Below are 55613 nucleotides of genomic sequence, written 5' to 3'. Positions count from 1 at the left end.
TTCCTGGGTGGTACCGGTTAAGTTCCCGGCCCCAGTACCTAACCATGTGGTTGGAACCTCTGTTCAACAAGGACTAGGTCAATGGATTTGGGTAAGGGCACCCACAGATCCGGGCCACCCTTGCGTCTTCAGCGCTCCCCGTACCTTGCTGAGCCCGATCCCGACATGGGAAGTCTAGGTCCCCCCGCAGATAACGGGCCGGATCCGAACCTTGATCAACAACATATCTTCGGCAAGCTGCCGAACCGGGGAGGCAGCGGCGAATGCAGCATATCCGGAACTTGGCTCCTCGATACGCATTATGTTTTCCAAGAGAACATGCTAGCAGTTGTTGGCCTCAGCCGAAAAGTTTAAGGATGGTAAGCTTCTTCGTTGGGGCCGAGGCTTTTTAATTACTCTTTTTCTTCTCTCACTTCGCTTTTTTATGTGTTGCAACCTATCCGAATGACCTTTCCCCTTTTCTTTTTCAGAGCGGGACGAGACCAACGTTGGCATTAACTACGCTCTCTTGGTGTCAACCGAGAACGAGTTGTAACTGATCGGGCCCCGTCTATCACTGACCGAGGCATAGGAAGTTCATCTAGACTCCTCCCACTTCCAAATTGAGGTTGTTGCTTTGTATCAGAGCAGAAAGCCTTGGTGGAAGAAGAGAGACCCCTGGTTTCAGCTGCTGACGAAGAAGCTGAAGCTGCCCGTACAGCCGAAGAGGTGCACGGGTTCTCGAAGCTTGCGAAGGAGGAGAAGGGCCTCCAGAGCTGCTGAAGAAGAAGTGCAGCTAGGGCAGCTGAAGAAGACGAGGCTTTGCTAAAGACCTCGGTGAGCTTTCAGACTTAACTTTGTCTTTCTTCTTTTTTCTTTTTTTTTTTTTACTCACATTCTTCCTCCCCCCCGTCTGTTACAGTCTGAAGAGAGTAACAGACACAGAGAAGGGAAAGCCCCTGTTCGTCCCGAAGACCAAATACAAGAAGAGTCTTCAGACTCAGACATGGACGAGCAGCCTCTTCAGAAAAGGCGCCGAAGAATGGCCATCATCGGCCCTCATGACTTTCAGCGGAGGCCGATGACCATCGGCGTTGAAATAAGGGAACCCGAGGAAGGCAATGGATCGCCGAGGGTTCCCCGGCCACCACCCCAATCACCTCAAAAGACCCCTCCGCCACCTCCTGAGGTGGAGGTGGATCAGAGAACTCCCGAATCTAAGGGAGGGGTCCAAGAAGCAATTCAGGAGAGTGTTGCTGAGCACAAAAATAAGGATGCCGTGATGCCCAGTGCTGAGGGTTTCACGGCAGACATTGCAAGAGAGGTTGAGGCTTTCGTCCTCACCCCTGAAGAAGAGGTCATAGTAATTGACTCTTCTGAGAAGGATGATGCTGAGCCATCCAAAGCTAAAGAAGCTCCATCGTCATCCTTTCCTTCTTTCCAGACTCTGCAATCTGGAGAAATGGGTTTCTCGGCCCCCCGAATTCCAATCCCAGATCACATCTGGGACCTCATATGGGTCAGAACCGTGAAGGTGCTGCAGCCTACTTCGGCGATTTTGCTGGCATGTCCGAAGTAGATAGGGCAAGAATCTGGTCGCTGAAGGCCACTGCTGGATGGGCGAATCCAGCAGATCAGTTCCTGACCCAGCCAGGTCTAACCAACTGCTGATGATGCAGGTGATTTTCCTTGCCTTTATTTCCTCTAAAATTCAGCTCTATTTTTATTTATTTTTATTTTTTAACTTGTCTCCCTGTTTTCAGTTTGTGCACAATCAGACTCTCACTGTAGAGCTGATAGATACCCTACAAGATAGGGTAGACGCTGCCGAGCACGACAAGAAGGTAGCTGAAGAGGAATTAAAGCTTGCTAAGCTGAAGCAAGCAGCAGCTGAAGAGAAGCAGCAGAAGGGTGAGGAGTACGAGAAAAAAGCTGCTGAAGCCCTCAAAACCTTCTGCGACGCTATGGAGAAGGAAGTTTTTCCCCCACTGATGGAAGGGGAAAAATTCCTCCAGGAGCACATGGGAGTGGACGTCTCCAAATCCAAGGCTGCCATTGAGAGCCGTATTCAGGAAGGAGCTGCTGCACAAGCTGAAGTGCAGCAACGACTAGAAGCTCTTGAAGCCAGCCGAATGGCTGCTGAAGAGCTGCTCCAGGCCAGGGATGTCCAACTCTCAGAGGCTGCTGCTGATGCTGAAGCTCAGAGAGCTAAACTCCATGAGGCTGAGGATCAACTGATGGCCAAAAAAGTAGAAGTGGCCCAGGCTCAGACAAAGGCTTCCCAAGTTCAGCAGGAGCTGAATGAGCTGAAAGGTTCCTCCTCCAAGCTCGCCGATGAGCTGAAGAAATCCAAGGAAGACTTGGAGGAGACCCAGAAGAGGCTGGCTGATGCTGAGGCTCTACTCAAAGTCCGTGTCTATACCCAGGAAGAATATGAAATGGGTTTCAGAAACGGGTTCAGAGTATGCCGAAGAGTCTGCCTTCATGCTGAGCCGAAGCTGGACTGGTCCAAATGTGCTGAATGGGTCCAGAATCCCGAAGACCCTCATATGAAGTATGCAACTCCAGTCGAAGCTGAAATTCTTAAGGCTGAGGAAGCCGAAGAGGAAGCTGAGAGAATGGAGTTGGAGGCTGAACAGAGGGAAAGGGAGGCTCGGCAGAGTGCAAAGCATGCTTCTTCTGCTGCTGGGGCTGAGGCCACCATGGGGCTCAACAACGCTGATCAGTCTGATCCTCGGGCTGAAGCATAGGAACTCGGGCAGTCGTCTTCAGAATCTTGCGGTTCATCATGCGCTTAACTTTAGACTTGCCGCTTTCTGAATTTTTTGCCTTGTTTTTTGCTTCAGCTTGCCTTGTCATACAACAGTTTATTTTTTTGCTTATGTACGTATTTCGGCAGCTGTTATTTTCCGCTTGTGGGCGGCTGCCGATACAGTTTAATTGAACTTGTAGCTCAATTTCTGAGCATAAATTATTAATTTGATGCTCTTTTCTTCAGCTGCTTTGTTTTGAATGCTTTACTATTTCTTTCATTCTGCCGAACATAAACTTGCACTGATAGTGCTTCTTGCCCCCCAGAAATTGAAGTATGGCTTCAGCTGAATAAACAATTTCTTCATTTCTTTAAAATGGGTATCCGAAACACAGGGCCAACTGAAGGCAGTGCTTCTGGAATACAAGTCTTACTGAAGATTGACTTCAGCTGAAAAATGGATATCCGAAACACAGGCCAACTGAAGGCAATGCTTCGGATATTAGATTTCTGGATACAAGGCTCAGTTAAGGCAATATCCCAGAATTGTCCATGGACTCATGACTTTGGAGAACAAATCTTACTGAAGTTGGACTTCAGTTGAAAGACCTGTGTTCTTTAAAAGACGCATATCCGAAACACAGGGCCAACTGAAGGCAATGCTTCGGATAATGGCTTTCTGGGATACAAGGCTCAGTTAAGGCAATATCCAGAATTGTCCATGGACTCATGTCTTTGGAGAACAAGTCTTACTGAAGTTGGATTTCAGCTGAAAGACCAATGTTCTTTAAAAAGACGAGTTTTGTCAGCAATCTGAAACCCAGTTACCCGAAGGCGAAGGTTTCAGACGAGGCTGATTAAACAATTTTCAACTGTTGCTGTTATCCTTGATTTTCTGTCTATCTTTGAAATATGGATACCCGAAACACAGGGCCAACTTAAGGCAATGTTTCGGATAATGGCTCTCTGGGATACAAGGCTCAGTTAAGGCAATATCCCAGAATTGTCCATGGACTCATGTCTTTGGAGAACAAGTCTTACTGAAGTTTGACTTTAGCTGAAAGACCAGTGTTCTTTAAAAAGACGAGTTTTGTCAGCAATCTGAAACCCAGTTACCCGAAGGCGAAGGTTTCAGACGAGGCTGAATAAAAAACCCTTAAAGAGTAGATAGAACGAAGAAAACTTTGAAAGGATAAAAAGTTGTAAACATTTATATAAATGGCGGCTCCAAGGCCTTTCATTAATTCAAAATGTACTTACAAAGATTGTTCTGCCCGAAGGGTTTACACATGGTACTTTTTCAGTACATCAGCGTTCCAGTGATTTTTCAACTCAGTTCCATCCAACTGCCGAAGTCGGTATGTCCCTGGCTGAAGCTCATCATAGATTTCATAAGGTCCTTCCCATGCAGCTGAGAGTTTCCCATGGATTCGGCCTTTCTGAACTGCAGCAGCATTCCGAAGGACAAGGTCTCCAATTTTGAGAGGCCTTGCATGGACCCTTCGGTTATAAAATTTGCTGACTCTCTGCTTATAAGCGGCCATCCTGTCTCGGGCTGAGTCTCTTACTTCGTCGAGGAAATCGAGAGATTCCCTCATCAGTCGCTCATTCTCAGCCGAGAAGTGGTGCACTCGAAGGCTCTCAGAGCCAATTTCCACTGGAAGGACGGCTTCGGCACCATACACCAGTTCAAAAGGTGAATGGCCCGTTGCCTCTTTTTCAGTTGTCCGAAGGGACCAAAGGGTTCCAGGGAGCTCCTCCAGCCACTTGGACTTTTGATCTTCCACCCTCTTCTTGAGGGCATTTAAGATCTGTTTATTTGCAGCTTCGGCTTGTCCGTTACTTTGCGGGTGGCATACCGCTGAATATGCCAGTTTGATGCCGAACTGATCTGTATACCGCTTCAGCGGTAAGTTATCAAATTGCCTCCCATGATCGAAGACAAATACTCTCGGGATGCCAAAGCGAGTGATGATATTCTGCCAGATAAATTTTCTGACAGTTTGCTCTGTAATGTTCGAGGCTGCTTAGGCCTCGATCCATTTACTGAAGTAGTCAACTCCAACTATCAGCCATTTTTTCTGGTACACAGCCTCTGGAAATGGTCCCAGTATATCCAATCCCCATTGGGCAAACGGGAGTGGATTAAGGATCGGCTGAAGATCCCTTGCTGGCTGATGGATAACTGGAGCGTATTTTTGACATTTTTCGCATTTCCGAACCAGCTCCTTAGCATCTGCGATCATGGTGGACCAGTAATATCCAGCCCTCAATGCCTTGTGGGCTAAGGTCCTTCCCCCAATGTGGTTCCCACAGATGCCGAGATGAATCTCCCGTAGGATATAATCTGCATCTGTTGGTCCCACGCATTTCAGCAATGGGGCTGAGAAGGACTTTTTCAGAAGTTCCCCCCTGAAGACAATGAACCTAGAGCTGGTTCTCCTCATCTTGGAGGCCAAAGCTTTATCTTCGGGAGTTTCTCCCCGAAGCTTGAAAGCTAGGATGGGGTCCATCCAACTAGGCTCTGGGTCAGCGCAGCACACTTCAGATGCTTCGTCGACACTTCTCTCTCGATGCACTTCTACATATACAGATCTGTTCAGCTCGGTAAGAGATGAACTAGCAAGTTTGGAGAGTGCATCGGCTTGAGTATTCTGACCCCTTGGGATCAGCTGAACCTCAAAAGTTTCCAGCTCTGCGATGACTGATTTGATCTTGGCAAGATAAGCTATCATGCAGGGCTCTTTGGCCTCGTAGCTGCCACTGATCTGATATGCAACTAGCTGAGAGTCTGTTTTTAGGCAGACATGATCGGCTTCCAGGGAGATGCACAATTCTAGGCCGGCGATTGCTGCCTCATACTCGGCTTCATTGTTCGAGGCCTTAAAAGAAAACTTTAGTGCATACTCAAAGGATTTGCCTTCAGGAGAAGTTATCACCACTCCTGCACCCGAACCGTTTTCGGTGGAAGATCCATCCGTAAACACGGTCCAGACTTTCTTTTCACTGTCTAGCGCTTCTTGGTATGAGCATTCGACCAAGAAATCCGCTAGAGCTTGAGCCTTAATGGCAGCCCTCGGACGGTAGCTGATGCTGAATTCGGTGAGCTCAAAATCCCACTTGGCTAGCCTACCAGATTTTTCAACCTTGCCGAGAACTTTTTCCAACGGCTGATCAGTTAAGACCACTATCTGATGGCAATCAAAATAGGGCCTCAGCTTCCGAGCAGCTACTACTACCGCGAAAGCGACTTTCTCGAGTAGAGGATAGCGAGTCTCGGCATCCGTCAGTGTATGACTGACGAAGTAGATCGGTTGCTGACTTTTACTTTCTTCCTTCAGCAATACTGCGCTGATGGTGGCTGGGCTAACGACCACATATAGGTACAATGTTTCTCCTTCAGCTGGGCTAGCCAGCGTTGGGAGTTGAGCCAGATGCTCCCGAAGTTGTTTAAAGGCGTCTTTTTGCTCTTTCTCCCAAACGAGCTCTTTTGTTTTCGGGAGTTTCAGGGCTTTGAAGAAAGGTAACCCCTTATCCGAAGCTCTGGAAATGAACCTTGAGAGGGCTGCCATTCTTCCGGTGAGCCGCTGAACATCCCGCTTCGTTTTCGGCTCAGGAAGGTCGAGCGCCGCTTTGACTTTAGAGGGATTGGCATCAATCCCCCTTTTGCTGACTATGAACCCAAGGAATTTCCCTGACTTCACGCCGAAGACACACTTCTTCGGATTCAGCTTCATTTGATGCTTTCTCAAGGTGGCGAAAGTTTCAGCCAGGTCCTTTACATGGTCCTCTGGTTTTTTGCTTTTGACGATCGAATCGTCAACATAGACTTCCATGTTTCGGCCCTTTTGATCGGCGAAAACTTGATCCACCAGCCTTTGATAGGTTGCCCCCGCATTTTTCAATCCGAAGGGCATCATTTTGTAATTGTACACCCCAGCGTTCGTGACGAATGCTGTCTTTGCTCGATCGTCGGGGTGCATAAAGATCTGATGATACCCCGAGAATGCGTCCATGAAACTAAGCAAGGCATGGCCACTTGTCGAATTGACTAGCTGATCGATCCTCGGCAAGGGATAGAAATCCTTTGGACAAGCCTTATTTAGGTCCGTGAAGTCAACGCACATCCTCCAGGTACCATTGGCCTTCTGAACCATCACCACATTTGCCAGCCATTCTGGATATTGGCAAGGTTCGATGAATCCTGCCTCCAGCAATTTTTTGACCTCGGCTGCGATGTCTCGGTTCTTATTGGCGGAGTAATTCTGCTTCTTTTGCTTAACTGGTCGACACGTTGGGTCAACATTAAGCTTATGGGAGATGAGGTCTGAACTTATCCAGGGCATATCAGCTGCCGAGAAAGCAAACACATCTCTGTTGTCCCGAAGGAGCTGAATAAGTTCACAACGGGTGTTCGGATCAAGGTCCATCCCGATTGTTACACATTTCTCAACGTCTCCTTCGGCCAACTCAACTGTTTCAGTCTGTTGGTCCATGTCCATTGCTTATGGACTGGACTTTTCATAATCTGGCCTGCTGCCAATGTCAGCAGGTGTCCCAGTCTTTTTGTTCTTTGGCTGGCTCTCTGAGTCTTGCGGCTCAGCTGAAGAGCTAGCCTTTTCCCTTTCGGGCCCTTTACCTCTGGGTACAAATCCCTGGGCCGAAGCACTTAGGCCTTTCGGCTTTTTTGTGCTTGGCTCTCTTTCTTTTTCTTTCTCCTCCTCATCCTTGTCGTCTGGGCGACTATTGGATGGTTTGAGGTAGTTGCACCTTCGGGCGTCCTTTTGGTTGCCCTGTATCCTTTCGGGGAAGCCGGCGTCTGAGACGTAAATCATCAGCTGATGATAAGTTGAGACGACCCCTTGGATCTCATGAATTATGGGTCTCCCCAAAATCACGTTGTACACTGAAGGAGCGTCAATGACCAAAAATTCAATCATGACGTTCCTGACTGCCTCATCGCAGCCGATGGTGACAGGAAGTGTCACCTTCCCATCTGGATAAGTTGAAGCCCCATTGAACCCGGATACCGGGTAGGGTACCGGCGTAAGGTGCTTGATCGGAGGGAATTTCCCCTCTGGCTTTTTACTGTTCTTCCGGGGGAAGTCGAGGTCTTGCCGAGAGTCCTTTGCTGACTTCTCGGATTCTTTTTTCTCGCGGTGATCCGCGATGTATTTTTTCAAGTATCCCTTCCGGACCATGTCCTCTATCTGGTCCTTCAGTTGGATACACTCCTCAGTGTTGTGTCCCGAAGACTCGTGGAACTCGCACCACTGATTTTTATTTTTTCGCTGATACCACTCTGGGAGTGGTCTCGGCTTTCGGTAACTCTGCTCCTCCTTCGTCACGCTGTAAATTTTGGCGCGTGGAAGAGAGAGCGGAGTGTAGGACTCGTATCTGCCTGTGTATGAGGCAGATCTTTCCTTCTTTGGGTCGCTGGCCAAAGATTGCTCCGAGGCCTTTGACTTTCCCTTTGCCTTATGGCCTTGGCCTTCAGACAAGGGTATTTGTCTTTGTTTCCCTCCCCCAAATTGAGGTTGGGTTTTCGCTTTGTTCCATTCTTCGGCTCGGATGAACTTATCCGAGGCATTCAGAGCTTCCTCCAAGGTCTGCGGGGTATGCATGACCATGAAGTCTAGGAACTTTCCGGGCTGAAGGCCATTCTGCATTGCAAAAACGGCTAGCCCCTGGTCCAGCTGAGAGACGCTGGATGACTCGTTACTGAAACGGGTCAGATAGTCTCGGAGGCTTTCAGTTTCCCCCTGTTGCAGACTCATGAGTTCTGCAGTAGTCTTCTCTCGGCGGTTTGCCGTGGAAAACTTGCTCCTAAATTTGGAGGACAGATCATCCCACCCTGTTATGGAGCCTTGCTTTACTCCCTTGGAGATCCACGCTTGCGCGACCCCCTTGAGAGTGGTTGGGAAATATTTGCACCAAGTCGCTTCGGATCTTGGGCAAAGATGCATATGAGTCTCATACGAGGCCACATGATCCTTCGGATCCGAGGTCCCGTCATATGTGATGTGCGACGGTATTTTAACCGTGGGCACGCGCTCTTCCAGTATCCATTGCTCGAATGGTGAACTGGCGGGTAGCATAACGGCCTTGCCCTTGTTCCTGGCCGAAGGGACCGCGCTCCGCCCTCTTAGAGAGGTAGGAGTGGTTTTCGTCCCTGGCTGGGAAGTCCGGGCCTCGACTGCAGGGAACGAGAGGCGACTGCGCACGCTCGGTTCCTTGCCGCCGAGTCGGTCAAGGACGCTTCGGCGAACAGTCTCAGGTTCTCGGTAAGTAGATTCTGGCCGAGAAGCTGAGCTGCTGCTCTTATGCGCTTCTGGTCTTGAGGATGAGGATCCTTTTAAAAATTAAGGGTTCTTTTTCCTCTCTTTTTCATTTTTCCAAGAATCCTCTTCCCACTCTTCCAGTTCCCGGAAAGAAGGAAGATTCCCACCATCATGGTCTAACTTCCTCCGCTGATGCCGGGTATGCGGAGGAGTTCGATCACGAGGTGGTGGCATATTTTGTGCCCTCATCGCCTCCATGAGCACTTCCAGCGCTCTTGCCACCTCTTCCGAGCTGGGCCCCGTCAAAGGGGTCCTCGGCCGAGTATGGGAATGAGGGCGCGCAGCCGATGGTTGGCTTTGGGGCACTGAATGTGTCCTATGATCGGACTCACCCCTGCTAGACCGAGAGTGACTCGGCCTATAATGAGAGTCATGAATTACGGGAGAAAGGGAATCCTCCTTGTATGATCCTCCCCCCGAGCTGGCACCCTTGGGAGAGTTCCGGTCCGGCGAGGGTGATGGTGTAGGATGGATTTTAGGCTTTTCGCCCGCTCCTTGACGGAGGCTTTTTCTCTTGCGGTTCTTAGCCATTGCTACTAAGATAATTGCAAGATGATCTTGGTTAGAAATTTGGCTTAAAGATTTTTGAAAGTCTTCCCCACAGACGGCGCCAAATTGTTTCGGGTGAAAACAATGGGACCTTGCCGAAGGTCCGCTGAAACGGAGAAGACTGGATTCGGTCCAAGTTATGCTGGGCCAAAGGTTTCCTGCACAGTAAACACACGTAAACTAGCCTCGGGGGTGTTGCCGAGGAAGGCCCCTCCGATGCTAAAGTCAGTACAATGTGTAGAAAGAGAACACTATGCAAGAGAATTAGTTGCTTGAGGCTTTGCTTGAATATATGAGAATATATGAATCTATGAATATATATGAATGTATGAATATTGATGGCTTTTATACCTCTTCATATATGGAGAGGTTGGGCCTTAGCCCAATTGGCTTGCTTTGAGGGCTGACCTTTGACTTTAGCACAATTGGAGAGTTGAACCTTGACCTTGGGCTTTTAATTGGATCATTTAATGCCTAGGCCCAATTGGACTAAATTGGACCCAAACAGGTACAACTCAAGGCTGCCTTTTCAGCCCTACTAAGACGAGATTTCGCCCTATTTTCCATACGCACAGCAAACCCTGCAACCTCTGGCTTTTCGTCCTTCACTTGAGAGATTCCTCGGACTCGTTCTTCCTGTGACACTTGTTGATACGCTTTATTTAAGGAAGGCAAGGGGTCTTGTGAGAGTATAGTGGAACGGAGAGAGGCATAATAATCAGAACAGAGGCCTAGTAAAAATTGTTGCAAACGATCATTCTCACGCCTCAACTCATGTTGCTCCCAACTCCACAAGTGCATTTTCCACATGTACAACTTATTAGAGGCTCATACTTGGCTAGATCATCCCACAAAACCTTCAATTTGCCAAAATAAATAGCAACAGACATTGTCTTTGGTTGCTCACACCTGCTAATTTCCGCTTTTAATTGCTGAATACGTGGTCCATTGACCACACAAAAACGCTCGTTCAAATCATCCCACAACAGTATCGCATTGTCCATAATTTGATAACAACGATTTTACTTCCGGGTCAATTGTATTCATGAGGCACTGCACGTAACAAGCATACAATGTATCGTGACCCAATCGTCTTTTGTAGCAGGAGGTACGATATCAGTGATTGTACCACCAAGGAAACCGAATTTTGGCGAGACGAAAGAACCACATAAATCGCGTGAGCCCAATCATCGAAATTTTCAAGCTTTAGACGCACAGGGGTGATGAACTCACTAGGTTTGTCCTGTGCACCGAGATAGAAAGGAGAGTTAGGTTCAATCTTTGCCGGTGGTGGTGGTGGCGGGGTGTCGTCGCCAGCCATAGTTTAGGTTAAAAAAAAAAGCTCTGATACCATGTAAAAGTTAGAAGAATTAGGCGGTAGAAGCTTGATCCTCTTATTTCATGATCAAAGCATATTTATACAAGTAGGCCGTAACCTTATCAAACTAGGAAACATATTATACTTTCCTAAGATAAGCCTAACAATATATCAAATAATTATCTTTGCCTAACAAATATATTCTATCATATCTTTTCCTAATAAACCTTTTATTAAAACTAAATTTATTTTGTATTATTTAATTTTTATTAAAACTAAATTTCCTGAAACACATTTTAAAAAAGTAATTTGAAAACGTAAATGAACAAATCATCTACTAGTATAATTTGAACAAGAGAAAGCATGTTCGTATAATCGTATGTACTAGTATTTGTCATTGGTGTTTAAGTTATTTTAGCTACTGTACTCGTTGACATTATTCAAATTACTTTGCTTGCCAGTCCAGTTGCCATTGTTTTTTTTTTTTTTTTTAATTTATTTTTAAATAATAATAATGTTACACTTTAAATTCATGCAACAGTTGAGCCAAAAACTCGATGTGGATGCCTTAGCTTTTGGCTGTCAATCAATTGCAACTTTTCTATATGCAATTATCACACTTTGTGAAGAACCCCCGCAAATGAACTATCTAGAGACTAGAGGTAGACCAAATGGATAAGTATCACTAGGATTGAGGCATGTAAGCATGTTATGTATACTTTGGTTCAAATTCATGCAATTGGTCACAATATGTGGTCGGGGTTACATTATTCAAGGGTTATTTACCCAACGGTTAGTTGCTTGATTAGTCAGAGTTACTCTCACACTAAAAACACGTTAATCAATTGAGCAGTACCCCCTAAATAAGTAACCTTTGAATATAATCCAACTTTTGCCCTTTTTCCTCCTAAAAATCCAAACTTCATTTTATTGTTTTAATAAGGATATAGTCAAACATTTTATTGTGCAAAATGTAGAGAACAACCTCAAAACTAATACCATTAAATTAGTTTGATTCAGTTCAGCTCAATTCAATTCAGTAATTTTAATTCAACACAACAGGATCTTATAGGGGATGGTTCTAATTGTTTGTAGCAGGAGAGATAGAAAAGTAATTTTAAAAAACAAATTAAGACGTATTTTAGTCATTTTTAAATGGCCAATAATGTATTAATGGAGGGAATATAAAGATTATACATAAAGAATAAGTAAATAAACAAAAGGAGTAAATAATCAGAGGGAGTTGTGTCAAAAAATAAATAATAATAATAATAATAATCAGAGGGAGTAGTTTTATTGTAATAAAAATACTTAAAATAGCACTAGGTTGGCACGATTGGCACAACACAATAATTTGTTGTGTGTATCAAGCCGTGGGTCAGATTGGTGTACATTAATTTTGGGAAAATACGTAAAGTATGACAATCCATCCCAACAAATTACACAATATTAAGTTTTTTTTTTTTTGTGAACAGGAAGTAAATTTTGACTTATAGTCTTACAAGTAGAAATGTAACCTATGCTAGCTTGAGAAGTGTACGCCTGCATTTTGAAAATTTCTAAACTCGACATAACACATAACACCTTTTAGAGTCGGACTTAGCTAGACCCAAAGCATACAAATTAGACACGAGAGATGACCCAAAACCATCTCAATGTACAGGGAACAACAACATGCCAATATAGTAGTTGTATTGTATTACTTTGTGTTAGAGAATATCCCTATTTCCATAATGTGAAGTGGCCTCAAGTAAGGGGTCCACATATCAAGCAACTTCCAAATTCAATGTCAAGTAAATCTTTGTTAGTGCGCCCACTACGTATTAAAAATTGCTGTTAAGCTAATGGAGTTCGCAGTCATAATAGTGACTCCACTAATACCGACGGACCACCCCTAATGTATTGTAACCAACCCTAGTAATTAATTAGTTAATTTATTAATTAGTGTTGAAAACAAAGGGTTTGCTATCATAGGAAGTGCCTTTTTCCTCATCATATTCTGTCTAGTGTCAATGGCGGCCTTAAATATTCTTTTCTTTATTCTTTATTAATTAAAAATACTGAATTTCACATGTACCATGCAATTGCATGACAAAGCTAATATCCAAAGGGATCCAAACTACGGATCCAATATCATTTACAACATTACTATATTATTCATTTTCTAATACAGTATCTTGCTTAGAATGAATATATTCTTATAAATGATAACGAGCATTCGTAAATTACGAAAGAGAACAATTTATATAAACCTTTTTAAAGAAAGCCATTTGATCAATAAAAGAAAGGCTTAGGTCCTGTTCTGATGAATTGAACTGAATAGAGCTAAAAAAATTGTTTATGAGAGAAGAAAATCAGAAGCTGAACTGAAATTAAACTGAAAATAACAGGCTCTTAATCAGTAGTTATTTGATACTTTTGTCCGTTTATATTGCTTTTAAAAAAATAAAAATATATGAAGTATTTATTAAGTAGGATATGTATGAGGCGAAAAGTAATGTACTTTCATCTAATTAGTGATGTCTACCCTTTTAGTTTTCTCTAAGATATTAGAAACAGCATAAGACAATCAATAAGAGTCACTTGCTTCAACGTTAGTTGCCATGACGGCCATATATGAATCATAATCTACGTAAATTTTATATAGTTAATTACGTATTAGTTGGTTCCATTCATGCTATGCAAGAAGACATTTCGCCTTTCTTAATTCTTAACAAGTTGATTTAAAATTTTTTGATAGATGTATCATTCATATTAACAAATAACAATAATATATAAGGTACACCTTTTTTGTTATTGCGATGTTCATATATACATGCTAAGAGATTATATAATGTGTGCTTGACTGGGATGACAACCTACACTCTTATTGTGGACTCGGAGTGTTACATGTTGAGACTAAATTGTAATAGTATATAAATTTTTGGAAATTTTGACAATTACCACCTTCTGTTATGTCCATTTTAGCAATTACCACCTTCTATTTTTTTTTTGAAAATTACCACCTTCTATTTTCAATAATATCAAAAGTTATCACCTTCTTGCCCCCAACTAGCACGTGACGTTATTTTGGGCCAATTCTTTCCCTTCCCTCCCTATTTTCCTCACATTTCTCATTCTTATTTGGATTCTCATATCCCCTTTCACTTTTTTTTTCCCCCAAACCACCAATAATTTTCCGTCAATTTTGATTTAGAGGAGTGAATTGAAGAGTTTCTGAATTTTTGGGGGAAAATAAGTGAATGAGAAGGTAAGAATCGAGTTATGGAAGAGAAATGGGAGAGAAATAGGGAGGAAAGGGAAAGAATGAGCCTAAAATGATGTCATGTGGTAGTTGGGAGGCAAGAAGGTGATAACCTTTGATATTTTTGAAAATAGAAGGTGGTAATTTTCAAAAGAAAAAAAGAAGGTGGTAATTGCTAAAATGAACATAACAAAAGGTGGTAATTGTCAAAATTTCCTAAATTTTTTGAGCCATTTATGAGGTTAAAGGTTCAAAACATAGCAACTTGTATATATCTTATATCCAAGATCCGTCAATTGGATATAAATCAACGCGCAATAAATATCGATCTTGTATAGCTTATAAAATTGAATTGATTAAAGCAACAAATGTTCATCCCTCATGAATAGCCAGTGTTTACAATATGATGATAATATATGGTGCCCTAATTGTATTGTACGGTGCACTTCTAAACCCAAAACTGATTTGGTTTGGAACATAAACAATTTCCCTTAAACAAACCACGACAAATAACCAATATTTTAAGTAGAGAATATAATTGTTTCAAAAAGACAAATGAAAGTTGGGGTATGATCACATTAAACCTATTACTTTTCCTTTTAATTACTGGATGTAATATAAAGAAAAGGGTCGTGGATTTGCTCAAATCTACAAAGTTCTCTCTCTTTTTTTTATAAATACAGATAAAGAAAGAAGTCGATCATTGTGCAAGCAAAGTGGTCCAATTATTTTGGGTGTCTCTCTACGTACATTTTAATTAAGCTACTTCTAATTCGTTGAGAACATGGGGTAGGACCTCTCTCATGGTGCATATTAATAACTTTAAGGAAACATACTTATATTATCGGTCTTTTATCAAATAGTGATGAACATTATCCTTCATCTGTTCTTTTAATATTGTAGCGTTTTCTGTGTTTAAAAAACTTTGTATTTATTACCGTGTATACCCCTTTTTGTGCATATTTTGTTTTTATCTAACTTTTATCATCACATTAGTATGTACAACTCTTTTATTTTTCTTACATATCTATCTCATTACAAAATATCGTTCATCCCTTACACTTTACAATTACATTAATGTTGTTGAAGACGGGTATAAAATGCAACATTGATGTGATACACTATTACCCAATTGTAAAGGCTATTATATACTCCATACATATATAGATCTTTCCATCAAAACTTAATTAATTAGTCATGTATGTAGTTTGTTCTTAATTAATTACTCAAATGCATGTTTTTCCCTCTAGGTAGGGCTGTCAAATTAATTAAGATGTGATGGTTAGGTCGTTCTAGTTATGGTCTTACTCCGCATTGAATTTGGTTTATGTTTGCTAGGTCAATATATGTGTCAATGTTGATCGATAAGATTTAGGTTTGAATCACTTAAAAATACCACTTTTAATGGCTCAGCTCAGCTCCCTTTATAGTAGTACAACCAAAAAGTGCACAGATTTTTTAATTAGTGAAAAAAAAAAAAAAAAAAAAACATTAACAACAATTAACTACGGTTGTATGAAGATTTTTATTTGGATATTTGTCATTTTCATTAGCAAATTAAATTAAAAGTTACTTTGGAAATTTATATGATGCAACTCATGCAAGTGCCTTTTCAAACAAGATTAATGTCCATAATTTCATACATATGATGTTATATTATGGTGACTCTTCAAGCAATTGCAAAGCTAAAAATAGGTCAGATTATCATGAGATTATAAGAGATTATATAAGATGTTATAATACAAACCATGTTTTTCTTAGCATACAGTACAATGATATCAGCCAATAAAGATTTTAGATTGTATAATGGACGTACTTGTAAAGCTGTAATTGATTTTTTTTTTTTTTTTTGGTAAAAAACTTAAAGCTTTAAACGTAGTAGTGTAGTACAGTTCTTTCCTGTTAGTAGAGGCTTTACCTCTTCGTTTATTTGTTACCTATTGAGCATTAGTCATATGTATATTTAACATAATTTTATTGAAATAATTTTCTCACGATTTATACATTCTATATGTTCATTTTCTATGCGGGTGGAAGATTAATATGCATATAGAGTTATATAATAAGGTATTTAAAAGTTCATTATTTTGTCTTTTCGATCTCTTTACACAACTCTCAGCTCGCCATTGAGCAATAACATACGGAGTACTAATTATAATTAGGTAACCAACTTATCTTGGTCATTCGTCACCATATCCAAACTTGTCGAAATGATTATTTTTTTTCTTAGATAGTAAATTTAATTTTATTAACTTGGTGTTCTCCATAAGCTAGGTTACGATATTGAAGGAAAAATTTCCTTATACATCTATGCTTCTCTTAAAAAAAAATAAAATAAATAACATTAAAAAAACATATTGAAAAATTAAACTTGGTTGTAATGAAACATGTAGACATTCCTCATTGGACGATCAGCATAAACTCCCTTTTTATGAGTTTGACCTAGTTAGTGTTGAGAATATTCTGTGCCACTTAATGATATGCTTCTTTGCACTTTGTGTTTGTAGTACAATGTTAATCAAAATATATGTATGTGGCACTTTCGGTGACGTCCAATTACCAAAGAAAATAATTGATGAGATTTAATTCAATATGACGATGAGATAGTCATTCCAAATTGAGATTAAAGATGTAATTTAAGTTTGGTAGATAATTAAACTTTTATGACAAAGAAATTAAAAATGTAATCTTAGTTTGGTAGATAAACTTTAATTTTGAATATATAAACAATTAAGTAAATTATAACTCTACCTATTTAATATAAATATTTTGTTATTTTAACACATAAATTCTTGTTAGATTTGTCTCAAAATATATACAAGTAGTTTTTTATTTTTTAAATCATCAATTATTTGTTATCATCTTATTAAATCTAAATGCAATAACGCTCAAAGTTTTCTATCAATAAGCATAATACGAGTATACAGTCAAGTCAAGTATTTTATGTAAATTAAAAGGAATAGAGAATCATATCGAGTACATAGATACTGCTATAGGAAGTAAGATTTTCAAATTCCAACAAACAACCTCTAAGAGAGGGCGACAACTATATATGAAACTCGAACGCGGGTTGATGTTACATAACGTATGTCATGACACATCTTAGTAGGAAAACAATGAGCACAAGGCAATTCGATATGTATGTACAACATAATGTTCCATTATTGTGCATGTTAAATTAGGTCGTGGCTAGGCTACACTACTATTGGATATAAACAATAAGTAATTAAACAACACAACAGCATCTAAAACAACAACTTTACACCGATTAAGGCTGTGCAAACTAAGTTATAAAGTTGGCTTAAACATGTAAACATGGCAAGAAATTACAATAGATTAAGGGTCTGTTCACATTTGCTGAACTGAACTGAATGATTGAAGCTGAATTGAACTAAACTAAACTGAGCTCAAAATGAATGTTTTATGAGAGAAGGAAATTAGGAACTGAATTGAAATTAAGCCAAAATAAATAGACCCTAGTTATTGTTTCAAGCTAATTAAGCTCAAGTGACCCTAATTATTGTTTCAAGCTATGCATGCTCCACCTTTTTTTGAAAAGTTATGCACATCATGAATCACACATAGCTAGTATAGGTGAAGCCTAATTGACCTAAAAAATAAAAAGACATGGTCAAAATTACTACAATAAATAGTCGAATGGTGTAATTATTTTCTAAACGAAAAATTGGAAATGGATGGGACATAGAGAGAGGTCCATATACACGAAGTAGATTGGAGCAAATCAGCAACTTGAAATAATGAAATCCAATAATGCACAAGAATCTCTTATTGTGTTTTTCCTTTAATTTGTTAATTGATAAAGAGTACACTTGTCAAAATGGTAGGAACAAGAAAGCTAAGATTACCATTGTTTTAACACGACATCACACAATGGAAAAGGCAAAATGGAGGGTCAATAAGTCAATGTCTATAGTGGTAATAATACTATTTATTTCTAATTAAAAACAAAAATTTATATTTAAAATGCATTTTCTTTGAAACCATCACTAGCCCAAAGAACATCAAACAATTAAAAGTTAAAAGAAAGAATGAACTTTATTTCTTTTTCAAGTGGTTATATGATGGCCTATGCACCAAATATGGGATACATGTGCTCAAATATAAACTATGACCCGCAAATGAAAACTCCATAATTTCCTTTTTTTACAAAAACATCAATAAGGAATTTAGAGGTTTACCTTCCGTTTTCTTTTTTAAGCTAGCTCAAGCAAAATCGTACGGATGAATAAAGTTATTATATCATGGAGTATGAGAGTGGGGGGATACTGGATAGATCAAGTGGTTAGAGCCCCTCTAAGATCGATTCTCATCACTCGTCTTTATAGATCTCTAAACACCAAAAAAATTATATAAGGAGTCTACATTGTTATTACCTCCTTTGTTTTAGAATAATTGTAAGATTTGTAACAAATTAGAGGTGATCAAAATGGACCTGACTCATTCGCCAGCTTGACTCGTTGGCCAACCCGACCAAACCCGACCACCCCTGTTCCCAATTGAGTTGATGAATTTAATGATTTTGTGTGCACGCGACTAACCATGAGAAAGCTAAGTAGGGTTCATGGGAATGCGGAATAAAAAAAATGAGTAAATAAAACTAATTTAAAATGATTTATTTATTTATTTTTATTACCCATTCTCACCTTCCTAAATCCAAAACCCTCATCTACAAGTATAGTATGCCAAATAAATATTCATAATTGAATCAAGGATGAATTGAATATAACCACTACAAGAGTTTCTAATCTGCATGCATACAATGAGGCTTGAACCCGAGACATCCCTTAAGCGACATCAAGTTGCTAACCACTTGAACCAACTCTTATTGGTAATTATTATTGACACTTACTTGACTGTTTTATAAATTTTTTTCGACAATTGACAATTTTAAACTAGTTTAACACATGTTCCACTTGATATTGAATGATAGTCAATAGGAAGTATTAGACAATTTTAGGGCATTGAGTCATTGACACTTGAAAAAACAACCTAGAGGCTAGAGCCAGTTTAAAATATACTCCCTCCGTTTTTTTTTTTTATATGCATCACTTTCTATTTAGGGTGTTTTTTATATATGCATTACTTCTATATTTGGTAACTTTATATTATATTTTATTATCTCTCTCTCTTCTCAAATACCCCACTCAAAATATTTATCATTTCACTCTCTTTCATGCTCCCCACTTATATTATTAAATAAATCATTCTCTCTCACATACTATCTATTTCATGACTCACATTGTAATTTTATCAAAATAAATTAATCACCCACTTGCCCCATTTGCACAATATAATATTGAAGCAAATAACTTTCCTAAAACTCCGTGTAAATGCAAGTGATGCATATAAAAAAAACGGAGGGAGTAACTTGTGTTTCTCCTGATATTAAGTGGATGTTAATGTATAGTTGGCCCCTTTCAATTCACCTTATTTTTGCTGAACTGAAATTATTTTTATTGGATTGAAATTATATTTGCTAACTTAAATTATTTTTAATGAACAGAAATTAATTTTACTGAATTGAAATTATTTTTACTGATTCTCTGTTAGGCCCTGTTCTCTTCACCTTAAAAAAATATTCAGTAAAAATAATTTTAGTTCAGTAGAAATAATTTTAGTTCAGTAAAAATAATTTCATCAGTTCAGTTTAGTAAAAATAAGTTCAGTTTAATTTAGTAAAAATAAGTTCAGTTCAGTAAAAAGAATTTCAGTTGAGCAAAAATAATTTCATCAGTTCAGTATAATTAATTACAGTTCAACAAAAATAATTTCAGTCCAGTAAAAATAATTTCAGTTCAACAAAAATAAGGTGAAATAAACGGGGCCTTATATTTATTCTTTATAGTTATAGATTTTTACTGAACTGAGATTGTTTTTACTAAATTGAACTTATTATTGCTGAAATGAACTTATTTTTACTCAATATTATTTTTGTAAAGTGAAGTAAACAGGGCCTTACTAGCACCTTTACAAAGTTCGTATAACTATCGTGCTACTCGCCCTAAAAAGTTCACCAATTTAAATTGCTACACTAAAACATTAAATTAAATTTGTGGCATTTTTATTTTTATTTTTTTATTTCACCTGATTCACCTTTTTAAATTATCAGAATTTGAGGATCAGTTATGAACGTTTAGGTATCAGTCCTCCACCAATTGTTGGTGACATAGTACTCGTAATTCTCTAAAGTTTGTGTAGCTACGAGCTTGTTCTCTTCAACTTAATTTTAGTTTAGTCCAGTTCAACTCCAATCAGTTCAGATCAGTTCCTGAAATTCATCTCTCATAAAATATTTATTTTAACTCTATTCAACTCAGCTCTGATCAGTTCAGTTTAATCCTTCAACTCAGAGCAGACCCTAACTTTAATTTTTTTTGGGAATAATAGCAAGAGATAAATAAGATAATGATTGGTGACGATTGACCCTTATGACAGGGAGATCCAGTTGGTATGACTATATACTTTGTGAGTTTCCCACTCCTCGTACTATTTATCATCCATTTCTAATACTTGGGTGTTCATACTACACTGTATTACCAAGCAAATACAGAGGAGAGAGAAAATTCTGCAAATTTTGAGATGTTGAATTATGAAAACATGATGGGTGATTTTTGGGGAGGAGCCGCTCATGGTCCTCTCTAAACTACCCTGCTCTTCCTGCTTTCTTTCTTCCTCTTTTTTGCCCAGAAGATTTATTTTTAAGGAAAAAGTAGAAGATTTTGAGGGAAATTTATGAGCAAACAGACAAATCATCATCTGGGTTTCAATCATTTATTCTGCCTTTTCTGTTAAGAAATTTCTGGGATTTTTTTAGCATCAATTTGTCACTTTTTTTGGGGGTTTTTTCATGAAAGTTAAAACAGGTAACTTTCTGTATTTCTTGAAGAAAGCTCACTTCTTTATTTTTGATTTTCCTTCTGTTGTTTGGATTTATTGATATTATGATGTGGGTATGTTTGTTTGGATTCATTGTTCTGATTTTTTCACTTTTTATTCAGTTTATATAGTTTGAATTTCTGAGGTTTTTATGAAAGTTTCTTGTTTTGATGCTAAATAGCCAAAGATTAAGGTTTTGTAATTTTTGGTGTGTATATGGCAGCCACAAGAAGTGATGTAGACGTAATTTGATCTCGAGCCATGGCTTTTGGTTTCCTACTTTAACCAACTAAGCTAGTCCAAATTAAGGGTTGATCCAAATGGTCCTTGAATATGTGCTTCAGATAGTGGGATATTAGCAGTCTTTTAGGAAATTTGTATACCTTTTATTGCAAAATAAAATTCTAGAAATCAAGCTACTTTAATTCTAGTAACTTTTAGCTCTGAATCTGCTTTTAACTTGTTTTCAATCACTTCAAAGCCTAAAAAAGCATAATTCTTACTTGTCTTTACACTTTGTTGTCAATTATAATTGTGAATCTGCCTTTAGACAACAAATTGATTATGATGAACAATATTTTGTATGTTTGGTTGAGTTTATCAATTTAAATTTCAAGCTGCATATTTCTTGTTAATATTGGTATTGGAATTTGAAAATTGATGTTTAAATTGCAATTTTAATCTTGTTTAAATTTTTATACAACAATTATAGATAAATATGTATGTGCAAATAAGCAACTTTTGTTTACATTTCTAAATATGTAAGAGACTGATGTGATTATATGCTACTTTTGTCTTTTTGAGTTTATCACTAGCTAGCAGCTAAATTTGATAGATTCTTAAAATACACACACTAATTATATATTGACAGGTAGAACGGAATTCCTGAACTGGTTGTTGTGGCTGTTTTGTTAAGGGCTAAAGTGTTAAATGCTCAAGTGTCAGCATATTATTCTGCAGGGAAAAGTCGCAGTTGTTATTCTGGTGTATTATCAGTCGAGGCAAGTGGCAGTGAGCGTATCTTCTCTAACAGTGCAGTATCCGCAGATGTATTGACTCCCTTTGGGGGCAAATCTCCTTTGGCAATATAGTTCTGGTTGAAAACTAGAACATCAGTATCTATTCATCAGCTACATAGCTAGCTATCCCGGATAAATCTCCTTTGGCAATATAATCTGTGCTTTGAAAAGCATAGATTTAAACAAAAATATACAAAATAAACTTAGCTCATTAGGGCAAATCTCCTTTGGCAAAAATTCAGTTAAGTAACTCTTTGCAGTGTAATATCTCTAAGAGAGGTCTTCATCTGCTGGCTTGTGGCTACTACTCCTATCTGTTTTCCTGTATCCTATCCCAACCATATTGCATATTTCTCTTGACATTTTCATTCCCTTTCCTTCTTATTCGTTAGACTTATCCTTCCTCCAAAAAAAAAAAAAAAATCTATAGAAAAAAAAAAAAAAATTGTTCATTCCTTAGGAAAATCTCCTTTGGAAATATTCAGTCCATTTTATTGGGCAAATCTCCTTTGGCAACATTAAGTCCAATTTGTTGGGCAAATCTCCTTTGGCAACTTTAGTCCCATTTGTTGGGTAAATCTCCTTTGGTTGTAGGAGTCAAAAACCGACTCTTATTATCCTTGGGGGCAAATCTCCTTTGGCAAACTATCTCCGGTTGAGATACCTATCTCTTGCTCTCCACTAAGGAAGCACAATTATCCGGTCACTTTAAGAAATAAATTATCTTCGCAGCACCAATTTACTGAATATTTGCTCAAGCAGATCAATTCCTACTGAATCTAAAGGTATGTATCTCACTTGTATCTTCTACGGTTTATTAAGCCTATGTGAAAATTGGAAACTTCGTTTGAGATTGTTGTGATTGCAGTAATATTCACCTTTTGACCTGAATTTATATGCCATCATTTTTTTTTTTGAAAGGTTGGAGTGAAAAACCTGTCATCTAATGTTTCCAGCTCATATATTAATGTGTTATGATCTTATATGGTGCTCATACAGCAACAAGGATCATGGCAATGGAACTGTTTGGTGATTCTGATGTTGAGAGTTTCAGTGAGACCAGTAGTGATGATCAAGATGATATATTTTCCATCTACAGCGGACACGCTCAGAGTATCTTGTCCAATCTTGAAGACAGCATTGAGAAAATAGATGATTTCCTCTCTTTTGAGAGAGGGTTCACACATGGGGATATTGTACGCTCCACAGGAAATCCATCTGGACAAATGGGTAAAATAGTGAATATCAAAATGTTTGTTGATTTGGAAAATGTTTTTGGTGAAGTCATAAAAGATGTCAATTCCGAAAAACTGTCAAGGATGCGGTCCATTTTGGTTGGAGATTATGTGATTCATGGTCCATGGCTTGGAAGAGTGGAGAAAGTGGTTGACAATGTTGGTATTGTATTTGATGATGGAACTAAGTGTGAAATCATGGCAACTGACCAAGCACAGTTGTTGCCACTTTCTCCCAATTTACTCGATGATTCACTCTATCCCTTTCATCCTGGACAAAGAGTGAGCTTTAGTCACCCTACTTGCTCAAAATCTACTGGATGGTTATGTGGGAGGTCCAAAAAGAATCAACACGAGGGGACTGTTTATTCTGTTGAAGTTGGACTTGCTTACATTGACTGGATTTCCTCTGCTATGGTTGGTGTTTGCATGACCTTACCTCCTCCAACCCGTTTGCAAGATCCCAAAAACTTGACCATGTTATCATACATCTCATATGCTAACTGGCAACTTGGTGACTGGTGTGTCTTTCCATCAGAAATTGGATTGCAGAAAAGTGATTCGTATTCACATTTTGATGAGATTTTTTCAATTGTTAAGAAAAAAATCAAAGTAGATGTCATGTGGCAAGATGGTAATTGCTCATTGGGGTTAGATTCACACACTCTCTTCCCCGTATGTGTTCTAAATGCTCATGATTTTTTTCCTGAACAATTTGTTTTGGAGAAGACTAGTTCTGATGAGCTAGTTGCGCCAGTAAGTCAAAGATGGGGGGTTGTTAAATGTGTGGATGCAAATGAGAGGACTGTCAAGGTAAAATGGGAAACCACTGGCAGTGTTCCTAAAGACGTCGATGAGTGGAAAATGGAAGAGACTGTGAGTGCTTATGAATTGGTTGAGCACCCTGATTTCTCCTTTAACCTTGGTGACATTGTGTTCATGTCAGATAAGAACCATTATGCTGATCATTTGAACAAGATGAGCAGGGAAAACTGGACTACATTGGCAAGTGACAACTGTAATGTTGAATTGAATGAAACCCAGAGGAAACATTTCCTATCCTTTATCGGCTGTGTTGTTGGCTTCGACAATGGATATATTAAGGTTGAATGGGCAAGTGGAGTCACAGCAAAGGTATGAATTTCTTTGATCTGCTTGTTTGTATTAATCGATTTCTACTTGTAATCTTATAGACTGGTGGGTTTAAAGCTGGTTACTTTAAACTCTAAAAATTTGAGATTTGGAAGTCTGCTGCATATTGAGTTTTGAGTTAAAAATTATTGGAAAATTATGACATGGTGTTTATAATTAACATGTAGTATATATGCTAGATTTTAAGCCTCTGAGGGGATTCTAAGCTAACTAAACAGGAGAACCCTTTCATGCTTTCTCTAACAGATGATTGAAATAAGCAATCTTTTTTGTAAAATTCTCCCGTTTTAGGTGTCTGCATTATATGACTTTGTAAGTGAAACTGCTCCAGTGGGTTTGATATATAGGGTGATACTACTCTGTGATTTAAGAGATAATGTTGCAGACGCCCTTAAAATCTCCATTTTAAAAAAGGGAATGTTCTCCGCCATCAACTTATTGTTCATGGCACCTTGCTGTTTTATTGTTTTTAGGTTGCTCCTTATAAGATACTTCGCATGGAAAAGGATGATGGATCAGTTGCAACTCATAATTTCCCAGAAGGAAATGGTGCTGAATTCAGTAATGAGATGGCTGACTATGAGAAACAATCTGTGAACAATCAGGTGAATACTTCTCTTCTCTCCCTAAACCCTACAATTGCTTAGATGTACTTTCGTGTCTTCGTTGTGCTCTGGTTATATTCATACGTCAACATGGCTTCAACACAATGACTCTAAAGTCTAAACAGGCTATAACATAGGTGGGTAGGGTAGGTCGTATATGCGCAATCTTATCTCTATGATGCCAGAAAAGCTAATAAGGTCAACCCCATATTTAGAAAGTAAAGAGCATAAACTCCATGATTGGACAGCTCTTCCACTCTATGATTTTATTCGCTGCTAACCTCTCAAGATCGCCTTACTTTTTGTTGAGAATGAATCAATGAAGTTCCCCTCTTTCATACTTAGGCCCTGTTCACTTAACCTTATAAAAATATTATTTAGTAAAATTAATTTCAGTTTAATTAAAAAAAGTTCAATTCAGTAAAAATATTCAGTTCAGTAAAAATCGGAAACTTAGGAGAAGAAATATAATAGGGAATCAGTAAATATAATTTCAGTTTAGCACAAATAATTTCAGTTTAGTAAAACTAATTTAGTTCAGCAAAAATAATTTAAGTTTCGCAGAAATAATTTCAGTTCAATAAATAATTTCAGCTTAGCAAAAATAAGGTGAAGTGAACATTGCCTTACTCTGAACTATATGTAAGATGTATGAAGGCCAGCCACTGTAGTGCTACATATCCTTTTTCACGTTTTTTTAAATTTTAAATGATGAGTTATTGTGTTGATGTTGGTCTTTATCAGCTAATGTTCTGTTACTCATTTTGTTGTACTTGTACCTGAAAAAACGAAAGTTTATAATCTGCACCAAAGCTATGTTTAATGATTTGAAGCCTGTCCATTTTCAGGATTCATCAGAAAATTCTGGTATTGATGCTGTAATTTGTCAAACCGACCATAGGAGTTCCCGCTTCTTCAGCCTTTCTCAAGCTGCAATGGGGCTCTTTACTAGTATTGCTGAAAATTTCTTCAGATCACATGGTTCAACATCCCTACCACAACACCTGTCATGTTCCCATGCAATCGGAGAAAGTAATATTGGAATTTTTGACGAGGAAGACATCATCGAGTCTTGTGACATGGGGCCAGATAACCACACCATGGAATTCAGTGACTTTGATACTTATGGGAGCATAGATCTGAAACAGAAAGTTGCAAATAACTCAGAGAATATGGAACTACTGTCTGTAGCTAAATCTAAAAGTGTAAGGCAGTTTAAACAGTTCGACATTGTAGGTGATTGCTCTGACCATCACTTTGCTGATGCAGATGGCAAGGGAGCAGCATCTCAGGCAAGTATATATAGCTTTTTCTAAGAGCTTAAGTAGTTTAACGTATCACCTTGAAAGGAAGGGTTGATTTGCGTTACTAAGTGATCATGTCTTTCAATGCTTTCTGCAGAAGAAAAAAGGTTGGCTGAAGAAGGTTCAGCAGGAATGGAGCATTCTAGAGAAAGACCTTCCAGGTAAAACCATTTTTTATTTTTTTTATTTAATATAATTATTATTATTATTGCTTCTTTTGTATTGCATAATGTTTGTACAATCTTCTTTTCCTGCTCTTGTACTGATAAAAATACTTTTATCAAAGCAGAAACAATCTATGTTCGGATTTATGAGGAAAGAATGGATTTGATACGTGCAGCCATTGTTGGTGCTCCTGGAACTCCCTACCATGATGGCCTTTTCTTCTTTGATATAATGCTTCCTGCTGATTATCCTCTAGTACCTCCTGTAAGTGTTTTCACTCTAGTAGTCCTTATTTTAAAAACGCAAAGAATGCCAAACCCAGTAGTTTGCTCACAAATTTAAGTGATGCATAAAGTACTGGGTGGTGGGTGTGACCGTGGCACCGTGCATGCCTGCAATCAAACATAATTAGTATATTTATCATTAAGGCCTTGTTCTACTCATTTTTGTAAAAGAAAATACTATTTTTCGCATCAATAAGTTTGACTAGGTCCCTTCTACAACCAATAGTAAGGAATAGGATCAATAAGCTCTGAAGTATTAGTGAAAATATGAAAATACAATGGTCTAATTCTCACAATATCAGATTTGTGTTGGAAAGCAAAGGGTAAAAAATTAGAAAATTTTGAGTGCTTATGTAATGAACAATAATGAACAATTTCATGAATGTCGTGAGGAGAATCTGATACAGTGTTACATTGTGTAATATGACACAGATGGTGCATTACCACTCTGGTGGTTTGCGTCTCAATCCAAACCTTTACGAATCAGGAAAGGTGTGTCTCAGCCTCCTCAACACATGGACTGGCACAGGATCTGAAGTGTGGAATCCAGGAAGCTCGACTATTCTTCAAGTTCTTCTCTCTCTTCAGGCCCTTGTGCTTAATGCGAAGCCTTATTTTAACGAGGCAGGGTATGATGAACAGATAGGAAGATTAGAGGGAGAGAAGAACTCTGTGGGCTACAATGAAAATGCTTATCTGGGCACATGCAAATCTATGTTATACCAATTACGAAGGCCACCCAAGGTATGATGATCACTACTCAATGAAAGTACGAGTCCATCTCATGAATACTCATGGAATGGGCTTGCAACAATAAATTTATTCTTGTTTTATCGAATTTCGTTAGAATATCTTATAATGTTTATTACAAAGTTAAACTTATCAAGTGTATAACTCTGATCATGATTAAATACTGCAATTGGCAGCATTTTGAGGAGCTGGTCGAGGAGCATTTTGAAAGACGTTCTCAGCATATTCTATCAGCTTGCAAGTCTTATATGAAGGGTGCACCTATTGGTTTCTGTATCAAAGTTGAAAATGAAAAGGGAAACTCAATGGGCTTCAAGATTATGCTAGCTAAGCTCTTTCCCAAGCTTGTGCAAGCCTTTTCTGACAAAGGAATCGATTGCAACCAGTTTATCGAGCCAGAGAAATAAGAGCCAGTGACAATAGATCACTGTGTTGGCCACTGGTACTATCTCACGGTGTTAAAGTCATCGTGTGTACAATGTGTAAAATAGAAATGTATATCATTTTGTTCGCGTTCCACAGGATTTGATTGGAAGTTCGTGTAAAATAGGTGAATGAAATGAAAAGATTGTATACTGTATTTGTGAAGAAGTTTACTTCTGTCTTGTGTACTTGCCAAATGTTTGATATGTTGCAAAGCATCAATAATGTTTTTGTTTGATCTAATTGTAATATAAGAAATGAAGTGTGAAATGTAAGAATATTGATCTATGCTTTACATTACTTGTGTCCCTTATTATACTTCATTTTATTAAGCACTTTTCTCAAGAACTTTTGGTGGCCTAAGATGAAGAACTACTAAGCCACTGATTTGTCAAAAATGTTGACATTTCGACTCATAAGAGACCTCAACCATTAATGTAATTTTGGGATGATTTGTATAATTATGTTTTGATTTGAGTTTTTGGGAATGCATTGGGATTAGATATTACTCTTGACTAAATTAACTCAAAATTGATTACACAAATTAGACTTTAAGTTTCCTTAATCTATATTCCCTCTCATAATAATCACAACACTTTGACTTTTACACAATTCATATGCTTACTTTTACTAAACTTGTTATCAATATTCATGTACATTTTCATTAAATCAAGTGTTTATACTTATTAATGATATATATTACAGTACAATAATTAATGATCAAAGTTATAAATTGGCATATGTATCAATCAAAATGTTGTGGTTATCATGAAACGGAGGGCGGAGGGAGTACCAGAGGTGATCAAAGGACATGTCGCTGTAAAAATTTAGCCCGCTTGGCCGGGCTAGGCCAAGATTTAATCGAAAATGCTTGCCCAAAACTCACAAATTTGGATCGGGTCTCGCGAATTTTTGGACCATGCTAAAACATTAACTTAAAGCTTAAAAATGCAAATCCAAGACCCACGGGTAAATTCTTAAAAAAAATCAGGACAAGACTGGGATTAAGGGCATGTTTTGTTCACCTTAATTTCAATTCAATTCAGCTCCAATCAGTTCAGTTCAGCTCCCAATTTCCTTATCCCACAAACAATTCATTTCAGTTCACTTTAATTCCGCTTCTATCACTTCAGTTTGATAAATGAGAACAGACCCTAAATTAGGACAGAATAAAACTCAAGAAAACCCCTAAATAATGAAACATAAATAAGGAATTATGGAGTATTTTATAGTGTTTGCCGGGTCAAAGACGGTATGATAAAATAGTTGTACAAAGTGAGTATAAGCCAAACCAAAACCCTTAAAAATCAGAGAGAGAAAGAGAGTTGTTTTTACTCGCTCAAACAGCAAAAAATGGACACTCCTCCATTCTTCTTCTTCTTCTCCACTACAAAGCTTTCTCTCTCTTCAATCTCTCTCCTATTTCTCTCTCTAACAACCATTTTCTTCACTCAATCCTTCTCCTACCAAATCTCTTCTTCTTCTTCTTCCTTCCGCACCAATTCAATCCCTTACTCCGACCACTGCGGTCAACTCGTCCCTGAGTCAACGCCCACTCACCCTTTCTTCACCGCCCAAGTTCCCGCCTTCTACAGTGCTTACGTCATCAATGGCGATCAATTCCTCGGACCCAATTCCCAGATCACCGCAAATCTCATCCCACAAACCGTTTTCAACACCTCCTCATCTGGGGTTTTCAAAATTCTATCATCATTGCTTGTTAGAGTCAATTGGGCTCGATTGAGGAACTCGAGGAATTTGATCAGTGTTCATGGCGGTCCTCGGCTTCGAGTTAATTCGAGGAATGTGAGGTTTCAGCTTTCTGGGTTTTGGGATTCGGCTTCTGGGCAGCTTTGTATGGTGGGATCAGCTTCAAGGCGTGTGATTAATGGTAATAATCGTCATTTTGATGCTGTTTTTAAGTCTGTTTATCCTAATTCTGCTGTTATTAATACTAGTTTGATTACTGGGACTTTGGAGAGTTTGGATTCTGAAGGTAGTGATGGTTATTTTAAGCTCATTTCGATTATGAGTTTTTCTAAGATGAACTATGCTTATACATTGATTAAGGATGATGTTAATAATGTTAGTAATGTTGATAATGTTAATGATGATAAGTCTTTGGTTAATGGGGGGAGGAAATTTGGGAATTGTTATCAATTTGCAAGCTTAGAGGAGAATTTTGAGCTGGAGTATAAGAGTGAATGTGATGGTAGGAATTGTAGTAGGATTGATGGGATTCTTGGGTTTTTGCCTAAGTTTATGTCATTGAATGAAATTGATTGTTCTGGGCCAAAGATGGTTCGGGTTTCCTTTGGTTTTTCGAATGTTAGTGATATTCGGAATGGTTATAGACAGCCATTGGATCCTAAAAGGACATTAGTTGCTGAGGGATTGTGGAATGTAGGAAAGGGTCAGCTTTTCTTTGCTGCTTGCCGGATTTTGAATTTCACTAATGAGCCTTTGAATGCTACGATTGGTGATTGCTCGGTTAGGGTGAATTTTACATTTGCGGATACTTTGTCCATTAGAGATACAGGGGTGATTACCGGTCATATTTGGAGCATCAAGAGTGCGGATGAACCAGGTGACTTTGATAGAATTGAGATTCGTGCTTCTGGAACTAGGAGAGCTGCACTTCCAGACATGAAATATAAGTATACTGAAATTGATAGAGCCCAGAAATATTGTGCAGAAAAGAAAGGCAGTAAGCAAAAAGTAAAGAGTTTCCCTGATCCCTATTCCCAAGATATGAAATTTGACATGGAAGTCAAGAATACCAAGGGTAAACGGGCCTGGGGCAAGGCCTATCCTGTGTTTGTTGGTGATCGTTTTGTGCAGAATATTTATCCATATTTCAATTCGCGGCTAATACCCATTCCAAAGTCTGCTGTGAATAATAGCTACCATGGCTTTCTAAATATTGGCTATCGGATAACTTTTGCTCCTAAAGGTGAGTTTAAGGTGGGGGGTAGATCATTCACTATTAACGATACAATAAGAATATCTGCTGAAGGGATATATGATACTGATGCTGGACGCCTTTGTATGGTAGGCTGTTGGAATCTTAAAAATGATGGCAGTGCTCCACTAAATGCAAGTAAACTTGACTGTGATACTTTTATCAACATTCAGTTTCCTCCTCGTGATTCAAATGTTAAAGACGTGGTCAAGGGAACTATTGAAAGCAAACGTGAAAATGTAGATCCTCTCTACTTTGACCATCTGGATCTTTCAGCTACTTCACTGACAAAGTTCCAAGTAAAAAGTGCTTTTTGGAGGATGGATTTCGAGATTGCTATGGTTTTGATTTCTAACACTTTAGCATGCGTCTTTGTTGGGTTGCAGCTATTCCATGTTAAAAGAAATCCGAATTGCCTTCCACATATTTCACTTGTCATGCTCATTGTGATAACCTTGGGACATATGATTCCCTTGCTTTTGAATATGGAAGCATTTTTCTTGTCCAGTACCAGCAAGAGAACTGTGCTTGTTGGAAGTGGCGGATGGCTTGAGGTGAATGAAGTTTTAGTCAGGGTTATAACCATGGTTGCATTTCTTCTAGAGTTCCGTCTTCTACAGTTAACATGGTCTGCTAGAGCTGGTGAGGAAGACAACCAGAAAACCTTGTGGGAAAGCGAAAAGAAGGTTATATACTACACTTTGCCTTTATATGTGGTAAGGGCTCTGATTGCTTGGCTTATACTACTATTGAGGGGTTCACATACTGTACCGTATCAGCATATCAATATAAACTCAAACCCTTCCCTTCCATTCTGGCGTGATGTGAAGTCATATGCTGGTTTCATTCTAGATGCCTTTCTTCTCCCTCAAATTATCTTCAATGTATTCTCTGATTCAAAGGAGAGAGCTCTTGCTGTTCCATACTATCTTGGGACCACAGTTGTTCGACTGCTGCCACATGCTTATGATCTGTTCAGGGCTCATAGTTCATCATGGAGCTTTGACCCTTGGTACATTTATGCAGACCCAGGAATGAATTTTTATTCCACTACATGGGATATCCTAATTTCATGTCTTGGCCTGCTGTTTGTCGTCCTTATCTTCTTGCAGCAGTGGCTTGGTGGAAGGTGGATTATTCCTAAGAGATTTAGCAAGATCGTTCAATATGAAAAAGTACCTGTGGGGCTGTAGGAGGGAATAGGTGATTCAAAGCAATGTCCATAAAAGCCTATCGTGCACCATTGATTTTTATTCTCGGCCCCTGTTGTTGGGGGAACATATGTCCGCTCTGGTTATGTTAGATGCAATTGAATTTGGTACTGTCCTGATAATCCTGTATACCAAGGCAAAGTCTGGTATGAAACTGCTTTACTGTAACATAATGTGAGATGGGGTAATGAATCCATATTTTGGATAGCGTTCTTACTTTTTGGAGGTTTTTAAGATTTCACAATTTTTACGAGGCAAAGGCAGTATCGTTGAAAACTTACTTTGTTATACCAAGAATGCTTGTTGTCCACTTGAATTATGATTATTTAGATCAAACAGTATATGTTAGAGCACCCACAATGGTGGGGTGGCTCGCTGCTTTCTCTTCCCTACTTTTCTTCCTCCACATCATATTCCACTCTCTTGAATCACTCTCTTAAGTCACTTCCTTATTTTTTCTACAATGGTGAGTAACCCCACAACTCTCTCTCATACTTTTATCAATACCCCACCATGATTTATTAGTACCGTTTTAATTCACAATATGGCAAAAAAAATTGAAAAGATGAGTTGAGCTTCACGTGGGCCGAGGTGTCAGGTGACCCGCCGGAGAGGGTATCCCCAACCTATGGGTTACCCATGAGTCACCTCCTACAATGGTGAGGTAGCTCAAATGGAGGAGAGAGAGAGTTGTGGGGAGGGTGCTCCTCACTATTGTGGGTGCTCTTACAAGTATGAAATATCTAGCTGCTTATTTATGTAGCATTTCATCTTCTCGGATGTGCTTATTTTCCCGTTTTATTTAGTTACTATTCCTTCCGCTTCTCTTTGAAGTGCTTGATTGGAAGCTTGCACTTGTTCATAATTTGAAAGAATCTTCTAAATTGATTCAATCTTATACTTCGTAAGAAAAAACGGTCGCAAGAAACTTATGATGAATTTCGTCTCAATGAGTGTTTTAAAAGTATGAAATTTTCATAATTTTTACTAATACGTAACTGAAAGAGATTAATGATCCTTGATGTTGGTTTAAATAGTCTTTTACAGGTGGAAGATATTTTCCGAGGAATGCCACATTTTCCAAAGATTAGTCATTTTCCTAAGTTTCGATATTCAAGGTCCATTAGCATTGTCAAAAGCATAGCACAATAATTCACTCACAAGTCACAAACTAGTAGAAGAGGTCAATTATCATTGCCATTGATCACTTTCTTTTGTGCTACCAGTAATCAGCACAAGAGCACGATCCATCTTTAAAATGGTGAAAACGAAGTTTATCGCGAACTATAGTTTCTCTGTTAGTAACACTAGAGATAAACTTAATTGCTAAATGGCAGTCCTCGCACATTCTCAAATTCTTCACAATTCTAATTACAGACTCCTTTTTAGCCTTCAACAACCCAAATGCTAGGGCGAGCTTCTCACTATGGTATCGAAGAGCATACTCTCGCTCTTCTTCTTCCAACTCGTGAAGGACAGACTCTTGTGCTGAGACGTAGCCAAGTTCACTAATCTTCCTCATCAGATCATCCAAGTACTCATATATTTCACTGGTTACAGAATTGGACTTATCTCCCATGCTAAACAAATAAGTCCTTTGATCAACCTCTATTGTGCTATAACCAACATGCTTCTTCAAGCGTTTTCTGATCATTACGTTCCTAATTTTCTCTACTCTCTCCATCTTACCAGCCAATGCATATACATTCGATAACATAACATAATGTCCTGGATTGTCTGGCTCAATAGCTAAGAGTTTCTCTGCAGCTTCAACTGCCAAATCAAAATTCTTATGCATCTTGCAAGCTCCAAGCATTGCAGTCCAAATCGCCGGACTTGGCCTTTTCAGCCCTCGAACATAATCGTATGCCTCGTTGAGTAACCCAGCTCTCCCGAGCAAATCAACCATGCAAACATGATGCTCGGTTCCAGGCACCACACCATAATCACTTATCATGCTCGAAAATACTGCCCGCCCTTCACTTACCATACCTCCATGAGCACAAGCTGATAGCATAGCCACAAAAGTAACCTCATTCGGCGATGGACCATTACATTGCATTAGATTATAAATCTCCATAGCTTCTTTACCATAGCCATGAATTCTGTATCCTGATATCATCGCGGTCCATGCCACAACATTCTTCTCTCTCATTACGTCGAAAACTTCCCTCCCTTTCCTCACATTCCCACATCTACCATACATGTTTATCAATGCAGTCCCAAGAACAACATTCAACTCAAACCCATGATCAACAATGTACTCATGAACCCAAGAACCTAACTCAAGTGCACCCAACTGAGCACAAGCTGATAAAACCCCAACAAAAGTAGCCGAATCAGGATCAACACCCGACTTTCTCATCAAATTAAACAAATCAACAGCATCTTTAGAAAACCCATTTTGCTCATACCCTGAAATCATGGCATTCCAAGCAACAATACTTCTTTTCGGCATTTTATCAAACACCTTACGTGCAACCCTAACCTCGACACATTTCCCATAGAATGCAACCAAAGAAGCCTGAACAAAACAATCTGTAACAAACCCATTAACCACAGCATGTGAATGCACAGATTTACCCAACTTGAAGGCAGAAACAACAGAGCAAGATTTGATCAAAGAAGTGAAGGTGTAGTTTGAAGGAGGGATGAAAGAGAAAATCATACGCTGGTAGAAGAAAACGGCGTCGTATAGAAGACCCAGTTTGGAGGAGATTCGAATGAGGGAGTTAAAGAGATAGGAATCTGGGTTTGGAATGGAAAGAGAAAGCTTTCTGGCGTAAGCAATGGAGGAGCGAGAAGAACAAGCTAAAATGGCGAGCTTAGTGAGCAGAGATGAGCTCCAGTGGTTATAAGGTGGGCGTGCACCTGCTTGAGCTGTTTCAGACGAGGGCCTGCTCGTTGCAGAGCTTGATAGGCTGATAATGGAGGTGATGATTCAGAATGATTTGTTTCAGCCATGGAAGAGAGAGAAAGTGGCTTAGATTAACGTTATTAACAAATGGCAAAATCTAACAAACGTCTAATCTAGTTAAAAGTATAAAGATTAAATTAAAAATTAATATAAATTACATCGACCGACGCCTAATTTTGTGGTGCATTTCCAAATTAATGATATTTTAAATGTTTAGCCCTAAAGGCGTTCATTAGCAAGATCCTTAACAAAATTATATTAAGTTCCAATGTTAAGTTGGCATGATACCTTGGCATTGTACATTAATTACATGGGGCAACCGGTGATTAATTTGATTTATGAAATCACGAGTTGCTCTCTAACAACTAAAAGAGAATAGGTTGATTATTAGGTCGTTACTAAAACTATTACGTTTTTGGTTAATCGGTTTTTATGTTGAACGTTTGCTCACCATAAAAGGCCTAACATGTATATTCGATAAAGTTTTGAAACAAAAAATGACAATAAAATTGTGATAGATTAAATTATAAGAAACAACAGATTATATAAGCTGATAAACAAGTTTGGCATGATTGACACAAAACAAGGTTGCAAATATACTCATTTCGCATTCTACTCCTTGCACAGTTGTGCCTGGCAATATCTTGATCAGGTAAAGAGTAGTTAACTGCTCAGATGCAAGCAGCTGAATGTTTACTCACCGACAAGCTATGAAGGGAATCTTAGCTATCAATAGCTACGCAGGAATGTAAGCTAATGGATCACTTGGTTATCAATTAGACAAGGCAACACATGCACAATCAAGACCTAATGAAATCCATAGCTGCTTTGCCTGCTTATTCAGGAACAAGAATACACTTGTTGACAATTGATAATCAGCATGCTTTATTCAGCCAGTGATTGCTGCTCATCTTTTGAGTACCGGCTTATCAATCATTCAAAGCCATACGCAGAGAGAAGTCTCCAATGCTATTATATACTCTAATAATAACATTCAACTTCACACTGAAACTACCACAGAACATGACTTCTGCTAATCGCCGCTGTAAGGCTGCCTGTGTTTTAATTGTAAGCATAACGTTGAACGTAGTAGAATCACCACATTGGAGCCTCTTACTATTGCTTAAGCAAGCCATAGGAAGACCTGAATGACAGGAGAAACATAGATAATCTAATATGTTGACACTATCAAGGGCAACAAGAGAATATAAGAAGACATTCACAGTTGAAACTAAAGCTCTTGAGAAAAACGTTTAAGTTATCATCCTCTTCTTTCCCAAGACAGAAAAATTTACTACTTTAACCTCTCTTTGCAAAATAACAGAGGCCATAACCACAACTTGAAACAAACTTTTTTTCGAGGGAAATAACTTGAAACAACTTGAAACAAACTTGCATAGTCAGTAATGAAAATAGTTTTATACTGATGAAATATACTAAAAAAAAGCTGTGAAATCACTGATAGAGACGTACAGTACTATCAGTTCTAGCCAATCGTTTAAATTTTACTGCAAAACCATAATGGAGAAATTTAGTGCATAAAATAAATGCTTCGCAATGAATGGATGCTCTAAGGTAACTTAGTATTAGTTGCACTTGATGACAATTAAAATTCATTACATTTCAATGCTGCAATTTGAAAGACATGCCTTTGATTTGAATGAATTTCACTTGATCAAATTGGTGCCTTTATTGAGCTAAAAAAAATTCAAACATTGATAATATATACAGAAAAAATCGGCCACAAACTACAGCATGACAGAATGTGGCAAGAGAATATCCTTTCTATTAAAAATCTAAAATAGCTACGACATCAGAAAATTGATATTTAATGAGAAATGAAAATTTAGAATAAAACTAAAGAGATATCATATTACTGCACAACAAAAATTAATAAAATTTCCTTCTCACATTTAGGTTAGTGAAGGGTGAATCAAGTCATACATACAGCAGGTTCCTGAATCAAAGAAGCAAATTGCTTGCCTATCTGCATTCATTTCCATACCCTACCGATGGCGCAAAATCTGAGAAGAATTACAAAATAATATTTTAAGGAGATCAGCAACATGAAGGATGCTAAAAGCAATATTTAAATGTAATGCACACATCATCTCTGACCAGAAAACCTTTAAAAATTTAGTAGTAAAAGCAAGATAGCCAATTGTCATACAAATATTTCAATCAACATGACATTGAGATAATATGATACCTACATTATAATAAGTACAAGATGATGGCACAAGGTTTTAATAAAGGGCATGGAAATAGCCGTTGGTTAACTAGCATCCAACTTTTGGACCAAAATACCCTGGACAGCAGCAAGCATAAATAATTAAATTAGATAGTATTATTATTTTGTCATATAACTCATTAGGGTCATTGTTAATTGGGATTCCAAAGTCCCTTCCCCGCCTCTTTCATGTTTAATTGATTGATTAATAAGGGCATAACGGTTATTCTAAACACTCTGAGCGCCATTGTACAGAGTTCCTGACAGTACCGCATTATCATCTTTTAAGACAGGAATCCAAAAGGAGCTACAAGTAAAAAAAATGTGCGATGGCATGGCACTTTAAACAAACTTTACTATATAATAGTTTTAACAGCTTTTGAGGTATAATAAGATGATAAGTAGAGCATTTGATAAAATTCTAAAAAGTAGATTCTATCTATAAAGCATATAGCTTTCACTATTCATATCCTATTTCAAAAATTACTAATACTTAGGCAAATTGATAGCATCAAATTTTGGAGGTACCACTGATTACAGTTCACCATGGGTAATGACACTATCAGCTATAAAAACTTTTATATGAAATGCTGACATGGATAGGAAAAGAACGGTTAGAAATTTTAAATAGCATCTACGGGAATTGACAAAAACATTGTTAAACTACTTTAACGAGAAAGCATTATTGCATAAGCTCAAAAGCGACAAGGAAGGAACAGATAATTTATGGATAAGAAAGGGACTAGTAAATATAATCTTTTTTTTCAAAATATATTTTAGGTGTCAGTCAACTTGGTCTAAGATCTATTAAGTTTCCATGTACAGTATTAGAAGACAATAGCTATGAGAAGAATATTACCTCTATTCACACTTAAATTCTGATTTATCATTTGGCAGTAAGAAGTTGCGAAATTTGGAGGCCCCTGCTGAAACCTTCATTGAAAAGGATCCTAGTTTGCATTGACTGAAATCCAGGCATCCAAGACAACAAAGCCACGGGAACCATAACAATCATGCCAAATGTCAAATCATAGAGCCGAGCCAAGGAAACCACGGTGTCCCAGACAACCGAAGTTTGCAGAAAGGGACGGAGCACCTGAGCAATTTGAATGATGCCCCAGCCTGTTGGGATAAAAGCTAGAGCACTGGTCAGGAGATCCATAACTTTAAACCTGGTGAATTTCAACAGAATAACAATCACCAGTATAGTGAGGGATATGACTGAAGACTGTATTATCCTGAAGTAGATATGTTTTTTAGCACCATACTTGTCCCGGGCATATGCTACGATTACACACATCCCAACAAGTAGAAAAAAGTGGAGCCAAGAGAGCAAATAAACACCGATACTGGTCTTTCCAGCAGCAATATTGAGCTGATACACAATGCCGTACTGAAAAAAGAAGAAACGAAGGTCTAATAAAATCTCCAATAACTTCCCCCACAAACCAGTAGTTTTGAGATGTTCCTGCTCTTCATACCACCAGGTTTCCCAGCTCCTTTCGGCCTTAGTGGACACTCCACTACCATACCATATCCAAGTTATGAAATCATCAAAGTCATATACAGTCTTTAACCAATCAAAGCCAGATGGGTTAAAAACAAATGGGGCCAAAATCCATGAGACTACGAGGAACCAACTAGAGATCGACATGGCTATGTAGACAAATGTACTCGTGGCCATTGGGCTGTGAGAAGCATAAACAATCAATATCACCCCAAGCTCAATCGCCTTCACAAAATGACTACGAGAATAAAGCCTATAGTTCTCAGCGAATCTCTTATGCTCTACAACAAACCCACGTCCAGTAGCACGGTACTTAGCACCTCCATGAAGAATTGTTCGGCCAAAATAATGGCATCTAGTTCCCATTGAGAAGGTGTAAAACAACGAAGCTAGCTGCAGCTGCATTTTCACAAAGTCCCATATTGCTGGAAGAAAACCATGCTCCAGAGAATTCTCCACAATCATTGGGAGAGCAGTGAAGAGGCCGATTTGAATGATAAACTGCTGGTTCACAATAGCACCTAAGGCTGCATTATTGCTGCTATGTTTAACAGCATGATCCTCCACGCCACTAAGAGCAAGATATAAGCGGCCCCACAAAAAGGTATAGATGGACAGAACCACCATCATTGTATTGAAATAGAAACCCACAGTGGTATAGAAGACTGAAAGCATCCGAAAGAAGTCCAGCCGATGGCCCAACCTGTACACATCCCTGCTGAGAACTTGCTCCCCATTTCCGCTAGCAACCTTTGCTTCAAACATGGCAATCTGATTCAACCCTACATCCCTACCTTTACCCACCTGTATGTACTCATGATGAGTTATATTACCACTTCGAAGCGTGCAGTTGAAACCAGCAAATATGTCCTCACTCAAGTTGATCAACTTAGACGCCTTACTGATTCCACCACGAGTAAGAAACCAAAACCTATCAAACACATCTGGGTGACCATAGTGCATACGCACCTTAAGAGGATTTGCCAGAACACGCTGGCCAAGAGTGACAAAACTTGTCTCCTGAGCAGACATGAACCAAGCAAGAGAGGACACAGAACCTGTGAAGATGTTTTCTCGGACTCCGAGAATCGTTGGCTTCCTGATCCCGTAGTACTTGTTGAATTCCTCCAAGAGGTTGCGTATCTTAAGAGCTTCCTCAAAATAATTGTCTTGATTCATGTCAATCGTCTGGAGAGCATCACCTCGAGTAAAAATAATGGCATGATTCTGGTTCTCTGGTTTTCCTTCTCCCAATTTCACAGGACCAGGCAACTTGATCCTATATATCTCCACTTCTCTCTGCAGCTGCTGATCGTACTTAACAAGAACTGAATAGTATTCTACAACATCCCTCGCCAGGTGTACCTCATCAACATAAGCAACTCGAAGAGCCTCGTCATTTTTCATCAAAAACAAGATCTCCTCTGCACGTGAGTCCCCTGCCATTTTGTGAATCCCATATACCTGACAGGTTACCACATAAGTAAATTTCATCATAGCAGTCCCAAACTCATGGCCTTTGTATAGGATATTCATACCACTAGGTGCTCTTCCAAGATTGCGTGAAGATGGAACTCTGATTGAACCTAAGCCTCTAATTGATCCTAAGCCATCCCAATTATTACTCAGAGTCAATGAACCATGTGAGGCAATTTGTTGACTACCAGCCCTTATATCCACTTCTGATGCTGAATCCAGATAGGCAAGCATCTTGAGCGCCTGATAATAATACATCATTCCCCTCACAGTACGAGAAAGAGTTTGGCCTCGGTATGATGCCCAAAGACGCAGTTCCTTGACCTTCATTGTCCAAATTTCTCTCTCATCTTCCAAGCCTTCCCTCCTCATCCGCTCCATGAAATTATCCCATTCATCCTCATATATTTTCTGCAGATAGAACAAGATGGAAATGCCATCCTCATTCGCACTTTTGAGTTTGCTAGTTCCATAAATAACGTCTTCGTCATAGTAAGGCGTCAATACACTGAAGGCCATCATCTTCTCCACCTGAGGAGCGTGGGGCATGTTCATGAAGACAGAGTTGCTAAAGAAGGAAATGCGTCTCCGAGCCTCTTTATTTTTTGGTACATTGTGCATAGAATCCCTAGAAGTAAGAAGTGTATGCAAACGACGCAGCTGTCTGTAATAGAACACATCCTCCTCATCAGGAAATTCAACAGCATTCTCAAAAAGAAACCCTGTATCTGTGGCAGGATTTTGAAGTGCTAAACCCACCGCCCTTAACTCCCCCACGGACCTCTTATTTTTTGAGAATTCACGAACACAAAGCTCATATGACGCCTGCAAGACCTTAATTATTTCATCAATATCCTTCTCAGGACTCAGCAGAAGCTCCGTAAGAGTTACCAATCTGTCATGAATCTGCGGTAGCAAAGTCAACTTATAGAATGTAGTAAACTTCTCATTCTCCATATAGTATTCCATCTCTTTGAAAGCATTAATAACAATTGAATGCTCTTCTGTACCATATTTAACAACATGATTGAGCAGCAAATATTTGATGCTATCATAGGCCTCTATGATTGCACACCTTCGGTACTCGCTCTTGCACATCTTGTGCCAAACCCACCTGTCGTGATCATTTGCCATCTTTTTTGCCTGGCTGACAGATAGAAGAAGCTCATTACAAAGAAGAATACATGGCCAGCGAATAACCCTGATATTCCAACAGTTGGGTGAAAGCTCCAAAAGTTCCACTTCTCGATCACCAAGAAGATCTTCTTCCCTCATATATTTAATTATCTCATTCCATAACAAGGCAAAACGTGTTGCCTCCACCTGGCTAGATTCAATCTTCTTGTAGGCCTTCCCAAATCCATAACGAAGCCTCAATCTTTGTACTGCATCTCTAAGCTTGTGCACAATATTTATCACTTGCACTGTGGGCAGCTGCTCCTCTGGCATGAGATTGAACTGCATGGCACTAGCGAAGAATTGGAACCTAAGCCTGAGCTGCCAAATATTCCTAATCTCACCCAAATGAGAGAATAGTCCAACATATGCACCAACCAACGAGGAGAAGACAGAATACCATATCTGTAAGTCCACGAGATAGATAATAATAACAGGAAGCCACAGCAATACAACTGCTATTCTGTTAGTGTTACTGAAAAACTCGTGCCAATTATAGTGTACACCCCTCAACCTCAAGAGGGCCTTTGTTGGGCCTATCAAGGGCTTGATCTGAAGACAATAGCTAAATGAAAATTTTGCAGCCAAAATTAAAACCCAAAACAAAGAATACTTAATGTTGTCGATCAGCCCTTCCCTCACAGCACGACCCACAAAAGTCCGCCTATGAAACCACCACGTTACCAAGTACAACAAAGGAAAATTAACCTCCTCAAAAAAGTTCCTAACCCATGGAACAACAAAAAGAACCAAGGCCAACAATTCCGGGATAATAAACACAAAGGCTGCCTTAAGAAACATGAGTATCCTCTGATTTGCCTCATAAGACCACCCCCGGCGACGATCCCTATCTTTCTGACTCCAAATCCTAACATAAAACACAGAGAACACAACAATCCAAGCCACAGCCACCATGCTCTTTAGCACCATCCTCACACCAAGCAACCACTTCTCCCGAGTCACCAAACTATACTGAGTCCCCGCATCAAGAATGGACTGAATCAACCTAAGCCCCGCCCACGTTATAAAAACCGTAAGCAACTTGACCTGAACCTCCCTCTTCCCAATCGCCTCCCACGGCCAATCCGTCCCATCCAACGCCACAACAATCATGGCATGTAAGAACAAGAACAACAACACCCAAACCCTATCAAAACTCCTAAACACATTCCAAAACGACCTTTGCTCCACAAACCCCGTCTTCCCCACCCTCGCCGCCTTACTAGCCGTGGTAAAATAATTACTACTCCTATCCAAAGGCCACTTAAGCGACTTAAAACACCTCTTCCTCCAAAAAAACTCATTCAAATCATCATAATTCCGCCACGCCGAGTGTGGCTTCCTTCCACCCTTACTAAAACTAACCTCATCCCGAATCGTATCGTAAAGGGGTTTCACAACCTGATCTAAAAATGCATTGTCACCACTAATTACCGGCAAATACGGCCGCCCCGTTTCCGGGTCATCTCGATTATCAAGTATCATATTAAGTTCTTGTGACATATGATGAAAAATATAACAAATACATTCAGGCATAAACCTTAAATTAGCAGATTCACCCCAAATTAACAAGTAAAGAGATACATACAATAACTCCCGCCGAAATTCATCGCTCCCTTTTCGGAACAGTGGGACTCGAACCCGAGACCTCTTCCCAACAAACGAACACCACGAACTGTAATTCGCCAGAAGCTTCTTCCGGTACTTCCGCACCAGGTCGAAATCCAAAACGGCGGCGTTTGACGGCGGTGGTGTCATCCGCATTTGAGAGTTTGCCAGGTGAAGAACAAGGTGCTCTCGTTGGTTCCGAACGTTGTCGTTTTGAAACCCAAAGAAAAGACCCAACCAATCTAGAAGGTCGTAGTTGTCGTGCCACGTGTGAAAGGGTGGTTTCCGGAGGTCCTCGACGGCGCGTAACGCTGACGCGGCGGCGCGTACTTCAGGGTAGCGCGTGGAAGGGTGGTCAATTAAGAGGTCGTGGATTGGGATTATGTTGAAGGGTTTGTACGAGGTTGTTTGTGGTGGTATAGGTGGCGGCGCGTCGGGAAACGCGCGCGTGGGATTCGCTCTTGGCCGGCGATTCATTACTTTTTTAAATAAAAGATTGTATCTTTTTTGTTATTTGGGTTTAAAGTAGCATGGAGGAGAGAGAAAGAGGAAGAGGGTGTTGTGAAATGGAAGTAAGAGAGGAAGTTCAAGTGGGGTTTGTTAATGGCGGAAGAGAGAGAAAGTGGAGGGAGGAGAGAGAAAGTGGTGGTGGGGAGAGAGAAAGACTGAAGAATGACTGTTAAGTTCGTGTGTTGTTGTGTGGAGTAATGTGTAGGTGGGATTAATGTTTTTTTTTTTTTTTTTTTTGAATAAAAAATTAAATTTGAAAAATAAAAAATAAATGATGGAATCGAGAATCTATCTAATGTTGGCAGCTTTGGTGTAATTGTAGCGTAGTAGAAACAACTTTATCATTTTATCATTTTAAGCGTTTGAGAAAATGAAAATTGTGTAAACGGATGTCACTTGTTTTTGTCATCTATTTTTTCTTAATTTGGTACAACTAATTGGATTTAAATTTTAAAATATGTGGAAAATAAATAACCCCTTTCTTTTTAAATTTTTACATACGGTCTTCTACTAATACTTGTATTTTTATTTATTTTTTTGCCAAGAAGAGCTAACAACGAAAAGACAGATAAACAAAATAAACTACAAACTAAAAAACCAAAAAAAGAAATCACGACGACGAGCTTTCATCGCTAACTAGTGAGCTGGAGCAACCCACTGTTGCGGAACCTTCCGAAGTTCGCAAGCAGAATATTCCCGAATAACAGTCCGAATATCTTGGAGCAGCCATAAGCTAGAAATGTCTCGATCCGTTCCATCTCGAAGGAAAGAAAATAAGGTTGAAAATCAGGGTAAATCAACAAACGACGAAAATCACACCGATTCGCTGCCCGAAGAGCCCAGAGGCATGCCTGTAACACAAAATGGAGAGCTAAACTAGAAAGGAAGGCCCTAGACCCCCCGCGCCATAACCAGCTCTGAATCTGGTCGTCAAAAAATCCAACCCACGCCAGCCGTATAGTCTTGAACCTTACACGCACCATCAAACACAAGGCTAGCATCATAGGGAGAAAGAAGGGAACCACGAAGACAACAAGTAACTGGTCTCTCTCCCGTCCTAGAGAAGGGGCGCCTAACAGAGGAGCGAATAAGAGTTTGAAACTCTTAGCTGAAGAGCTCCTCGAAATCCACTCCTGTATAAGATGTATGCACTACAAAAAAAACGCTCATTTACCGATGGGATTTACCGATGGCTAGAAAAATCCATCAGTAAAAAATTAATTTACCGATGGTTTAACTTAGCCATCGGTATATTTTTTCCGATGGCTTTCTTCCATCGGTAAAATATAAAATTTTAAAATAAAATAATTACCGATGGCTATTGGCTATCGGTATTTTACCGATCGGTAATCCCTACTTTATAAAAAGTGGAAAGTTGTTCTTATGAACAGTGGTCGGACCTTTATACCCTTAAAATTGTTTATTTACCTTATTACCCCCACAATAATTCACACCTTCTCTCTTCAGCTTTCTCTCTCCTCTGCATGTGTCTTCATTGCCGAACAGAAGTATTAAGTGTTAAACTTAATTTCACAATTCTCCATTCAAGTGGTGAGTTTTACAATTCAGAATTTTACTTTTACATTTTCAATTCAAGAAAAATTGATATGAAATTGGCCAAGAGTTGATATAAGCTCCATTGAAGTGCTGATTTTACAATTGGCCAAGAGAAGTTTATATATGCTCCATTGAAGTGCTGAATTTTACAATTCTGAATTTAATTTTTTCATTTTCAATTCAAGAAAAAATGATACCAAATTGGCCAAGAGAAGTTCATATAAGCTCCATTGAAGTGCTGAATTTTACAATTCAAGTTGACACAATAAATGACATCAAAGAAGCATTTCGTGGTCCATCGGCTGGTGACGACCATGGTAAGGATGCGGGTAGAGGACAGCACAGCCGCCTGTCGAGGGGGAGGCGGCGGAAGATGATAGTCAGACTTAATGGGAGGTGGGTCACCGGTGCTTCCGGCAACTCTTTCTCTCTCCTCTCTACAGTGCAGAAATACAAGGTTTGTACTCCTCCACTAACAAAATATTAGTTCTGAATTATGGCCAAGAGTTGGTTTAGTATTGATTTATACTCACAAAAAAAAATGGATAGGCAAAAAGGTTTTTGATTGTTGTTCATTTGATGGTTATTTTTGTAATAGTATAAATTGATTGATTAAATCAGTGATTTTTCAAGCTGGGAAATTCATACAGTAAAATTGATATGTAGTTGATATTTGTGTATATCAATGGCATGTTTGCGAATTAGTGTGAATCTTTTGTTCAATTTTTGTGTGTAAAAGTACATAATTTAGTTTCATAATAAATGACTATGTAGGCTGCTATACAGCAACACCTTTTGTAAGCTCAATTACAAGATCATTGCACCACTCCAATATGATAGTCACAACACCAACTCAACGCAACAATAACATACAACTTTGGTTGTTATATGCTATACAATTCACACACAAAACTAATTTAAAATTGACTTTACAAAACACCATCACACAAGCGATTGATTTTGAAAAAGAAAATCCAATAGAAATGAACGTATTAAACAAGTAAAAAACAACACAATGTAAACAAAAAAGGCGAGCCGTTCCGCGCGCATCACGCGCGTTGGCTCCCCTAGTTTTTTTAAAAAAAAAAAATAAAAAAAAATGAAGTAAACCCTAAAAGCGCCCCCTTCCCCTTTTCACTTTCTTCTATCTTCTTATCCCACGCTTCTCTCCTTCTCTCTCCTCTCCTTTTCTCTCTCCTCTCTCCTTCCCCCTTTTGCTCTTTTCTCCTCTCTCTCGGTTTCTCCTCTCACTTCCATTCAAATGTTTTTTCTCTTCCTCATCTACCTCTCATCTCGGTTTCTCCCTCACTCTCAGTTTTGTTCTCTCTCATGGTGTTTGTGGCTTTGTTCGGCGATGTTCGTGGGCTATTTGTGGGATTTCCGACGGCACTGTGGTGTTTTTGGTCTAATTCGACCATAAAAACTCCAGATATGGAGTATCTGGAGTTTTTATGGTCGAATTAGACCATTTAAACCTTGAGAAATGAAATGAATTGAAAATCTAAAGGTATGTTATTTGTGGTTGAATATTCGTTGGTTTTTTTTGTTTTTCGTGGGTTTTGTCGTTGATTTTCGTTGATTTTATGGTTAATTTCATGGGTTTTGTGGTTGATTGTCTTATTTTTGTGGTTGATTTTCGTGGGTTATATTGCTGAATTATTTGGTAGATTTTCGAGGGAGTTGTGGTTGATTTTCGTTGGATTATTGTGGTTGATTTTCGTTGGTTTTTTTGGTTGATTTTTGTTGTTTTTTGGTTGATTTTCGTTAGTTTTTATGGTTGATTTTCATGGATTCATTGTTTTTTTTATTGGTTTTTTGGTTGATTTTCGTTAGTTTTTGTGGTTGATTTTCATGAATTATTGGTTGTTTTTTTTTATGATGGTGGTGGTGGTTGCGGTGGCTCGGGACTTAGGTGGTGTGGGTAGGTGGGCAGTACGGGATTGGGGGTGGTAGGGGGGCAGTAAGGGGATGTAGGGGTATGGGGGTAATAGGGTGGGTAGGCGGGTTTAATTTTTTTTTTTTTTAAATGATTACCGATGGCTAAACACCATCGGTAATAAGGTCATCGGTAAAAAAAAAAACCGCTGGTTTAAGCCATCGTTATTTAAAAAATTACCGACGGAGTTTAGCTATCGGTAAAACCATCGGTAGTATTTTTACCGATGGCTTTTCCATCGGTATTTTCTGATTTCCCGACGAATTGTTATCCGATGGCCAAAATACCGATGGCAGCCATCGGTAAACGTGATTCCGATGGTTTTTTATATGTTTACCGATGGATTTTGGCTATCGGTATTAGGCTATATTCTAGTAGTGATGACTAGAGCCAAAGATAAAACAGCCTGCCAAAAGATTTTATGATTACCAGCCAGCCAATCAGCCTAGAAGAAAGACACAAGAGAAACTAAGCCGTCCCAGTTTCGAGCCTGACATAAGTCCAAAATCAAGTCGATAAAGGCTTCTAGAAAAGGCTTGTTATGTTGAACCGAAAAAATTGGATCCGTGAGAACTTGAAAAAACTTTTATATTTTATGTAATTTTAATTACTTATAAGGTGTCACACATCTATATCTATCTATACTTCTATATCTATACTTAGTATTTAAAAAAAAAACCATCATCCCTATAATGCCACATGTACATTTTTTTTTTCTCCAATGCCACACGTCACTTCATTTAATCTTTCTTTTTTTAATCCCTTCTCATATGAAAAAAAAAACACTTTAATTCAATACATGTATAAATTATTGAATGTTGTTTGGTTCACTTTCCTCCAGTTTAATTTCTACTACAATTGCATTCAATTTTCACCTCTTCTTCTCCTCTAACTATTCATTTGCCAATATAAATATATAAAAAAATAATTATTTATATAGTATACCTATAAATAAACAGTGCATTGCACGGGCCAGAATGCTAGTTCACTATAAGAACACTACTTAGTATTACTCGTATTTTGCTGTTTACGTCCCATTAATCTCATTTATGTTCATTCTTTATTCCTTCTTTCACAAACAATTAAATATACCCATTTATGTGTGAGAAGATTTTGCGTGAAACCGTTTCACGTGAGTCCGGTTTATAATGCGCATAGTCGAACACCCATCCCCCACCCACTGCCACTACCTAGCCACTTGTAGGCGGCCGGCGGCCGGCGACCACCCTCCCTTTCCCATCCCCCGGTGCCGGCGACCCTCCTCCATCCATTCCCAGATAGAGAATCGCACAAAATTCCGTTATTGGCAGACCTTTAAGAATAAATTATTAGCTTCAAATTCAGCCTTTGTTATGGAGGACGATAAATTTTTGAAAATATTGAAGGTTAGTGATATGTCCATTTTATATAGTAATTTACCCCCGTCCCTTGGTCATAATTAGTAGTGTTTTTGGCTCTTTCGAGCCACTTTTATTACTAATTGGTGTTTTCTAGTATTTTCGTAGTCTTTGTTGAGTTTTGTAGGGAATTGCACCTTTGGAGCATTTTCTCGGGTTTTTCATGGAGCGACTACGGGAATTAGAAGAGCACGACCATCTTTGAAGCCCAAGGCCGGTTAGAGTCATCGAGTCGGTGATTAAGGACTCGGTAATTGGGATACCGAGGTACTTGGACCGAGTATTCAAGACCCGAAGAGGAAATCCGGATTGGGCCGAGGAATCAAGCCCAATCGAAGTCCGAGCCTCGAAGTGAAGCAAGGGCCCGATCGAGCAAGGATTAGCACGATCGGGCGCGGCATGCATGGTGCTGGTGCGTGGCCTAAGGCGCGCCCGATCGTGCGAGCATCTAGCTCGATCGGGCGGCGCTGATGAGAAGGGGCCCGAAGAAAAAGGCGCGCCCGATCAGGCGGCCTCTAGCCCGATCGGGCGCGTGTTTTTCTCAGACCTGATTAGTTTAGTTTTAATTTTTGTTTTGAGGAATGTTTAAGTACGAATTATGTACGTAATTTTGGTTTACCTCTTTTCTTAGATTTTCTCTCTCTACTTAGGATTTTTCTCTCTCTAAATTTCTCTCTCAACTCTTGTTCTTAATTACTTCCATTAATTCAGATTTCCTTTGGTAACAATTTCTTCTCCTTTAATTCCAGCTATTTCATTTACTTATTTGATTATGTTTTGTTTTATTTATTTGATTAGTTTAGTTATGATTATGTCTGAGTAGTTTCATTCTAGGGTTTATGGGGATCCATGCATAATTAATATGAAGGGATAATTTGTTATTATTGATTATTGGTATTTCATGATAATTTCTTATTGAATTGTTTTAATTCTTTGCAATTAGATTATGAATCGAGCAGATGTAATTTGATTGTGAATGTTTAGCAATATTGAATTGATGAATCGAGCAGATGTTAATTTAATATTAAAGGCTATTTTTAATAGGAACTTAGACCTAGTAAATTGCGAGAGCCTGTTAGATCTATGTTGATTAATAAATTGCGAGAGCCTATTAATCATGTTATTTGTGCAATGTTAATTATTAATTATTATGTTTTATCCCGGAATATTAATTATTGGTGAACCTGTGACCCTAGGCTTTCTTATTATTGTTTTTCTCCCTAAACTTATTCTTCGTAGTATAATTCCTTTAACAACAACAAATTGGTTACTTTAATAATTTAGATTATAATTGATTAATTAGGAATAGAAAGACTTGTTTCCCTGTGGAGTTCGACCCAACTTCCCTATCTACTTTAGTTAGAGGACTTGGGTAATTACTTTTGATTAGGGGATACGACTTTACATACCCTGTCAGTTAGCTTCGATGAGTTGGGGAATAATTTAAAGCTCTCTGCTGCTTTTTGTTCCTTGATTCCAAAGGGATTTCATTATAGTACAGAACAAATGGTGCGTATGTGGATGGCTTTGGGATTCATTGAGCTCAGAGATGACAGAATATGTTTGTGAATTGCTACGGCTATACTTCTTTTAGTTCCCCTATTTCAAATATTTTGATCAATATCGTCTAATATCTGATACTTATAAACCAATATCTGACCATAATAATCTAATTTCTGACACTTTCAGTCTAATATCTGATAATATAATTTAATTTTCGACAATTACAATCTAATATATGATAATTATAATCTAATATCTGACTATTATAATCTAATTTCTGACAATTAAAACCTAATGTTTGACACTTATAATCTAATATCTAATAATTATAATCTAATATCTAAACCATTATTATCTAATTCCTGACACTTTTAATATCTAATATTTATAACTTAATATATGACTATTATTATCCAATATCTGACAATTAAGAATTTTACAGTATTTTTTTCTGTTTGTATGACCGAATTCACGTGAGCCCGTTCTACGCAATACTTTTTCTTTAAGTTGTTTTAAAAAGACTTGCGAGTAAATAGAAGTTTATTCATTACTATACATTGGAGTACTATACAAGCAAGTCGCAAGTCTTTCTTAAAACTACACTTCTATATATTCAAGTTTTGTGAGTTTTAGAAGAGGAAGAATAGTATCATTGATTAATTTTGTTGATGATACTGCAGAATATGATGATGCTGATTATTTCTGCTAGAGTCATGCTTATGGCATGTTTGCCACGTAGGCTAAGTTTGTTACAAGATTCTTGCTTAGTCAGCAATTCTGTTATGTTTTTGTTGCTTGTAATAGAAGCTAAGCATAGAGTATTATAGCTAAGTATAAATATTCATGTTGTAGCTATTTTTAATTCTCAATTCAATTAAATGAGAATACTCTCCCCTCTTTTTCTCTCTCTAGTTCATATTGTTCTTCATTGATTTCTTATAGCAGATTTCAATATGGTATCAGAGCTTCTGGAATTCCAAAATTGTTGTTGAAATGCTGCTTGTTCCTGTTCTTCGATCTTCCGCAATTTACTTTGATTGTTACATTTTGATTATTGTTTAATTGTTCAAATTTCTGCGAATCACTTCTGTTTGATTCTTGAGAGTTTGTTCAATTTTATTGTTGCTGTTTAAATTTTCTTCAATGGCAGTAAGTCTTCTTCCTCCTACTCAGGATCCTACCAGTCCATACTTCATTCATCCTTCTGTTAACACTAGTCAATCCTTGATTTCTGAGAAATTTTCTGGTGAAGGTTATGGTGAGTGGAAACGCAGTATGATCATTACATTGTCTGCTAAAAACAAATTGTGCTTCATTGATGGCAGTCTTCCCCAATCTGCTATTACTGATTCTGTTCATTCAACATGGAAGAGATGTGATGCAATAATCATTTCTTACATTCTGAGGTCTTTGGATACTTCTATTGCTCGAAGTGTTCTATATCTCACTACTTCTAGAGAGATCTGGAAGGATCTGGAGGAACGATATTCCCAAACCTCTGGTCCTCAACTCTTTACTCTGCTGAAGAAATTAACAGATCTACATCAAGGAGCTGAAACTTTGATTGCTGATTTCTTTACTCAGATCAAAGCAATTTGGGATCAGATAAGTGAGATGAGTCCCTTACCTACCTGTAATTACAGTGGATGTACTTGTGGTTTAACTCAGAAGTTTCTCAAACAACAGCAGGAGGAGAGATTAGTACAAATGTTGATGAAATTGAACAATAAGTACAATAACACTAGATCTAATATTCTGATGATGCAGCCTCTTCCTCCTATTTCTCTTGCTTACAGATTATTGATCCAGGAGGAGAAGCAGCAGGAATCAAGTGTTAATGATAACACTAAGGTCATGGCATTTGCTGCAGATTCAAGAAAATATCCACAGTATTATAAGCCACAATATCAGAGTTCAACAAATTATCAGAATAGGATAACTAATCCTGTATTCTGTGAATATTGCAAAATTTCAGGCCATACTGCTGATAAATGTTTCAAGAAACATGGATATCCTCCTAACTTTGGCAACAACAGCAAATTCAAAGGCAAGAAAGTTGTTGCAGTGGCAAAGAATGCTGATATTGATGATGCTGTGTCTGCTGAATCAGATGCTCAGGTCACTATGTTTATGGATCATTACACTTCTATCATGAAGGCTTTGCAATCTCAGAATATTTGTGCAAGCTCAGCTGGAGGTTCACATGCACCAGAGCCATCTGCAGGAGCTTTTGTGGCAGGTACTTGCTTACTTACTTGCTCAAACTCTAGCTGGATTATTGACAGTGGAGCAACTGACCATATTTGCTCTAATATTGATTTTTTCAGTGATTATAAAGTGTTTGATAAATTTCCTAACACTATTACTATTACTGATGGAAAGAAAGTAATAGTTGAACATATTGGAACTGTTAATTTTGAAAATGGCATACAGTTGAGGAATGTGTTGCATGTGCCTGGTTTCAAGTTCAATTTAATTTCAACTTACAAACTGTGTAAGGATTTGAACTGTGAAATCACTTTCACTCATGATAAATGCTTAATTCAGGATCTAACCATGAATCATTCCTTGGTTCTTGGTAGTTTGAGTTCTGGCTTGTATTCAATTGATGATTCTGATCCTCTGAAGCAGCAGAAGACTGTTCTATCTGTTCCAAGTTCTTCTTCATTGGCTAATAATGAAGCAGCTAAGCTCTGGCATCTTAGGCTAGGGCATCTTCCTTTTAATAAGTTGCATTTAGTCAATAATGCTTTTAATAGCACTGCTGGTTGTGATATAGTTTGTCAAGTCTGTCACAAAGCTAAGCAGACTAGACTTTCTTTTCATTCTAGTTTGTCTAGATTAACTAAATGCTTTGATTTACTTCATGTTGATACTTGGGGACCATACAAATCTAAGACTCATGATGGTTGTAGTTATTTTTTGACTATTGTTGATGACGTCTCAAGGCACACTTGGAATTTTTTGATGAAAAATAAAACTGATGTTGTCTTTATCTTAAATAACCTTGTACTATTGATTGAAAATCAGTTTGGTGCTAAGGTTTTATGCATTAAAACTGATAATGCTAAAGAGCTCAGTGAGGGTGAAATCTTGCATTTATATAATGATAAGGGCATCATTCATCAGAAATCTTGTCCTGATACTCCACAACAAAATGGAGTGGTTGAAAGGAAGCACATACACTTGTTAGCTTAGAGACTGCAAGGGGTTTATACTTTCAGTCAAGGGTTCCTATCAGATTCTGGGGAGAATGTTTGATGTGTGCAACACACATAATCAACAGGTCGCCTTTGAGCAGTGTTGATTTCACATCACCTTATCAGAAGCTGTATAACACTAAGCCTAGACTTGATCACCTTAGAGTTTTTGGTTCATTGTGTTACATTTCAACTCTAAAGAATGATAGGACAAAATTTGATTCAAGAGCAAGTCCTTGTGTTATGATGGGATATCCTCCAGATCAAAAGGCATACAGGGTTCTGAATTTGGAAACAACAAGATCATTATCTCAAGAGATGTTGTGTTCTATGAGAAACATCTTCCTTTCCACTATGATTCAACCTTAAACCAATCTAAAATTCCTATTTTTCTACCCACAGAAACACCTTATCAGCTAGACATCCCATTTGATATCCCTGAACCTTTTATCCTACAACCAGAACCTGACTTACAACCTCAACCAGAGTCACATATCCCAGATCCCTGTACTGTTCCAGAACCCCGTCCTGTTCCTGTCACACAGCTTGAATCTCATTCAAATGCAGAAACAATTACAGTACAACCTTCAAACACAAATCCACCAACCTTAAACACAAATCCACCTACCCCAAACACAAACCCTAAATCTGTTAGACAATCTACCAGACCAAGAAAATGGCCTTCTCACTTTGACAACTTTGTTTGTATGGCAAGCAATGTAACTGAACACTGGTGCAATCTGGTTCAGTTCAACATTATACCTCCAGCAGCTAGAGCTTTGATTAATACTGTTGCACAGGTTTCTGAGCCTGTCATCTATTTAGAGGCTTCTCAACACCCAGAGTGGGTTACAACAATGAAAAAGGAACTGGATGCCTTGATGTCTAACAATACTTGGGATTTGGTACCCTTACCTAAAGGTAAAAAACCAATTGGCTGTAAATGGGTGTTTAAGGTGAAATTGAAAGCAGATGGGTCAGTTGAAAGACTGAAGGCCAGGCTTGTAGCTAAGGGATTCACTCAGAAATATGGTATTGATTACTTGGAAACCTTCTCTCCAGTTGTGAAAATGGCCACAAGAAGGTGTATTTTATCTGTTGCAGCAAGTAATCATTGGACAGTATATCAGTTGGATATAAATAATGCCTTTCTCCATGGTGATTTGTCAGAAGAAGTCTATATGAGAGCTCTAAAATGGCTAGCTAATCCCATCAATATGGTCTGCAAATTAAAGAAGTCATTGTATGGTCTAAAACAGGCTTCTAGGCAATGGTTTGCAAAGCTTAATGCTGAATTATTGGCCATGGGTTATGTTCAGTCAAAGAATGATTATTCTCTCTTCTTGAAAAAGAGTGCATCTGCTTTGACAATAGTAGCAGTCTATGTTGATAATATCCTTGTTACAGGATCAGATTCTGCTGAAATTGAATACTTCAAAGCTCATTTACATGCTCAATTCAGCATCAAAGATCTTGGTGTATTGAATTATTTTTTAGGAATTGAGGTAACACACCTATCTTCTGGGATTCTTCTAACTCAGAAGAAATTCACTAAAGAATTGCTTAGTGAATGTCAAATGGATGTGTCAAAGCTTGCTAAAACACCTCTTCCTACTGGGGTGAAACTACAGGATGCTGAAGGTGAATACTATTCTGATCCAGAGTTGTACAGATCTTTGGTAGGAAAATTGAATTTTCTATCTAATACCAGGCCTGGCATTGCTTACTCAGTCTAGACTTTGAGTCAATTTCTTTAGCAGCCCAGACTTTCTCATGTTAAAGCATTGCAGCATGTCCTTAGGTATATTGCTCATACTCTAGGGCAAGGTATTCTGCTCAGAGCTTCTACTAAGCTCATTCTCCAGGCATTTTCTGATTCAGATTGGGCATCTTGTCCAACCACAAGAAGATCTGTGACTGGCTATATTCTTCTTTTGGGAAACTCCCCTGTATCTTGGAAGTCCAAGAAACAGACTACAGTCTCAAAGAGCTCAAGTGAGGCTGAGTATAGAGCCATGGCTGCAGCTGCATCAGAGACTACTTGGCTTGTCAGGCTGCTTTTTGATCTAGGTATTACAGACTTGCTGCCTGTAACTCTCAATTGTGACAATCAAAGTGCAATACGCATTGGCAGAAATCCTGTCTTTCATGAGCGTACTAAGCACATTGAATTGGATTGTCATTTCACCAGGGATAAAGTTCTTGAGGGCTTGATCCAACTGACTTATCTTCCTACAGCAGAGCAACTTGCAGATATCATGACAAAAGCTCTGTCAGTAACCCAACACTCTAAACTTTCTTCCAAGCTGCTCATGACTGAAGACTCAATCCATTCCAGCTTGCGGGGGGATGTTGATGATATTGCAGAATATGATGATGCTGATTATTTCTGCTAAAGTCATGCTT

At 38.6% G+C, this 55613-nt stretch overlaps 3 protein-coding genes and 1 pseudogene across 6 annotated transcripts; 2 read left to right on the top strand and 2 right to left on the bottom strand.

Annotated features, from left to right (window-relative positions):
• Nucleotides 1-20676: 20676 nt before the first annotated feature.
• LOC110693621 (probable ubiquitin-conjugating enzyme E2 24) lies at nucleotides 20677-28333 on the top strand. 3 transcript variants are annotated; one of them, XM_021870762.1, is made up of 9 exons: nucleotides 20677-21067; nucleotides 22041-22884; nucleotides 23021-24468; nucleotides 24960-25091; nucleotides 25940-26383; nucleotides 26493-26556; nucleotides 26685-26824; nucleotides 27277-27588; nucleotides 27771-28333. In XM_021870762.1, exons 3-9 carry the CDS (start codon nucleotides 23074-23076, stop codon nucleotides 27999-28001), a joined length of 2718 nt encoding a protein of 905 aa, XP_021726454.1. In that variant the 5' UTR covers nucleotides 20677-21067; nucleotides 22041-22884; nucleotides 23021-23073; the 3' UTR covers nucleotides 28002-28333. The 3 variants fall into 3 exon arrangements, with proteins under 3 accessions (XP_021726454.1, XP_021726455.1, XP_021726453.1); XM_021870763.1 differs by having other exon boundaries at nucleotides 21952-22884; nucleotides 23099-24468; XM_021870761.1 differs by having other exon boundaries at nucleotides 21952-22884.
• A 900-nt stretch (nucleotides 28334-29233) lies between these two features.
• Nucleotides 29234-32172, top strand: LOC110693408. Its single transcript, XM_021870529.1, has 2 exons — nucleotides 29234-29269; nucleotides 29659-32172. The coding sequence occupies exons 1-2, from the start codon at nucleotides 29234-29236 to the stop codon at nucleotides 32170-32172; spliced, it is 2550 nt and encodes an 849-aa protein (XP_021726221.1).
• A 1190-nt stretch (nucleotides 32173-33362) lies between these two features.
• On the bottom strand, nucleotides 33363-35180 carry LOC110693620 (annotated as a pseudogene).
• A 475-nt stretch (nucleotides 35181-35655) lies between these two features.
• Nucleotides 35656-44069, bottom strand: LOC110693619 (callose synthase 11-like). Of its 2 annotated transcripts, XR_002505617.1 has the most exons (3): nucleotides 38197-44069; nucleotides 37019-37131; nucleotides 35656-36251 (listed from the first exon to the last, which is right to left on the bottom strand). XR_002505617.1 is itself a non-coding variant. In XM_021870760.1 (2 exons), the coding sequence occupies exon 1, from the start codon at nucleotides 43579-43581 to the stop codon at nucleotides 38224-38226; it is 5358 nt and encodes a 1785-aa protein (XP_021726452.1). In that variant the 5' UTR covers nucleotides 43582-44069; the 3' UTR covers nucleotides 36258-37131; nucleotides 38197-38223. The 2 variants fall into 2 exon arrangements, 1 of the variants encoding a protein (XP_021726452.1); XM_021870760.1 differs by lacking the exon at nucleotides 35656-36251 and having other exon boundaries at nucleotides 36258-37131.
• Nucleotides 44070-55613: the final 11544 nt, after the last annotated feature.

Source organism: Chenopodium quinoa, unplaced genomic scaffold, assembly GCF_001683475.1.
Source record: "Chenopodium quinoa cultivar QQ74 unplaced genomic scaffold, ASM168347v1, whole genome shotgun sequence".
Lineage (NCBI taxonomy): Eukaryota > Viridiplantae > Streptophyta > Magnoliopsida > Caryophyllales > Amaranthaceae > Chenopodium > Chenopodium quinoa.
This window is presented reverse-complemented; position numbering and strand designations above follow the sequence as displayed.

Coding starts and splice junctions, on each gene's coding strand:
- LOC110693621 (XM_021870762.1), top strand. CDS start 23,074: ATGATCTTATATGGTGCTCATACAGCAACAAGGATCATGGCAATGGAA. Junction 26,557..26,684: donor TCTAGAGAAAGACCTTCCAG/GTAAAACCATTT, acceptor TTATCAAAGCAG/AAACAATCTATGTTCGGATT. Junction 27,589..27,770: donor AATTACGAAGGCCACCCAAG/GTATGATGATCA, acceptor TGCAATTGGCAG/CATTTTGAGGAGCTGGTCGA.
- LOC110693408 (XM_021870529.1), top strand. CDS start 29,234: ATGGAGTATTTTATAGTGTTTGCCGGGTCAAAGACG. Junction 29,270..29,658: donor TGTTTGCCGGGTCAAAGACG/GTATGATAAAAT, acceptor CCCAATTCCCAG/ATCACCGCAAATCTCATCCC.
- LOC110693619 (XM_021870760.1), bottom strand. CDS start 43,581: ATGAATCGCCGGCCAAGAGCGAATCCCACGCGCGCGTTTCCCGACGCG.